The sequence below is a fragment of the Pseudopodoces humilis genome, chromosome 16 (assembly GCF_049639895.1).
Source record: "Pseudopodoces humilis isolate 2021_Gansu_Grassland_sample_001 chromosome 16, ASM4963989v1, whole genome shotgun sequence".
In the NCBI taxonomy this organism is placed as follows: domain Eukaryota; kingdom Metazoa; phylum Chordata; class Aves; order Passeriformes; family Paridae; genus Pseudopodoces; species Pseudopodoces humilis.
In genome coordinates, this window is record NC_142215.1 from 10,224,257 (window position 1) to 10,285,204 (window position 60,948).

Consider the following 60,948-nt stretch of genomic DNA (forward strand, 5'->3'; position numbering starts at 1 on the left):
GATGAAGTCACTGAAGTTACTTTACTGGGCTTCCCTCATTGTGTTAATTCTCATTAAAAAGCCCTCCCAAACTTGCTTTTCCTAAAAATGGGTAACCCAGCACTGCCAAGATTTATGCAGGGTAATCAGCTATTCAGCCTGAGATTTCTCTAAGAATGGCAAGCTTTGGCCAACATTCATTTTCAATTGCAACAATAACAAAAAAGTTTGTGTCATGTTGTTTCAGGACAGTTTACTTTCTGTAGCATAAATATACATGGAAAATATTAATGGAAACTAGGAAACATTCAATTTTCATGCATCCCATCCACAGTACGGTATAAGTCGCTAAGTTGAAATGTGCCAGCTAATCATTCCTCTTTTATTATAAAAAATTGCAAATGCCTATGAAGGCATGTGGACAAAAGACAATTGTTCCAAATATGTAGCAGAAAATCCTTGAATATAATAGTTTTTGTACACTGGATTGCCTGAAACAATTGAGCACTTGCTGTGTATCCAGCTGAAATGTTCTGCACCTCTGCTGAAACCCCAGGGGAAGCCTGGGTCTTCTGTGCCCTAAGTCACAGGCCTTGGAGGTGCTGTACATCCCTACAGCTGGAATGAAGCCGGCTTCTCCAGCTGACCCAAGAATACAGTTGGCTTCTTTCAGAGGCAGCTGCATGCAGCCCTTAGCCAAATGAATGGGTCATCATGATGAGGGGCCTCTGAGAGGAGAGGGATATGGAAAAAAGAGAAGAGAATTGCCAAAGTGCCTCCCCCAGCAAAGCAGGCTGCTGTAGAAAGTAATGTTAAGTGCAGTTCATTTGGTATAGTCACACTAAAAAAATCCAAAAGAAAACACTCAAAGTCCTAGAAATTGGTTATTATTCGAGATGTTGATATACTCTTCCCCTGAAGATTAAATAATTAATTTTTTGAAGGGTCAGAGGCTTTACTTGTAATAAAATAGTGTATTTCAAGTAGAGTGCTACATCGTTAAAAATATACACACTAAAAATTCAATATTTAGGGTGTTAATGATTTTTTGTTTTAATTTTCACTCACTTAATGTCTCTTTTGGATTTTTTTTTTTTATGTATAAGTCCTAAATTTGTAAGGATGGCAAATATTTCCTAATATATTCAACATTGAATAAGTAAGGAAGGCTTTAAGAACTATGATAATTTCTCTGGAGATGAGCTGCAGCATTAAGAGGAAAGGCAAAGATGGCTCTATACTACCTCCGCTTTTCACTTCCTTCTGAGGCTGCCAACTATAAAACTAGAGACAATGTAGGCCACTGACAGGTGGGGATCTGGTAATTTCAACAGCACCTTTTCAGATCTTTGAATCGCCTTGCACTAGCCATATTTCCTTTGCAGAATTCTTCACTTCTTTCTCTGGACTAGAGCTGCTTTACTTTGCTGGACCCAGCTTTAATGGATGGGAGTCAAACTAGATGGTTTTGTTCTAAGCAACTATGCAGGAGATAGCTCATAAAGGAAGATTTACAAGCTAAGTTTAGTACCATGGGATCTTGAATTTACTGCTTCTAGAAGACTCAATGTTTTCATGATGTCAAATGTTTTCAGCTGACAATCTTGAAATGTTTGACTCACTGTTTATCCTATAAACTCAGATTGGAAAAACAATATTATGTATCTGTGTTTCATAAACATCTGAAACAGGTATATCTTCATTGCTGGCAATGAGGATAATCTGCTTGTGTTGATATATTTGATGCTGTAAGTTTGTTGACATTACATTTGCATGCACTTTAGGAACTTGGAAACAGCAGGGAAATCAGACATTTCTGTATTTGACTGTTCTTATTCCCTTCTGTGTTCAGAGTAGACCTATGGTAGCCCTAGACCTGAATGTTGCTCACCATGTAACAGTACACTAAATTCCTTTGGCTCATGCCCCTCAGTCACTTGGAGGGCTGTTGCAGAAGATAGAAAAATGGTACAGCCAAGCATTCTTTGGTTGCCAGGCTCCTGGGAGGAATAGCCAGCCCTGTAGTTAGAAAGGTCAAGAGAAATGGAAGCTCTAACATGGTGCTGATTTTAATACAAACTCTAGGAGACCAAACAGATGTACAGACAATTAAGCTTGACTTTACTGGGCAAACTGCAAACAACTTTGAAAAAAAAATGAAAATTGGTAGGCATATAGGTAAGTATGTTGGGCAGAGGGATTAGTGCTGCTTGTGCAGATATTTCACAAGCCTATTAAGTGTTCCTTGAAGGATTCAATGAGCACAAGGAAGACAAGGGAAATCTATTTGATACTGCTGGTGCTAAAGCTCTAACATAAACCCTGTATTTTTATCAATAGTGTTACTCTAGAAATATACCTTTCATGACCAGCATGGCTAGGGGTTTTAGGAATTAGAAGCAGTTTTTCGAGCTGTGTTCTACTATCTTAAGTGGTGGAATCTCTTGAACTACTAAAATGTTACTTCATAGTGCTACCAATGGATTGGGTGTAAATGCAGTGCTTCTTACATGCAGAGCCATGGAACTGAGGTTCTGATCAGAACAGATACTGGAGGTTTGGCCTGTAAGTGAGCAGTGTTGAAATGCTCAATGTGGTATAACATAATGCACGTCACCCTCAGATCCCACACATGTGCTCTATTTAGTGACCTCACCACAGCCTTGCGTAACACTGCCTCTTAAGTCTTAAAGTATTTATTTTTATGATATCTTGCATAGAGAATGCATGAAAATTTTTTAATAGTTTTCATTAGCACATGGAACTGCCAAGATTGGATTCAAGGTTTGAACACCAACAGATGGATTTAATTTTTTCATTCAGATGAAACAACAAACTGTCATCATTTATTGTATGCTTGATTAATGTGCTTTGGTGTTGTCTTGATAACTTGAAGCAGTGGCTTTTCCTTTCATAATAACATATTTTGTAATATATTTCCTTTTTGTCTGAGATACAGACTTGGCTCTGTTCACTGGTACAAATGACACAGTAAACTCAGCAGCACAGGAAGATCCCAATTCTGTTATCAGTAGCATGCCAATACTGGAACTCTGAAAAACAAAACAAGGTATTGAAAGACAGTGACAGTTTAGTACAGAGTTAGTTATGATATATTAATTTCTTACAAGAAAAGTGCCAACATATATAAACAAGAAATGTCTTTTCTAAATCATTGCCTCAAAGATGAATAAACAGGCACATGTTTAGCTGAAAATGACCACTGCCTATATCGAGAGGGCAGAACTTTGCAGAGGCCTAGAAAACCAAATCCTGACCATTGCCATCAGACCATCCGTATGTTGGAACAGCTGAAATATTGCATGTTACAGTGATTGCTTGAATCTACTGTGTTCGTTTTCATGGGCTTCAAAAAATTCAAGCTTTTTTTTTGTTTGTTTCTTACTTCATTATTTTTTCAATGAATTCTTTTTGAATGAGGAAAATCAACTCAACCATGCCTACCTTAGAGAGCATTCTGCATTCAAGAGGTTGACGCTATAACTTTGTTGGCCAATTCCCTGGCAGCTGCTTCAGGATGGATTTTAAACCAGATTCCCAGAAAAAGTAAGCCATATTCAAAGAAAAGAGGATGCTTTTGATGATGTAAAGGTTTCTTTGTTATATTTTTTTGCCAACACAGTCATGATAGAATAAAGTGCAAGCACTTTTGTATTCTTAACCAAGAATTAAGGTATTGAAAACAGGTATAGAGATCAAAGCCAATATTGTAACCACACTCAGATGCGTGTGAGGTTAAAAGACAAAGTAACGTCATCCAACTGCTTCAAGTAGACTGAGGTGTGCTACATGACACTTCTGACAATTGAAGCTGTACCAAGTTCCTTCTTTTTCTGCTGTAAACATGAAAAAAGGACTGTAGCATTGATTCTGCCCAAAGAAAGCTGTGAACAGAAAAACGATACTGCATGTTTCAGCTGCATAGACTAATCACTAGAAAATGCAGTTTCAGGTCAGCTGAAATTCATGCTGCATTTGGCAAGCAATTTAGTCATGAAACCGAAACCTCAAAAATAATTTTTGAAAGAAATAAAACATTACGATATTCTTTTAATACAGAATTTTTATTTAACATTAGGAAATGAAATGAAGGCTGAGTTTCAGCTTGAGCAAACTTCTTTTGCTGGAACACAAAGTGTTGGTCTTCTGTAGAAAGGACAAAAGGATGCTTTCTTAAATTTAAAGGAGTTTGATTCTCTTCTATTATTAGTATCCATCTCCAAAGCAAATAATTTCAGAAATTGTACTAAAGCTTTTAGATTTCATGCCAGTTAAACTGGCTTATGAGCCCAGCTTCACAGATAGACATTTTTATTCAGAGGCAGAAATTACTTTTACAGGTAAGGGAATCACAGTGCACAGGATCAGAGAAGGAGCCAGACTCAGTCTGGGGTATGTTGGTGGAGCACATTCTCTTCTGTTCACTCTTCTGTGGTACGTTTCTAAACATCCTATTGCAACATCAGTGGTCTGAGAAGTCAGCAGTAAAATCATGTGGCAACCGCACCAGCATTGCTAAAGTTAGACAAAAATTTCCACTTTCCATGAGGTGAAAATACAGTCTGCTGTCTGTTTTGCATTAGAGAACTAGTTCCCATCTCTTACTCTGAAACTTCAGAATTATTTGAATTTATTTCTGGCAGATAGGGTGAAGAAATCACACCACTATGAGTAATTTTACTTTAATATGATATACTATCAAAATTTGACAGCATCTCATTTCTCTTCTGAATACATAAAATGGCAGATATGTGTTATCTTTCCCAACAGGCCAACAGGAAGAATGTGATAAGATTTTTCATATAAACACTTCCTTTAAATGTTGATATTACTAAGTTTGATCAGTCACAATTAACATTCTTAATGACAGCATTGGGATTTTACTAAAATGGTGACCCTCAAGTCAAGGAATAACAGTTTAGGAACTATGTTGAGTTCTTCAGTACCTAGTAGGTGACCTCATATTCTGCTATCAGTAGATCAGGAGTTTAACTGCCACATATTTTGATCTTGGTGGGAAAGCTTTCCTGGTGTAATTGTGCTGCAATCCATTAACTTTTGTGTCCCAGAATACTCTGAGACATGAGTTAATGGCACCTGGGAGTGTATTAACTGCATTATAGTAAATGATAGGAAATTAATAGGAAGTTTCCCTTCCTCCCTCCTTCTCTTGGCACTTTTGAAGGTAGAGGTAGGATGGATTTTCATATCATATTACATTTTATAGAAGTATGCTATAACCATCACTTATGTAGACTGATTTTTAACACATTCAGGCAAAGTACTGAAACACAGTGAGAAGGAAAGGTAAGAACAGATCCTTGTGTTACTTTGCAGTTGGACCTGAAGACTATGTGGAAAACCAGATGGACTCAAAAATTGCAAGAAGCAGTAGCAAAGGAATTAAATCAGGTAATATTACAAGTGCTTTGGGAGGTTGTGCTGTAGATTCCAAGTTGGCATCTCTTTTCAATATCAATGTATCTTTACCCCATGCACTGACATGACCCTTTATTCAACCTTGGCTTGGATGACATTTCTGCTGCCTTCCAGGAAAGGAATTATTTTTTGCAGCAGCTCCCTCTTATTCATTTTGAGAAAAGGATTATATACTCCCTCTGACCAAGCTTACAGGCATGCTAAAGTGAAGCCTCTTCATGCTCCTGGCCAAACAAAGAACAAAAATACCCACAATAAGCAAAAGCAGATGGCTTCAGTGGCAGGAAATGAATGAGCCAGACTGCAGGTAAAATGGTTCTCTGAACACATCGTGGAGGTTTGCACTGACAGGTTCTTTGTTATCTGGGGCCTCCCCACGGGAGGCCAGATGTCTTCTATTGTGAGAGGAGATAGAGATGCTCTTCCTTTTCCTCCCCCTTTAACTTATGGCTGTTTAAGTTACTGCTAATGGAAGCAGAAGCCTGTTTTTCCCTCTTGGTCTCTGATGTTTTTGGAAACAGAAGAGATAGTGAAGGAGAATTCTGATATGAAAGAAAAGGCCCAGAACTGGCCTTTACCTCCCCATGACCCTCAATTTAAAGAACAGGGAGGTCAGTGCTGCTAATTGCACTTGAAAGGATTAACCACTTGATTGCTTTCATTTAGTGGAACAAAATTTTTCTTCAGTCTCAAAGCTGGGGAAATGTATCAGTGGTACTGAGATGCTTTCAGTGTGAGATGGATGACTTTGTTTGGCTTATACCAATATAAAAATTAAATAGAGGATGTAAATATTTTTATATATATTAGAGAAGGGGCAACTACATCTCCTGCTCAGACAGGACAGATTTGCAGCAGAAGTGACAACCTCCTTCCTGCCCCCATAAAAGGTTATCAGAGGAATTGCAACAGACCATAACCAATTACAGATATTAGGTGTGCCTCTGTCCCTTGGTATAACAAATTACTCTTGCATTACACTGAGGTTGCACTGGAAGAAAAAGAATCTGAACCCAATTCCTGGACACAGTGTGCCAGATTTAAAATCCTTTCTGTACATTAATTTCATCTTAGAGTTAAAACTAACTTTCTTTTGGAAAAAGTTCTTAATTCCCATTGTTCAAATAAAGTAAGGAATACAAAACTTAAATTTGGAAACAATTTTTCACCTTATGAAACTATTTTCCAAAAGTAACAAAGAACAGCTTATACAAGCTTTTATCTGACCTCTGCTTCTTAAATAAAAAACATGTTTTCAGGGAAATGTGTCTTGGAAGTAACTTCTCCTCTCCCCCCAGATTTTTCTCTCTGGTTCTTGTAAAACATTAGGTCAGTGGGTTCATTTTATTTTTGTTTGTTTAAAGTGGGTGAAAGTTTCCTTCTCAAGATATTATACTTGTGTGATTTAAAAAAAATAATTACAAAAATCATTGTTTAGGAAATACCAGAACAGATGGAAATGTCAAAAGACTATCAAAATTCATACCAAAGGAAATAACATTAATAATTTTAAAAAGTCAAAATAACCTCTCAATAACAATAAGAACCAAAGGAATAGGCAGTGTTGTTTCAATAGCATTGAGACATGACTGCTGATTTTTCTCACTGCTTGGCACATGAACTCAATATGTAGGTAGACAGAAAAATTATCTCTCATTCTGACTTCAAGCCTGTGTTTCCTGTGGTGCTGTTATAGTTCATGCACATTTCATGTGCACTCACATAACATAATCAGCATTTTGTTCTGCAAATGGGGATATATTTTTGTTGTCCACTGAAATGCACTTTTATATGCACTTGTGCAGATAAGCATTCAAATATGAAGTATGATGTAAGAGAGTATATTTGTATCTTGTGTTTGAAGCAATATTAAGATTTCAGTATCTTGAAGCATTAAAAATGCAGTATACAAACCGGCTGTTTGAGCCTGGATGGATTGCTGTGTAAGCATAAAACCATTTTCTTGAAGTATTTTCCAAGATGCTGTTTCACACACCAGGGTGTGTGAGTACCCTCCTAAAGAGTATGCTACAAGTGATAACAAAAACTGGGATGTTTTACTTAAAAAATAATCTATTGCAATTTTTCAGTCTGTCGCTTTGAAAAAATGTATTTTTTTCTGAGACATTTCTGAGAATATTCAGAAATATTTATCCATCTTATATTGTACCTCAAATTAAACATTTTTTCTACCTTAGGAATATAAGTTTTATTAATGTATTATATGAAATATATTCATATAACTCTGCTCTAAAGTTGTAGCTCAGGTCTATTACCTCTGCCAGCACTGGCTGGTGTAGCTGGTATAGCTTGGCAAAACTACATTCAAACATGGTGACTCTGACAGCAGTGCTACACCTATGACAAAACTCCCATCAGCACAAACACTTATACTGGTCTAAACTGCCCCTTTACTGCAAAAGGAAAAACGAGCAGATTCACAGCCTGCCTAATATAAGGAAGCCTTGTCAAAAATGTTGTGGTCAGAACCACCATCTTTTATTTTTGTTATCTACAATATGCCATAGTGACATTTGTTAGGTTGGTGCTCCCCCAAATAATGATATTATATAACAGTAATAAACACTTAATTAAGTTCGTTTGAATTAGTCTAAACATACCCAAGAAGTTGAGAATAATCCTAATATAAAAGTACATGAATGGTACTATAGGAATAATACGCTGTATAACAGTGTTTAAAGAGGCCACTTTTTTATTACTAGAATAATTTTCCAGAATTAATCTTGAAGGTATATAATTCATATTTAATTAATGTGCTCTTTCATTCTGTATTGCTGCCACTCTCCTCAGCAACTAAACACCATCTGCTCATTTCAGTAAGCCTTTGATGCCATGAAAGTGAAATCAGTATTGCTGTGTAAACCACAAAGAAAACATCTGATGTAAGTATTAGTAACAAGAAAAGCCAGCATGCTAATTCCTTCTTACAGTTAAGAGATCACTTCTTATGGCAAGAGGGGTCAAGTCCTCCACTCCCATCTCAGGAAATCTCATCACAGTGAGCACATCAGGCCTGTAGGTTGAAGTACAGCAATATTTAGCAAAATGTAACTGTTTTCAAATAAGTATCTCTAATCAGACTGCTCATCTGAGCAGTTCTACAATCTCAAGCATGCAGGATGAGGTCTGCAGCTCACTTCTGGACATTTATTTAGGGTACAGTCTGTTTCCAAAAAAAATCCCAGTTATGTTTGTGAAGTTTATTATTACAAAAAAAAAAAGTAGTGTCATGCACCAACAGACAGAAAGCTTACTCTTTTCCCACACAACACTTGGCATCTTTAATCAATGTGTACATAAATGAAAAGAAAAAGAGCAGATTATCATATTGTCCTTTGTAGCTCTCTTTCAAAATCTCCTGATGATAGTCCACAAGGAAATAATAAATTGCTTCTATTGTGGAAAGGTATGTATCTGGTTTTCCCTTCTGATGACGCCAAAAGCAAGTTTTCCTTGTCTTCAACTCAATTTGCAGTAACCCTGTCAAGGAAAAAGATGACCCAGATTAGACAATGTGGATTGGTGTCCAGAATGTTAAACAAGACTTAAGTTTTGTTTTCTGACTTTGCTTGCTAGCCTGCTCAGTGCCTGCATGAAAAAAAATTTCTCTTTCTGTACCTCCATTTTTCATCTGTGAAACTGATGCAGTAATTTTATCCTCCTTTTGGACCACTTTGGAATTTGATGAAGTGCTCTAAGTCCTAGGTTACAATCTTCATATCTGCAATTAATTACAGGTAATCCTTTCATTAAACAGCCACACACCCCTCAATAAACTGCAGTCGCTTCACATGGCAAGGGTGCAACCCACACCTACGAAGACTCATCAATGTTCATAAAATTATTATTTCATCTTTTGCAAAGTTTATACTTTTCAAGTGTAAAACAGAATCCCTCAGACTGTTAGTGTTGCTGAAGTGAGGACTACTTTCAAGAGCCAGGAACTTTTCATTTATGCTTGTTAAATAATTGAAATTACTGAAGTATGACAGCATCTCTTAATTAAATTTATTAGATACTAAAAGCGTTCCCACATAAGATGAAAGAGGTGTCTGTATGGCACAAGAAAATCTTTAATCTACTTATAGTCTCTGTAACTATTCTATTATTCCAATGAATTTTAAACACATATCTTGCTTTTTATGTTTCCTAAGATGCACAAACTATTCAAAACTGAAACCACCTTAATGTGCTATCACTTTGTAAACAGGATGGGCAGTTGGATCATGAAGAATGGGGTCAACAGTATCAGAAGCAGATTGTAAAGTTACCTTTTTATCACAATCTGATACTCTGTCTCATGGGACAGTTTAGTACAGGTAACATTACAAAAACCTGTATGGTCTAAGAATTGCTTGGAAGTTATGGACAGCAAAGCTTCAGTAAAGTCCAAATTCAGGCTAGAGCCCAGCACTTGTAATTCTACACTTTTAACCTACAAACTGTGTTTAATTCTTTTCAGTGTAATTGCAAGAGGGATTTAGTTGTTTGCTTTATAGTTAGGAATGTATGGTATCCTGCATTGTAGAAGAAATCTTAATTACAGCATTTAAAAAAAAAAACCTGAATGGGAGAATCTGTCCCTGAATTTAAATGTTATTATTGGCATTTCAGAACCAAAGCCTCAAAATAGCATAGTCTAATTCTTACCTCTAATAATCCTACACATGTGAAAATTAAAATAGCAGTAGGAAACGGCATTAAGCTTATTGCCCTCAAGGGTTTTCAACACTTGAATTCTCATCCCTAACCAAAGTGAAAACTTCCATCAAATCCAGCAGTGCTTCCACCTTAAAAGCAGTGAAGTAAAACTCAGGGATGATTCCTCCAGTGGAATCTCCCATAGTTGTGGTTTGAATACAAACAAAAGTTCACTTACCACAAGTGCAGTATCAGTTACTTTCAAACACAAGATTTTAGGACATTTCATAAAAAAAATATAAAACCAGAGGGGGTTAAGGATAAAAGGTTACTGAGAGTGTTTCATCTGTATTGTATCTGTATACAGCCAAAGGCAATGTTTGCTTACAAACATGCACTGTTCATATGAAACCCCACAGTACTAATGTATCAGCTAATAAAATATCTGAAAGCAGTTCAAACTTACAGGAAAAAAACAAAGCAGTCAGTTTCTTTAACAATCATGGTGATATTACCAATAAGCTTCATCACTCGTGCAAAAGTCATCATTAGCATTAAATTCAACTGTTTGTTTTCTGATCTAGGGATCACTTTTAATGAAGTACTCAATCCTAGGCATTACCAACTCTCATATATTTCTTGTCTTTAACTGATTTAATTTTGTTTTCTAAAGATATATTAAGCACTTTTCCAAGATATAGAATTTTTTTGTCCAAGTACTCTCAGCTTATTTTAAGACTGATATACTCATTTGCTTTCTCTTGCAGCACACTTTACTAGATTTATTGTCTATATAAATATAGGCTTACAAAACACAACGCTTTTCTTTACATTTTCTTGGCTTCATTAATGTTTTCATTCAGTATTTCTTGTAACTTAATAAGTATGGCAATTACTTTTTATTTGGAATTATGAACACTCCTTTTTGAACTGTAGCATATGATGAATATTTTGTTGGATGATGACTTCATTTGTAATTGAACTAAAAAATTAAAACAGTTCTCCATTTTTCACGTATGTACAACATAAAAATGTCATCAGTTTATGCCTAAAGAAACTCTGTCCCATTCATCTTGGAAGTGAAAACTGCAATCTCTAAAAGGGGAATTAGTGCAATTTATATTCTTTATGACAAGTACTAAGGAAAGCAATACATGCACGGTCTATGCACACTGTTACATCCAATGTGTGCATGGTTAAAATTCTGTGACTTGCATGATGCTATTAAATCTCACAGCAATCCTGAAAGGTGCTCAGAAACCCAGGGGGCTGCAAAACAGCTGGAACTGAGATGTTCTAGAAATGAGAGAGCAGTCCACCAAATCAGCATTGTCATGGGGAAACTGGAAACCATTTAAGAGTTCCAAAGTAACACCAATTATGACTTTTTGATATATGCATAGGCTTCCGTGGAAATTTTCAGTTCCCCTGGCTGCCTGTTACTTTCCTTGAATTCATCCTCTTAAAAGAAGTTTCAAATGCCTAACATTAACTTGAAACATGCAATTCCTCTGATCTTTGCAGTAATACTTCAATGTAGCTAATAGAGTATGTTTTGTGTTAAACTAAATACTTATAACAGGATTTTAATTAGCCAATACATCATACTAACATGTAAGATTCTTTAATAAACTGACTAGACAGCAAGGCAACATTCATCTTCCATGTAAGAAAGTCTGTGAAATTCCTTGTAGGATACAGTGAGAATCAGTAGTAGTATATATGTGTGTATATATATATTGCATAGAAACTTAACAACCTGCCTTCCAGCTAAGTGCACTTTTTGCACTAATAAAACTATTTTCAAACTCCTATTCATCTCAAAGGAAATGGAATGCTATTGCTAAATTGTTTTGTCTTTTGTGGTTTTAATTAGAAGACTTAAATGTAAACTTCTTGTAAAGAACCTAAGACAAAACTTTTTGCAGAACTACCAGTTCCTGCTTTCAGAGTTGGAAGGGTGTGGAGGGCAAGCAGCCCTTCCCTTTTTGTCTGGAGTAGTGAGCTCATGGAAATGTCCATTAACAACTTCAGGAGAAAGAGAACCCAAGCCAGGACAAACCTGTGCTGAACCTCCTAAATTCCTCATTTACCTTCTTGGGGCCTGTCTGCCACCAACATGTACACAAATGGTCCTTTGAGTCTCTGGAAAGCAGAGCAGCCATCTGCAAAGGAATCTTCCTGGCTTCCTTCAGAGGCCATTAAAACTACTGTTTTGTAGTTCAGTCTGTTCACTGCCTAATGTGACAGATCCCCTTCTCTGAGACTGTGGAAATTTGCTCCAATAGAGAAGTGAGACAAATAGATATAAATGCGTTCTTAGTACTAGTATTATCTTTTTGCAAAATAAATTATATGTCATGAAAAGTAACAGAGTCTGGCTCAGGAAGTATTCTACAGCCCTGGAACAGGCTGCTGAATTCTTCATATGCACTCAGATATAGGGTGCACATAAGCTTACATCATAATGAGGTCTGTTATAGTCATACATCCCTTAATCATTTCTGCAGCAATAACATCTCAGTATCAACTTGTATTTTTTTACCTTGAAGTCGTTCATCAGTTATTATCTTGTTAGTTTGATTCCAGGTACTGTCAATAAATATTATCTTCTTCAGTCTAGTGCCTTCACTCCTGCTGCTTGAGATGCAGTCATCTGGATTCTTTTCTTCTTCAGGTTCTATTTTTGCTTGTTTAAGAAGTGGCTCTCTGGAACAGTCATCATCACTAGCACAGACACCTTTCTTGGTGTACTTTTGGAGATGGAAAGTAATATCTTTTACTGAAACTGAATTTGGGCCAGGAAATATAAGTGCTATCTGAATGAAGAAAACAAAGAGATTTGAGTGTCAATAAAATCTAATAAAACAACAGGATTTGTTGTACTAAAGAGCAGAAATTTTCTACCTTGTCTGTAAACATTTAAGCCAGGACAAGATGAAACAGTATCTCTTAAACATATTCTGTTGTCCAATATAGTGTTAAATCCATGTTAAAAACATGTTAAAGAATTGAGATCATTAACAGAAATTTTTATTTAATGTTACTTCCATGCTACTCTCTACTGCACTCTACTAACTCTTAACACTTCTGTATAAAAAGATTTTTCAGCCAAGACAATGGTGTCAGCCCTGAGGAAGTTCAAATGTCACTTGTCACTGCAGTATATGGGGCAGGAGGGCAAAAAAAATAGCTTACCATTTAAATGAACATATACATGTTCATAGCTCACTTTTTTGTGCTCTATGCTATGAGAGACAAGAGTTGCATTTTAGTTGTTTTCCTCTGTCATAGTGGATGTTAAAAATTTTAAGGAGGTTTAAATACTGCAGCTGCTAAATATGAGCACAACATTCAACTGCTGTTTAACTTGCTCCATACTTTTGTTTATAGGCAAAATATTTCTTCAGATACACAGTAAATCCAATTTCCATTATGTGAGGTGATGAACATAGAAAATTCAAGGTGGTTAAATAGTGCTGCAGTCTTTCTCAGCACTGGAGAAAAGGTTACAGTGCAGAACTCCGTGTTTGCGGAGCTAAGCTTTGAGAGAGCACAGGATGGACTGCACTAATGGAACAGTGATTTTCTTCCAGCAGGGCACTACCACTGCAGGAGGAAGCTGCACCTCCCCAGCATAAAGCCTGGCTATCTCTAGAGAATCTCTTACTTCATGTCTCTTCTCTTCATATTCTGGAATGCAAGGGTATTTATAAATTGTAACATCATCAGGTGCCAGGAGCTTAGCATGCACAGCAGTGCTTTTGCCATCTGTTTCATTTGGGTGTTTAATAATGTCAATCTTCAAAGGTAACTAGAGCAAAAGAAGAAAAAAACAGTACTTATCATCATATTTATGAACATCTGTACAAAAACTTACTCAAAATTTGTGAGGAATTCCTATGGGCATGTAATTAAAATATCTGATATTTTTTGATAGGTTTAGAGCTAAACTAGAGACAAGTTAGAAGAAGCAGCTTTTACATTCAATTTTTGCAAATACCTGTGTAAGCAATGATGATCTTAATTTCAGCAATATAATGGTTCTAAATATGAATACTTATCGCTATTAGGTATTTACCCAACTGTGAAAATGGCTATTTCAATGAAAATACACCTAAGTTTACTAGGTGAAAATTCCAAAGTACTTCTAAAGTATTTTCATGATGCTTTCAAACTCCAGTGTCTTCAAAATGCATCTTAGATCCTAACTGATTTTCCAAAATGTCTTAGTCCTCTCTGATAGTTTCCCCAAGTATCTTAGCTGAAAGGCATTACACTATTTATATTTTAAGAGTAGTTATTGGAATTATAGAACCATGACATATAGGAATGTCTTTTACATTTCATGTAAAATTCACCCTTGGTTATGGACAAATTTTTTATTCACAATATAATGTGTCCTAGCCAGAGCTGTTAGAAACTGAAGAATGTGCAAGAACACCATAAAGAATCTTTCAACAACTAAGTGAAAATATAGTTGCATGAGAAGCTGAGTGACTTCAGCCTATATTCTCATCTACAAGATACATAAATGTTTATGTGAGTATTGGAACATTTTCAGTGTTTGTACATGTAATTCCTCAAGTAAGAACAGTAATTTTATCTAACTATAGTTTATTCATACTTATAGCTATGTTCAAGATGAATGCCTGTAAAGAATGAGTCAGAAAAGAAATAGCTGCAGATGGACTAATTCTCTGTCCACAGTAACTAAAACCCAAAAGATGTTATAAAAAATTATTAAAAAATATTAACCTTCACAGTTGGAATTTCTTTGGTAGGGACAGTTTCAACAGGAACAAAGCATGTATAACAATAAAACATCCTTGAACTATTGCATCGGGGGCATTTCGATCTCCCACTCTTTTTTGCCTTTTCCAGTACTTCCTGCGATGCTAACTGTAATTGTTGAAGTGGATTATCTTGAAACGATGATGGAGTCTGCAGTACACTTTCCAAACACTCACTATTTCTTTTTACTCCTTGAGTGTTTTCTTCATTTAAAAGGGTAGATGAATTTAAGGACATGGTTAGCTGAAACAGACAAAATGTTCTTAAATAAAAATCCAATTTTATGAACTAATCTGGTAGAAATTATTCTGTATTATCTCATTTAACAAAAAGATCTAATCAAAGAAGGTATTTCCTACAACAGAAAGAATAATAAAATAATCCGATTCAGGAGATTTCAGGAGAGTATGAGATAAACAGCTGGAAAGAACCAGAGATCTGTACCCTTAATTCACAGATGCGCATTCATTATCCCACTCACTTAACTCCTGCAGAAGTCTATTATTTCTCTGTTAAGATCTGTGTCTAAAAGTTTATGAAAACACTGGTAAGCAGCATTTACCTGGATGAGCAATCCCATTAGTCTCCAGCATGACTACTGACAAGAAATTATATGCCTACAGGATAGAAATTCGTCAGACAAAAGTTAATTGTGCAAATTTAGATCTCCATCCTAAAATTTATTGTGTGGGGCCAACCAAATAACGAATGAAATCCCTCTTAGCTAGAACTTTGTGAAATAGAAGAAATTTTCCAGAAGAGCTTGAGGCAGAAAAGTAACAGCTAGAAGAGGGCTTTGCTGCCCCATGTACCAGATAGTAAGTGGTGACCCAGTATAGACTTCTGCAAGTTTGTGTTTATTTAGTACCACTGATGGATTTTTTTTCAGGCTTTCTTCAGGACAGCTGTTGTCCTGTTGCTCTGCAGCTGACACAGAATTGTCACCATGTATTGTGAGCAAGACATAAGAAATATGACCGTGTGCCCACCCCAGGGCAGACAGACTTAGCTGTGCTCTCTCATCCTCAGAGCAGCCCCCAGCCAGCAGTCTGCACAGCCTGCAGTAGTTACAAACTGCCTTTGGCACTTTGTGCTGCATCACTTGCAATGAAGTTATTCTCAGTATTTACTTTCAGCTAATTTAGGTTTACTTTTTCATGTCAAGGATCACACTTATCAAATGATGTAGCAAAGTCATGTTTTATGGATGCTAAATGCAAAAAGTAAGCAGGGAGCTTAGTCTCTCAGTCTGGCTTGAGAAAGCACGAGAAAGAACGAGAAAGAATCCAAACAGTCCTTGGTAAAGGACAACAATCTTAGCAGGAAACAGTCAAGGGGTAGTGTTCCACTTAACCAATGATGGTGGATGTGTTGCTTTAATGACCAATGAGAGTTTTACCTCTCGGACCTTCTCAAACATGTGTCTAAAAGAAGATTAAGAATAATAAACTTTGCTCTCTTGGACAATGAAGCTAAGGGAGTCAGTGTTGTGCTTATAACCGTTCCTAATAAAGTACAACAATGTTTAACAAAAACCAACAAACAGTAAATCCTGAAATGTAATCCAAAATTAAGCATGTAAATAAAATCAAAAAACTCAGCTAAGTTTCCAACACAAAATTAAAATCAATCCCAGAAAAAACTGTTATTTTCTGGTTAAATTAAGTATTCATGCATGCTATGATCCTTTCCCCTCTGCCAGGTGTAACTTTTGAAAGGTCAAGGATGTCCGTGCAAATAAACGCAAAATATAATACGCATACAAATTTTCTATTCATTTTCGATTCGCTTTCATGTTTCTCTGAAATAAAGCAAGTATACTTTACATCTCAGAGTAACCTGTACTATTATCAAGTTTCCTCAGGAAGCAGCGGGCGAGAGGCCCTGGAATTGGACATGCATTCCCAGCCTGCAAACTGATTCTTTTCAGTGTAACGCTTGCACTCTGTGGCGCTCAACGGTGACACCCTGAAGCACTTTTGTTATCGATACTGACAAGGGATACGCTGTGGCCTCAAAATAATAGCTGTGCCCAGGCTGCAGCACTATCCATAGAGAACAGTACACTGCAGAAAATGACAGACTACAGTTCTAAGACCCAAATCTCACTTCAGACACGTATCTTTAAGACTAAATAACAAATCCGTCTGCACCTCATCTCCAAACCCCTGATAAATCACTGCCGATGGAGGGTACCCTCCACACTCCAGCTGCAATTCTAGGACAACTCAGAAGGCCGGCCGGCCCATGTCGGGGGTTGTGTAAAGCTCACGGGGGTGCCGTAAGCTCCCTCTGTGCCGCTGCCCGCTGTCAGCCCAGCGCGGTGAGCGCAGGCCGGCTCCGGAGCGCCGCGCTCGCAGCTTCTGCGGGCGGAGATAGCGCAGGGCGGGCACGGCCTTCGGCCGCTGCCTCTGCCACCGGAATAACAGCGCGGTTCTGCCGCTCGGCCGCGTCCGGACGGCCCCGTCCAGCCGCCGCAGCGGCACCAAGGCCCTGTAGGAGCAAAACCGCTTCCTACCGCGGGCCGCCCGAGCCCGCCCCGCGCAGAGCGCGGCCCCCCCGGCGCTGCTGCCTCCTCTCTCCTGCCGCGGAGCTCATCGCCCGGCTCCGGCCCCCCCGCGCTGGCCGCTCCTCACCCGCCGCCCGGCGCGGCTCCCGCGCGGCCCTCGCACGGCCCGGAACGAAAGTGCCGGGCTCGGCAGCGGCGGGGAGGCGGGGAACGGAAGCGGCCCTGGGCTGAGTGCGGCTCCTGCTGGGCCGCCTCTGGCCGAGGTGTCTGTGTTTGGCTGCGAGCCTCACGCCCTGCATGGGCTGTTCCGAGTTTTGTGTCACAAAAACCTGGCCTAAAACCGCTTCCAGCTACCTGGGCAGCGGGGGAGAATCCCGCCGTTCCCAGCTGGGCCCGCGCCAGGTGTTTACTGCCTTGGGTGCCGTGCCCAGCGCTGTCGCCTCTGTGAGGTGGCACCGCCTGGAAACCGCTGGGGTGTCAGGCTGAGGCTTTGGCTCCCATGAGAACTCCAGGAAAGATAGATCAGGGGTTTTTTTTGGTGTTTTTTGTTTGTTTGTTTGTTTGTTTTTTGGTTTGGTTTTTTTTTTACCCTGTATTTTTCCCGGCGCCCAGTAGTATCCTTAGAACATATTTATTGACTGGAAGAATTGTACTGCTGCATTCCTCTCTGCTTGTTTTGCAGCTCTCTAAAGGGAACATGGGATCTCTTCTGTGGGGTTCCTTGGCCTGGTTGAGGATGCTGCTCCACTGTAATGTTTGCTCAATATTCAGCCTTTAGGGTGAACTTCGGCTAGCTGCAATCTTCACAGAGCTTCCAGCTTGTAATACTGAGTACATGAGAATAGTGGCAGATTTGTCACTTTTTCTTAGTGTGCTTTTTAGAAGTACATGAATAACAATAGTATGATATTGCGGAGGTAATGAGAAGGAAGTGGAAGTTCTGTCTTTGTGATTAAGTACCTTTACATATCTTTTACCTATTTAGTATGTTTCTTAACTACATGTGTAGTATTTTGTGTTTTGGAAAAACCTGCAGTGAACTTTATGCAATACTAAGAGCTTTGACTGTCAGTTTTACTTTCTAAAGTTTAAATATTTGCTAATATACGTTATCTTAGAGGTTTTTAAAAGACATTTGGGTAGAACAATTCTTGATGTCTATCAACATAAAATACAAAAGCCTCCTTTTATTTTTGAAGAATTGGTGAGTCCAATTGGCTTATTGTTTTAAGTACCCATGTGCATGGAGAAATTAACATGTAGGAGTCAGGTGCTGAGCAAGTATTTGAGCTTAGCAAACATTTCCATATTGAGAAAGGAGTGTAGATTGTATTTCCAAGACCCTTGGGCACTGCAAAAGAGCTTTGTAGAAATAGCAAACCTTGAAGAGAGCAGCCTCACTGCTGTTAGCTTTCATTTTTCTTAAAGCTATACCATGGAGGAAAATGTGTGCCTGCTGTACAGCAATTTTCTGTGGTTGGAACTGGTTGAGTGATACTGAATCAAGCTTTGTTTAAAAGATTTTATCAGGCCATGCCATTACTAACATAAGAGAAAGTTTTGAACCCTGAGGCAAAAGGTTCTGAGGGTGATGAAAGGGAGAATAGTTGCTTCTGATTTTTTTCCTTTCTCTCTTTTCTTACACTAGTAAGGAAATCTTTGACTATATATGCCTTTCTGGTTTGTTGAAGAATTCAGTATAATGTGATTACCAGTGATTACCAGTGATTTGTCAGAATGACATTCTTTTTGGAAGAAGCAGGACATTCCTTTTGACCTGCCTACATTATTTGCAAGTATTGATTTACTTGAATCTTTGAAACCAGAAAATTTGCTCTTTTGAGCTTTGAACCAGAACTTTTTCCCCCACTGAAACAAAGAAACAAAAAATGTTTGAAAATATGTAGAATATTTCATTATAAAATTCAATTTTTTAAAAAAAAGTTAATATCTAGGAGGAGGAACCTGACATAAAAATGAAACACTTTAATTTAGGATAATATCAAAACAATTTTTTAATTGGCTTTACTTAACCATTTTACTCTGAAATCACAGCATCACAGAATGAGCATGTGTGTATTATAGTTTCAGTGCAGTTAATAACATTCCAGTGATTTAATTTTTTTAAGAAATAATTTGTCTTGCTGCCCTGCTATTAAAATAGAGCTTGTCAATGTCCTTCAGGAATATCAGAGTGCTTAAAAACACTTTGATTATTCTGTGTTTAATGCTTACTAAATTATTTCAGGAAAGTGAAATAATGAATTTGATGATCAAGTTCAAACAACTACCTTTGGTTCCAACAATTTGCTCAAATATTTAAGCTTCTAGTTTAAATTCTTTGCTGGATCAAGGAACAGTTTCCTCCTGTGCTTCCAAGGCTCCTTCTCAACAGATGGAAGGCATTACTGGCCTTTCCGAGAACTTAAATTGCACATGATTTTATTTGTCTCTTTAGAAACATAATGACCCTTTTTTCTTGAGTTATCTCCTTCTCTAACTAAAAAGTTATAATCTTTTTAATTACTCTGTGTCTGCTGTAATGGGCCTCCCTGGTCTATTTCTGGTTTTCTGGCTCTTTGAGATGATGTAATCCTCTCTGAATGCAGTACATGAGAGAGGAGGAAAGCACAGTCTGCATTGCAATGTTGCCAGAATTAGAGATTCTTAGATGTAAAATACATTTATACTTGTTTGTGATTCTTTATGCAAAGTAAATCTCACAGATTACTTAATTTAAACTTTGCATTTGTATAATTTTCAGAAAAAGGTGTTTTACAGTGTACTGGTTGCAGAAGGAATGGCTGACTTTTATCTCTCTTGATGAGCTTTACTTTTGGGTGGGTAAGTTACAAAAAGATTATTCCTTTAGTGTTATATATAAATATCTGTATGAACATCAGACAACTCTCAGACTTGGAGAATAGAATAAACACATGTCTGAAGCACAGAAACGTGCTCAAAAACTGTTCTCATGCCAGTGTGGCCCAGTGTAGCTAGAGGAACATCTTACTGCCCTTGAACAGAGCAGCCGGCAGGCATTGGCCCAGATAAGTGTTTACAGCTTTCCCTCAGCCTGTGAGTGTGAAGTGTCAAGTTGATAATTTGAAAAAGCCTAATAAACTAAAGTCCCAGTCCTGCCTGGATTTTAGGAACATTTTGTTTAGGCCCAAAAAAATTGCAGGCAAATGTCTCTGCAAGCATGTTCTCTACAGATCGTGCTGTTAATAAAGGAAAGGTGACCCTAAAACGGAAACTTTTAAGCCTTCCAATCCTCCCAGAGATACAGGGGCCCTGTACAGTTTGTTAAGTTTTGTGTGTAGACACATTTAGGTGTAGATCCAGATATATATAAGGTCTTTGCCTATTTGGAGCTTTTAATCAATAAATCATCAATCCAGCCCCTATTTCTTGCTAAACCTGGCTAATTTTTTAAGACGTTGTTACTGAGCAATTTACTACAGAAGAAAGCTCTGACTCAGAAAAGTGAGAGGTGGAAAGGAGTATTACATTTTTAAAAAATTTTTTATGGATAAGACAAGAAATATCAAATTTCTTTTTTTTTTTTTTTTTTTTTTTTCCCTTGGATACAGAAATGGAATTACACCTATCTCTGTATGTTTTTTAGGGGGTAAAAAACCCCAGCTTGAAAAACTACTTTTGTTGCTTTACATTTCTAAGAGTATCTTGTAGTCGCCTAAAATACCGGTTTTAGACCTTTGTTCCTTATCTGAAATATATTCACAGTTCATGGTGTGAATTGTCTTAGTTGAAAATACTGTTTATTTTATTGTGTGAAACAGAACTAATTATGCAATAAGTATTTATAATTTTTTCAGGTTCCCAAATACATTGCTGAGGAGCCAAATGGTAGAAAGGTAGAGGTGAGTTTCTTTAGCTTGCATTTAAAGAAGTACGCAGCATTCTGTCTTATGGATATGGTTTGACTTGGAGTCAAAATACCTCTGACAGCAAATTTTTCTAGGATTACACAAATTCAGATATACTGGGTAATGGAAATTCTAAATACTGTGTAAATATGATGACTGCCTTCACCATAAGAAGTGAAAGTATTGGGTTTTTTTACTCAACTTCAGTGGGAATTAGCTATGGCTTTAAATACTTTAGAAAAGGCAAATGAGAAGTCACAGCCTTTTCCTGTGAATTCAGGATTTTAAATAATAGTTGAAAAAAACAGGGCTGATTTTGCTTTATGTCTCTGCTGCCTTTGTGATCTGCTTCGGGCAGTGATCCCTGGTCCTGAGCAGGTTGGTAACTGCTAGTTTAGGGTAGCTTTCTCCTTGGGAAGGTCAGTTTGGGGCAGAGTCAGAATTCAAGACTGTGAAAGGTCAAGGTTCTACATTGTTTTATAATTTCATCTTGAATTGGAAATGTATAAGCTTTCATTACTATTTATCTTTAACATGTAAATGCTTAATGTAATAAAATACAGACTAGATAAGTATACCTACTTAGAGCATAAATTAAACCAGAAGTAATTTGTTTTACAAACAAATTAGAATTCTCACTATAAAAATGTTTTTCAAATTTCATAATTAGCTATCAAAAAAATACTTCCTTTATGCTGTAGAATCAGTAGCATTATATTGGTACAGAAATATATGTAAAGAGGAGCAGATTCCCAGTATTCACCAGATCATTATCACCAACATAAAACAACCTCTCTGAAATTCTGGCTTTTGACCTTTTTTGCATATTAAGTTGCTATTATTAATACAAATTATTATTTTTTGCAAATCAACCTATCATCAAATAGTATTACACTGATTGTATTTCACATTCTGTGTTGAAATAGTTACTAACTGATGAGAATATTGTAAATATTCTGAGTGAATTTTGACTGCTTCACATTATTAAATGAAGGATACCTAATTCCTGTCATTTGTCCAAGTCCAAATACTGTCAAGCTGATAAAAACAAGTCGTGCAGAGCGAAGGGTAGATTTAAAATTCAGGTGGTTGAGCAGCCTTGAGAAACTCTGTGTCTGAACACTGAACTATTGATAGCACTTGCTACAAAACACATATGGGCAACAGCAATATTTTTGAGGAAAAATGTTTAAGACACACTCAGAGAAGCATGCTCATTGAAGTTTACAATGTACAGAAGTAATCACTAGTTCTACAAAATAAATGTCTTTTTTTTTTTTCTCCGTAAAACCTAATGTCTTGACACCTAAAGAATGGCCATAGATCTTACTGCTTGCACTGGGTAGAAACCTGAAAAGAGTTTATAATCTACAGCTATTCCTTTTAGAGACATTTGTAATGCACTGACAGATGCTGATGATGCTTTCTGAAATGTCTCCTTTGGTGGACTGAAAATTTTTTGTTTATTTGTGCTTAAAGGTGTGCAAATACACCCAGATAAGCGAATAGCACTTCTTAGGATCAATTCTTGCCTCCTAGAATGTTAGTCCAATGTCTTAATCTACTTTTTAACTGTGTTTATTTACAATATTCCCGTTCTTACATATTTTTAATTCTGTTATAAATTTAATACAAGAGGTGTGACTGGATACCTTACTAATTTTGAACCAAACAAAAACATTTTATGGTTTAAACTTTAGATGTTTAGACTTTTGGTCTTAGGTTTACTGAAAATTGAAAAAAAAAACCAGTAACGGGCTGAGAGAGTTGAAGGTATCTGGCAAATGCAGATCAGTCCCTGTATTTTGACAGCCTAACATTGAGATACCCAAAGAAGCTGCTTTTGTTCCTCTCAGTAAAAGCTAAACATTCCCCTTGCAAGTTTTTCCCTTCAGTATTTCTGCAAGCTGAAAGAAGTTCCTATATGCTTGTGAGTTGCAAATTAAAATCCTTGTACTTTTTACCTTTGTCTAGTTATGATTTGCTTTGTGGTTTTAGGAGTTTTTAAACCCCTGCATTCAGTGTATTGAATATATTTTTTGTTGTTTTGGTAAAAAAATTGTTCTCAGAGTCTGGAGAAGTCTGTTTCTCTCAAAATAATCTATTGCAGTGCTTCAGGATTCCTTGTGGTTGTGGTTTCTCCAGAAGTTTAACATATAAATTAATTTAAAGTGTTCTTAGAGCTGCTATTATCAAACAAATAATCTGCATATTCCACAAGTACAAAAATGCAAGAGTTTTACTCGTGCAGCTCAACTGCATCAGCTGTAGGTCCAAGATTAACTTTTCATGTAACTTTAAGGAGCTGTAGTTGAATGTATGAAGAATTAGTTTAGTTAGCAGGTTTATATCATGAAGCTTAAAATAAACTTTTAGATTAAATGGACTGTTAATTTTACTTTGCTTACTTTGTGTAATGGTGCTAAAATGTATAAAAGTTATGAGTTTGGAATATTTAAGCTAAGAGCATAAATCAAAAGTGTATGGGTTCTGTTACCTCAGGTGATCACTATGCTCTTTATTAAGGACGAATATATTCCTGTGGCAGGAGGCTGTGATGTACACGGGCTTTGGTTCAGTACATCACTTCAATTCTTTCTTAGTTGTTGGCTGATAAACCTAACATATGCTTCAGATAATGCATGTCTGTCAGTGCTATTCTGAATAGGAACTATTTTAATATACTCAAAACCAATTAAATGCTTAGAAGTTGTTGAAATGTGTAGAAGAACAATGTGTTGGAGTAAGAGAGGGCACTAATTTAGAGATATATGTGTCAGTGCTGTTCCTTTGTATCAGCAGTGCCTCACCCCAGATAACTGTGAGCATTAACAATGTTGTGCATCAGTGTTCTGCACACAACCATATCTGAATTTATGTGGGTATCTGTGCCCTGATTCTTCCCCGCTTTGAAGCCTATCCAAGAGCACTTGTTTGACAGACTGGCAGATTTTGTGGCACATTTTCTTCTTGTTCCCAGGGTGCTAAAGATGCTTTTTCTCAGGTAAGAGTACCAGTAGCATTTTCATTGATACATGAGTAGCTGCTGCATTTTGGCACATAAAAGTATTAATGTGACACATAAGCCAATGTACCTGCATCCAGATTGGCAGCTTTTGGCTCCAGAAGACAGCTGCAAGCACATGCATGTATGTACCAGAGAGAGAACAACCAGAACTGATGAGGAAAAGCTGGAAATTATCATGTGCAGTCATCAAAGGGAATTTTTTTGGGAATTACACATAATATAATATGTGAATAGTAAAATTAAATTATAATATTAAATGATGTGATTTTTAAAAGCTTTTTTTCTCAAGCAGGAGTTCGTTGCAATTGCTGTGGTTCACTTGACTATTTTTATTTTTAGTTTAAAAAAATTACAATATGAAATCTCTTTTGTAGACTTTTTAGAAATGGTTTTACATTGTCAGGTGTATCCTGATTGGATACAAGTTGCTTTCTTGGAAGTATTTGTTGTATACTTGGAAGTATATGTTGCTTTCTGGGAAGTATTTCATGAATCTATTAAATATTTTGATGATGACTTTAAGGAGGGATTGGTAGACTTAGTTTTTCAGTGGGTATCAAGTACTGGTAGTATTTTTCCTCTCCCTGAGGCATATTTTGTCCAGACTACCAGCTGTGCATTTCAGTAAGACTGTCTTGCCTTTTTTATCTGTTGCCTTATGTGTGTAATGCCATACATGCACACATACGTAGAAAATGCAGTACTAGACATACTGGTGTCAAAGCTGGCTTTTTCTGCTCAGTAATAATAATTATGATGATTTCTTAGTACTGGTTGTAGGTATATAAACAGGAAGAAAAACAGTTTAAAACAGTAACCTGGAAAGGAATCTGAACTAATTATCCATGGCATTAATCACAGAATCACTAACTTGGAAGAGACCTCCAAGATCATCGAGTCCAACCCAGCCCTAACATCTCAACTAAACCATGGCACCCAGAACCACATTATTTGTCCTTAAGAAAAACAAAACTGGATCAAACATCTCAAAATGTTTTTTGCTAAAGCAACTGTTTGTAGGTGGCCTTGAATGTATCTCCCTATGAAAAAGAGCCACTTTTTACAAATATTCTTATGGAATTCAGACTATACCTGTCCTAGAAATTTCTATTGGAAGTAATATAATATAACCATTAAAGGAAGCAGTATTATATTACCATTAAATATCTGCATGTTTTGACAGTAAAAGTTTATGATTTTTAGATTGCATATGTCATTTGATATCCATTCCAAGACTTAGATTTAGAGCAGATTTCTATCTTTAGTGCTCACTTATTTAGATTTCACGACAATGTGGATTTCATTATCTTGTATGTTGAAACTGATTGACAAATGCAATAGAAATATGTTTTTGAAGTAGATGTAAAATACAGAAATATTTTCTCAAAACCTTTGTCAGTCACTGTTTGTTGGGCAGGATTTTCTTTTTAGTTACAGACAGAGAAAATTGTATGTAAGAAAAGATCGCCCTGAAAAATTTAATTTAGAGAAGGTTTATATACATCAAAGTTTTACATACTCCAAACTCCTAAAGGGCCTTTAACTTGGAAGAGCTGGATAAGCCCATAGCATTCTCTGTAATGTGTAACCACTATAAACAGATAATGGATGGACTTAAGTGAAATTTAGTCAGACCAGAAAAAAATCCCAGAACTCTAGGAGAAAGCTGCTATGGCACAGATTCTGTGCCTGCATGAAACTTACAGTGTGGGAGCTGTGTAAAATTGTAGTGGAATGAAGACTGAAAACCACGGAACAAAGTAAATTAAGTATTGCTGCGAGAATAATTCGCAACCTCAACAAAACATATGCAAATGTATTAAATTACCAGAACTGGAACAACCACAAAGTAAGGATATTCACCCATGTGCAAACCCAAGCAGAAGCAGAAGGGAGATAGCAAAAACTGTTCTGGTTGACTTTAAGAATATGAATATAATTATTTCAGTTAATAGGCTTGGATCTCATGCCTAAAGTTGACAGTGGCCATAAAAATTTCCACATTGGAGACAGGAAATAAAGCAATTTTAATTTCGTTTGGGGATATTCATAGGGTGATTTTCAAAATTCACATAAACATTTTTCTAAATTAAATTTTTTTTTTAATTTTGGGTCTAAAACTAAGGAAATGTGTGTGGAAGAAATGGAATCTCAAAAGCCTTAAGGCTGCCACAGTAAATCATACTAGTAAAGATGCTACTGCTAAAATAAAAGCTGGTGCATCTGCCAGTTCTGCAGCCGCCAGTCAGTCTTGTAAATATTTTAAACACACAGTGCATGTGACCATAGATTTTTGGAATAAAACTTATGGTCCCCTGCAAAATCTGAATTGTAAACATAAATTATTACTAATATTTTTGGTTTATTTTGCACAAACTCAAAATGTTAAAGCAATTCAGAATGAATTGTGAATTGTGAATTTTGATCACCTCTAAATATATATCCTTCCAATATATTGATAATTTATTGATAATTTGATGAAGCTGTAAACAATATTACAAAGTATTTAAGAAGCTCTTAATGCTTCATCTTGGTTTGATTTATCAGTTTTCTTATACTAATGACAACGACTCTTTTTTATCTGGTACCTGGATCGCATTTTCAGTATGTCTTGCATTGTAGTATCTTTTACTCCCTTGTCTTCACTATCCAAATGGATCAGACCTTGTTTTTTATTCTTTCAATCTAGCCTTCTGTTCTTTCTCATGGCCACTATTTTAGCTTCTTTTTTTCCACCTTCTTGTGCTGATGTTGCTTCTAACTTGCTCCCCTTCTGAATGTTATCCAGCATTTTGTTCTTTCAGGGTAGTTTCTTCTTTCTTTTCTATTCCTGAAATGACTGTTTTCCTTCAAGCATCTACAGCCACAATTTTATGCAACCAATGTTCTCTTAATCCTTTTTGTCAGTCTGCACCAACTGTAACCATAACTTTTCCTATCCTTGCCTTTTTCCCCTTCATTTGTTTTATTTTCATGGACTCATGTGCTTTTTCTGAATTAAGATCATTCCCCATTCATCAAGGTAGGAAAACCTTATTTTTGTTGCAGAGTAATTCAGAGGAAAATATCTGAATGAAAACTTGTAAATTTGCATTCCGAGTCTCCAGCCCCTTCTGTTTTCAATGATACCACTTTAATATGTTTTCTCTACAATTAGGTTAAATGCTTAGGAAAAGATGGGGGGCTGTCTCTTGTGTCTGTTAACATTAAGGAGAGGAGGTTTGGAACATGCTGTACTCAGAAATCCTGAATTAATGAGGTATTGTAGACATGCCAGAGGATGGGGAAGTGTTCTGTCATGTGCCATGATTTCCACAAAGCTTTCTCTTGTAATGTGGATGTAAAAGAGCTGTGTGAGGCTATCTAAGCAAGGAGGAGAGTTCTTTTTGAGTCCTAGCTGAAGGATTTAGTCTCTACAAATGAATGTAGCTTTATAGAATCATTGTATAAATTAGCTATGCACAGCTGTGACTTAATAAAGTGAACTATCTTATTGTCATTGTGTATTGCCTGTTAGCTTTCCTGAATAATTTTCCTTTTTTACTTTAGTGTTTCTTTACAAGTACCACTAATGTGGTTTCTTTAAAATTGAAAGTCTGTGTTACTGTCATCAAGTTGCAGTCTTGAAAAGAAATTCTTGTTTACAGAATAATTTTTTGGTGTGTTGCTCAGTTTGCAGTACAGTGTTTAGAAACAGAAATATATCTGTGTTTTTGAACACAGGAACATTTGGGTATTTTTTTTAAACCCAAAAATCTGAACCCAATGGAGACATTTGCCTGATTTTTATAAAATCCAGTGGTTTCATTCCAGTATAATCATATTTCCTTTAAGAGCGTGGAACTTCACTAGTATATAGAAACAAAAATATGAAAACAAGTAGAAAGTGATTATTTGTGAGGCAGGTTCAGTAAATCACCTCAGCTGTTGATTAACACTTCTGACCTGAGGGAGCCTGTTTGAATGACAATAATTTTGAAGTCTCTGCAACTGTTATCTTGATGGTTTTTGCCAAGATAAAAGGACTAATTTTTTTTCTATGACAGTAAAGTAATAGGGAGAAGCCTTACTATTTTAGCCCTTCCAATATTGATCTACATTATTGCTTTAGGCTTTCAGGGTGCTCATGACTTTGTTTAATAATCATTTGTTCTCATTTATGACCACTGAGAGGTTAGTTACTTGTTCAGATCCACTTTCGTGCCTGGGTTTTGGTGAAATCAATAGGAATATGGTGCATAGGCACGGTAGCTGAACTATTAATGTATCTTACATAACAATTGACTGTCCATGGCTTTCAAATGTTCCCTTTCCTCTTACAATCTCATCCCATTTTCCTGTACTGTGCAGTAACATCAGAATAACTCAAGAAGATCAACAGGCTCACCCTGTTTGCTGGGGTGAGCAGAGGCACTGATCTGCCTGTGCCACAGGGCTGTCCTGGTCGCAACAGAAGTCAGTGTGAATGTGGGTACAGGAGCTGCAGCTCCTCTGCTGTCCTGGTGTGATTAGTCAGGTAATTTCATTAGTCAGGTAATCTGTGTATGTTTGATGTTTTAGCAGTGTGTACCAGACTCAAACTTACTTGTCTTACTTATCAAATAGAACATTGAAAGTGGCTTGCTGAAAGTTATATAAGAAATCTGTAAACAGCAAGGTCTCAAAGGCTGGTAGATGAACCCAGAAAACTCAGCAGTCACTCACTAGCTGAGGACTGGATTCTTGTCCATCAAAACTGGTGCTGTCCAAGGTAATAGTGAATTGTGTTTATGTTTTGACAGCCAGCTGTAGTTGTAAAGGCAGTTGGTTCAGAATTCTGATTAAAATTACATGATATAACATTGAAAAAACATTTCTAGTAGTAATAAAGATATTACTGGATTAGCTGGAAGAAAAGGATAGTGATTCTTCTGCTCTGCTCTGCGCTCGTGACACCACACCTGGAGTACTGTGTTCAGTTCTGGGCTCATAGTACAGGAGACACATGGACAGAGGAGAGCCCAGGGAAGTGGCACAAAGGTGATTAGGGGCTGGTGCATCTCTCCCATGAGGGAGGATGGGGACCTGGGACTGTTTAGCGTGGGGACAAGAAGGCTTAGGGGGAAGCTTAGCAATGTATATAAATTCCTGAAGGGAGCGGTGCAAAGAGAACTGAGCCATGTAACTTCTGTGGCACTAACCATTATGTGACAGATTTATGCATTTCATTCTAATTCCTCTGCTCGTCTGGTTAGCACTGAAATAATTATTTTCATGAGAAAGTAATTTCATCTGAAGTGAGTAATTTTGGTTTTCCTTCTGTATTGGATTGATCTTTTCAAGTGCCAGGCCTCTAAATAAGTTTCCCTAATGAAACAGCCAATCTTGGTAAACTAGGATTAGCCTTCCTGGCAGAATTGGAGAAAATCTCCCTTTTTAGGCCTGGAATGTAAGTGGTTATGGAATTTTAGTGTCTGGAATGCTTGAGATTTACAAGCTAGCTTTCCTCACACAGGTATGGTCAAGTTATTTACAGACCTCAAGACTTAACACTTGGTAATTTTAATACTATATTAATCCCCCCCCCAAATATTTAAAATGAAATTTTGCTCTTTTATGAATTTTAATGTATGATGTTAAAAAGCTTTTTTAGAAATTTTGCTGGGGCAATATTTATATGTATGTTAAAAATGTTAAAATCCTTGTGCCACTCAGAATATTTTCCCCATCTAGTTTCTGCTTTTAGTACTGTCCTAATCTTCAAAATTATCAGCATAGAGAATTTAGCTTCTAAATTCCCCTTCTCCACTGTATTAAGTAAATGTGTGATTTAAATAACTGTTACCTTTTAAAACTCATCCAGTGATATAAACAATTGTACTTCCTTTTTTATTTGTTATTAAATGTTAGTTAAAAAAATGTTTCTAAGTATGGATCTCACCTCTGGCAGTGACTTTTCCTAATTTGTGGAAACTCATGTAACCTACCAGTTCCTTTTTCTGTATGTTAAGTGCTATGTAATCATTGTGGTCTTGGAAAACTTAGTAGTGAGGAGATAGATTTCATAGGCTTATGAAATATTTAGACTACTTAGATACTGGTCACTGAGTGCAATGAAATACTGATGTTCTCATTACTTTATTGATTTAACATCAACTTACATCTTGCTTCAGCTTATTAAAAGAGAATATACATATTTTCTTCAAAAAGTAATTTAAAACACAGACAAGTGTATTTTAGTAGTTAATTGATCAACCATTTAGTAATGTGAGTATTACAGATGCTATGCAGAGCCATGTTTTAAAGTACGTGCAACAGAACTAAAAGTAAGACTGTTTTGTACCATGTTATATATTTTAAAGGTCATGGATATGGTCCAATTGTCATTTTTTATTGTGTTATGGAATGTATTTACACCATTTTGCATACCTTTAACAACTCACAAGTTGCGAGACGTATATTTAAGTATCCCCCAACAAGGATGTGTTTTGTGTAGTTGTTTGGAGAGGTTGTTTTAAGAAAAGTAACTTTCTTATGAAATCTTAGACTCATTAAATTAGGAAGAGTACTGCATACTTGTCCAATCTCCTGCTCAAATTAGGGCCCACACTGCTTGTACTGGGCTTTGTCCAGTCAGATCTTAAAACCCTCTAAGCATGGAGATTCTTCAGTCTTCTCTGAGATTCCTCAGATGAGATTTGCTCATTTGTGTCCCAGAGTGTTTATCAGCAGTAATACAAAAATAAATAAAGAAAACCTTGCTAATTACAGGTCCTGTATAATGGATCAGTTTCTGTGAGATGTGAGTGGCTGATGTAGATGGCTGCTTTGACCACAGGAATTGTATTTCCCTTCTGAACCCCAGTCTGGACAGACTGTGTAGTTTCAGTGGGAAACAAAGAAAAAAGCTCCAGGAGAGCCAAAGCCTCTGAAGGGAGAGCAAGGAAATGACACTTGACCTTGGCTTTTATAACCCACTTTGCTTAGGTTTTCTTAAACTTATAGTATTATACAGGTTAGTAATGAGCCATTTCCAGAAAGGTGTATCAGTTTCTTTATGTATAAATATATTTTCCTCCTACATGGTATATTGTATGTTGATGTTAAGATTGCATTGGATTGTGATGCAATTGATGTAAGAGGCTTTTGTGAGGATTTCTGTCATCTTTCTGAATTGCTGTTAAAATGTAATTCTTATTATCCTTGTCTTTTAATAGTTTGCTACTGGAGATCATCACTGTAAATTTTCTGATTATTATTCTCTGGTTTTAGCAGTAAACTGTTTTTTTCCGAGTCAGTATTTGAGAATAGATTTTCTAAGATAAAGATACATTGAAAATTGCTCAGTTGTAAGGACTATGAGTGTGGTACTGACAAATTGCAGCATTTTCAGTCAGGTGTCTTTCTGGGAACAATTCACTCACAGAACACATTTCAATTATGAAAGCTGTAAAACATAAAGCAGCCTTGGCTTACCTGAAAATGGTGATAACATAGTGATTCATTATATAAAGCATTTAGCAGTAATTTGGATTCAGGATTTTTTTGACTGTATTTTTATATTCTTGAATTACATAATCAGAAGTTTGATTCAAAGAGCCTTTGTAAGATTTGGTTGTAAGATTTTTTACATATATATTTATATATTAACATGCACACATACATATTAATTAAAACTTCTGTAAAGCTTTTAAACACAAACAATCCTAATGGAGTTTTTATTTTCATTTTTATTTCAAAGCTTCCACTAACCTAGTTTAGATATAGAACTTCTAGTATGTTAATGTTGATCATAAGTGTGAACTCTGTTTCCCTGTTTAAATATTCACAGAAGTAGTGCAGAGAGGTACCAGCAAAAAAGCTTCTTTTGTAGCACAGTCTGTTGTGTTCAGTGAACAAGTGATAAACTAGCGAAAGCACAGTGAAGGTTTACTGATAGAGTTGTACTGACAATTTTTTTTGCATGGATCTGTTTATATCTTCTTTGATTTTTGACTTGCTAATATCATAATTGATTTTCAAGTGGCACTATTTGTTAAACAAGATTTTTTAAAAAAATAAATATTTGTCAAAGGAAACTTGCCATTTTCTAAGAGTGCTCTTAAAATGAGGAATTTTCATGTAGGAAAAAGTGGTTAACTCTAGACACTTGTTATTCAATGCAGAGCATTTAAGACCATTTTTAATTAACTTGACTCTATCCCTGTCATGTCAGCTGCTTAAGCTAGTTTTTTGGTGATCTTTAAGTGCAATTATCACAAACCCAAGAAAAAGTGTAGGAAAACTGAGTTAAATGATATAATGCATAAGTCAGGTAGGGCTTAGTTGAGCACTTTCATAGCTAGAAAATTAGGATATCTTTTCTTCATCAGGTCACAGTGACTTGAGCTGTAGTTTCAAACTAGTCCCGCATGCTTGCACGTATTTCTATATCTGTGAGTGGAGGTTCATCTGAGGAATATTTCCAATGCCTGCTGGAACTGTAACCTTCTTTTACCTGGCATAACTTTGAGCATGCCAGTAATTCAATTACCAAGAGTATGTGGCATAGATTTTTCAAATTTTTGCATTGTTTCTTTTGAGATGTCCATTGTGTGATTTGCTGCAGGCTGTCATTTTTGTCTGCCATCCAATGTATGTTGGCAGGAGGGTTGTGTACTAGGCTTTGTGTCTGGTCACAGAAAAAAATTCATGCATCTCAGCCAGACCATTTTGTTATTCCTTTAGAATTAAAAGCATATGAAACAGATGCAGCTTAATAAGTATCTTTTTTATAAATAACATTTAAATAACTTAAAACAATAAAGTTCAAATACAACTTAAAATAAAGTTTAATGCTGTAACAACAGAAAAAGCATGTATAAGAATGGAAAAACAATATTGAAAGCTGTATGCCCTAACAGGAATTATACAAAAGATAGGATATGTTGCATAAAAAACCTTAATATGTCTGAATTTTTGCTCCATTGTTATATAAAATGTTAATTTGTGAAAAGTGAGATGAAGTACATTATTTATTCCTATTTTTATTTTACATACACTATTTGAAACATCTTTTAGAGCAGCATTAGGTATTTGTTTCATTAATAGATAGGAACATTTTGTGTTAGAGTAAACTTAATTTTTCCAAACTAACTCTCTTATCTGAATACAACAATAAACATTTACAAGATTATATTTTTTGATCATATAGTTTATGTATAGGATATCAGTTTCTTGGGGGAAGTATTTAAAATACTGCTCAGCCTCCACATTTCTATTGACTTGATAATCTGACAACTCATTCCAGCAGCCTTAAAGTCTGACATATTTTACACAACATTATCATCTGCTCATTATTATTATAGCAGCCATATTTAAGAAGCAGATAGTTTTTTAAATAAAATATTATCAGATAATCAAGTAATGACTTTTTCTTCAGGGTAAATTAATTTAAGAAACTACCCAGTTACAATGACTAAGATAATGATTGTACAACTCTTTAGAATTTTTTACAACTTTTAGTTAGTAAATCTGGTTTTGTGTATATTTTCAAATCTTTTTCATGTAGTCTCTTAAAAATAAACATAAATGCGCAAGTCCAGCTTGTTCAGTTTCTCAGTAGTATTCCAGCCTCTTTTGGTATCTTGTCAGTCTTCTTAAAATTAATCTTCCTGCTGGAACTAGTTCTTTATAGATCATTTGTGATTAGGATATTGCCAGAGGAAGAAAGTGGGATGCTCTGTGTTCTTTCTTTGTTTTTTTACCTTTCATTGGAACCCCTTTGTGGTTTAGTGTAACAAACATCTCCTTTCCTTTGTGTGTCCATTTTGCAGAAGCATATGTATTATAATGGTTTTCTTCAATCAGTTCAATGAAGTTGCAGTCCTCATTGCATACTTTCTGTTGAGAGTAAATAATAAAATAAGGTAAATACAAGTGTCTTTTTAAATATTTGGATTAGGGAAGCTGGAAGAAGAATATGCATTACAGACCCTGCTTATTATGAATATTTTAATAAATAAATTTGACTTCTGAATTCTGAGTATTGAATATTGTAGCTTTTTCTATTCCATTTTGAAGACATATATACGACCTAATAATTGAATTTTAGATGGACATAAAAGTCTAATATGAGGTGCATGGGATAAGTCCAAAATGCATTTTACTTAGTTAGGAATCTGTTTTATAAAAAACTGTAGAAATGCTACATCTCAAAATACCTCTAAGATTGTAGGGATGTACACATAAGAGAAATTTGCATCCTTACCTTTCCATAGAGTCGTCCTGACTTGTTCATTGCCAGAAAGTATTCACTTTCCACTCCTTTGATTGCCACTATTCCAACTGCCACCGTTCGGATTTCTAGAATACCTGCAAAGGTACACAGTAAGGGCTGTAAAATGGTTGGTTGTTCTCCAGATAACTTAGAAGGTTTAGTTGAACTAATATTCTGTAGTATTTCCATGTTTGTTGAAAATCTGCAGCAATCATTTATGGAAAAAAGAAAAATTATGTGTATTCATGTGAAGAAAGGCTAGACTTGAAAAATTCCCTCTGTGTGATCATGTCTGCATAGAGCCGCTTTAAAATTGTGTGATGGTAATTTTTAAGTATATACTGAAGTTGTGATGTCAGTATAAGTAATTTCTCTATTTTTAGAGAATCAGTGTAGCTTAGAATTTATCAGGAGCAGGGTTTCATTTGGAATATGTAGTTAGCCTTTAAGGTTCACAGAATTTGTGTAAAGCCTTTATTTTGAAGTCTTGTGTAGCAGTATCATCCCCTTGAAAGAGTGTAAACCTTAGAACTTGAGAGTGATACAAAACAGACCACAGTATCTTAAATAAGATAAAGTATTTGCTTGACCTTTGTGTGCTTTTATGACTGATTGGAGCTGTAAAGATACGTGTATTTGAAAATCATTAAAGGCTGGCCTGAAAGCTTATTTCTTCAAAACCAGAAAACATTTAGTGTTGTTTTCTATAAGCTGCTTTATTTTCATCTCACAGTACATAGCAGCAGTAGTTTCTGTAGTCCCTGTGATACATTCAAGTTACCTGCAGCATAAAAAATATTCTTAATTAAAAAAAAATGAAGGCAGGGGGATTATGTAAGTTATTAAGGAACATCAGGTTGTTTTCAAGCTTAAATATTATTAATGTTATCTTAAGCAATAGTTTAGAGTTATACATCTGAGTTTGAGCTATTTCTTTCAATATTGAGCCACTGGCAGAACTCTGCCGTAGCAACTGCGCTGTGACTCCTTCTCCAAAACGGGGTCTTTCAAAGTCAGCCAACTCGAGGCAAATCACAAGAGCTTAGCATGGGGGAGACAAGTGAGGGAGGTGGGAGAGAGGCATGCGTTAGATTATCACCTGAATTTCCTCTTTAACAAAACATTTCCTTTTTTTCCCATTCAAGTTGGCATTTACTTTTCACAGCCACATGGTAATAGGTTTTCGTTAGTTAAGTTTTTAAGAAAGACACTGAATATCTGTGATATTTCTCCTTCCCTATACTTTTTTATATCCTCTTGTCCTTTTCTTTCTTTTGTATTCTGTTTTGCTTTTCTCCTTCATAATACTGATGTATCAGTCCTAGCACATATGGATATTGTTTTCTTCCTATTTTCTTTAGCAGATCAGTTCCTTCTTCTCATGGTGTATGCAGTGCTGGGCATTGAAATCAGAGCATTTATTCTTCTCTACTCCCCTATAATGCTAAGCCAGCTTTTTTTTAAGTAAAGCTTTTAGAATTCTTTGACAAGTTCCACACTGCTGCAGGCTTAGCAATAGTTCTAACAAAGGGCAATTTGTAACCGAAACTTACAAAAATTATGTTAACTTTCATTTAAATTTCACTTTAGAAAAACCACAGTGAGGCTAAAAAACAGATGAACATCTGCATTTAGCCCAACAAAGAACATAACAGTGGAAGGGATCTCTGGGTCATCAAGTCCACTGCTCTGCTAGCCTGGGAATTGCATCAGATAATTCTCTTTTCATAAACTTTGCCAATACTAAATTGGAGTTGTTATTTCTTTGCCCCCAGTGTTTCTGCCGAAGGCTGTTCCAGAGTTTGATTTATTTTAATGGCTTGAGACTTCGTAGTAATTTGCAATCTGCATTTCTTCAGTGACAGCTTATATCCATTTGTTCTTTTGCCTCTGCTGGCAATTAAGGAGAGTTTTTTAAAAAAACCTATGTTTGAGTTTTCTATTTATACAGAGTTTTAAAAAATGAAAGATTCAAAATTGCTTTTTGAAAGAATTCGTGCTAATAGAAATTGAGATTTCCTTGAGTAAGCTGATGTTGGCTGAAGTTACAGTAGTGAGAAATCTTACTACTTTAAAAAAGGAAATGCCAAAAGGTTTTGTCCAAAGCAATATTATTACTGTTACAATTTTTACATTAGTTTTTTAGTGTTTTCTTTTTTCTTGAAGTAGATTGTGACATTCATACTAACTTGTTGGAGTTACTTTATTTTGGTTTGGGGTACTTATTTTTCTACTTTATTCACAGTTGAGACATCAATATCTTTCCTTGTCTTAAATGAGCAGGTCTATTCTTGCATGCTTCCTTTTGAAGTAAAGGGGTTTAATCCTTTCAATATCTATTCATGAAAAGAAAAAAGTCACCAAGCTAGGACGGGAAAGAGAAAATTCTTATACATAGATTGTTTAATTGAGATACTCTTTTCATATTCTAATAACCAAAATTACTTTAAAGGCATGCTTAAATTAATAAGATGTTGATGAGGAAAAATTCAGAAGGCTAAGCTTCAAAAAGGTCTCAAGTATACCTGATTTAAAAATTAAAATGTAAACTATGTTCTTCTGTTGCTTTATCTAAAGCATCCCCAGAGAAGTTTTGAAGAGATTTAAGAGAAGATTTGAATATACCACTAAGTAACTGGGAAAGAAATCAGATTGAAGCCAGGAAAAGAAAAAAAAACAAAACAACCTAGAGATGGGCATCCAAAATTGAAAACAACTGTACTTTCTATAAAATCAGCATGAAATTCCAAACAATTTTATATGGTTATATGGTCAGTGTATCAAATGTAGCTTAAAATTCCTGGAGTGAATGAAGTTTCCTGCAGAGCTGAAATTCCTCTGGTGTATGTAAAATACACTCAGCAGAGATGAGCTATAGTTTCTCTTCAGGAAAGATGCTTATGGATGGTGGCAGCAGTCTTTGGAACCCGTTGCTGCAAATTAAATAAAACACAGTTGATATGCAGTAGAGGAAAAAAAAAAAAAGTAGAAAAGAAACAAAACAAGCTTTTAGATTGACACAACAGTTTTAGTGTGTGAAGTATCATGTTTTGGAGAAAATTTGTGTCATAAATGAGGTGAGGTTCCTGGCATTCTGGTCTAGGACGACAGTTGCTCAAAACCAGACACTTTTATGTCTAGAATTATTCCATAACTGTAGCCTGAATGACAGGACAGTACCTCAGGCTGGAAATCTGGGTAGAAAAATGGACATTTAATTATATCATTGATATAAAATGGAACATTGTCACTTAAAATTATTTGTTCCTGGCAAGTGTTACTTGATAATTTTTTTTATCACCTGATATTAAGTGTTTTTTCTGATTTGATTAATATTTTCAAATGAAAATTTTCATCTTCCTTTTATTTTTTAGATTTCTTTTTGCTTTTACAGCACACTGATGTTGTATTTGTTAAAACAAATCTGCTTTTATTGCTACACCATCCGTTTGCAGACTATATTATTTTCCATCAGTATGTAGGCATAGTTGAATAGGCAGTTTCTTTGTGCTTGCCCATAATATCCTTAGTTAACAGTATCTTGTCTCTAACTAAGTAGCAAGAGCGTTGTGATTTAGCAAAATCAGGGCATTTCTCTTTAATCATTTATCAGCTAAGAGGCTGAAAGAGCAATTGCAGCTCTGGCTCCTGAGAGCTGTAAGGAAACCAGTAAGTGCTGCTCGTGCCTGAAGATCCCACGGGCAGGTATAAACCCTGGCAGGCTTTTGGAAGCGGAAGGGCAGCAGAACCACAGAAGGAGATCTCTTTTCACATGCCAGGGAACTGCCCCAGTGTGCCAGGATTGTTCAGGAGGATTCTGTGAAGCACACATTGTGTTCAGTCCCTCATCAGCTGGCTCTATTTCCAGACAGTTCATATGTTGCAGGTATCCCCTCTGTCTATCACATAAGGTTGCTGGTCGCTGCTCCTCAGCTTGCCAGAGGCACAGTTTCTGTAGACATTGATTCAAAGAGACATTTTGACATGCGTTACATTTTTCAGAAAGCTGACAGCAATTTCATCCCGGTACTTTTCTGTTCTGCCAGATACATGTGTTGTGAGAGCACATATGATGTGTACAGCACTTTCTTTCTTGTGTCTCTCTATGCAGTGAAGTTGAAAAAAGGCAGTCTGTTGCTGATTTTTAGGAGTAGGGAGGCTGGCACTAACAGTTCAGCACTTGTGAGGAATGTGTTTGTGAAACACACTTTCCTCAGCAGAATTGTCTTTAAAGTATGTGAAATCTTAAATAGAGACAGAGGAGCAGAAAAGACTTGGATGGAAAATGAGTCAAAACAAAATATAAGTTCTAAATTTCACTAACTTGTGTTTCTCATTAATTGAATTTGGAGCACATACGTATGAATTCAAATTACCTTTGCAAATGATTCAAGGCCAAGGAAAATTGTCTCCTTTGCTTAGAAGACACTGTTTAATGATATATTATGTAATTTGTTCTTTTGTTCTGGCACTTAATAAGTTAATGTTTGTGCCTCTTAAAGCCAGAAAATACTATTCATGATGGTCAGTCTTGGAAAACTTTCTTAATGTTATTGGTATGTGTGTGCATTTGGTAAGCCAGCACAGTAAATACATTCATTAGCTGATGAATTACACTTAAATGTTTTTCCAGAAAAAAAAAAGTCTTATCAGTGAAATGAATACTTTTATTTACAGTTCTGAATGTCATTTGTTTCAGGAAATATTTTTCTATTTTTTTTTTTTTAAATACAGTGTCTACATTTCAAAGTATTTGTGCAGTTTAAGTTATTTCGAGTCTTAATATTTTTAAATGGATGCATCTTGAAGTTAATTTTTAGGTAAAACAATTTGTGTGCTCGTTTTCTCTCAAATATAAAAACTAACAATAAAAAAAATATTGCAAATAAAGGTATTGATTTAAGATATTTTGTAATATGACTTAATTTTCACCTTTCCCTAGTATTAAACTAAAATTCATAGAAAGTAGAATTTGCATTGGTATTGAGTACTTTCCTTAGCAAAAGAATGAAGGAGTTTCCTAGATGGTTTGTCCTAGAACTCCTCTTCATAAGCTTTTTAAGTAGAAATAAATGTACAGGTATATTTATAATGCCTTTCAAAGCATGGAATTTCTCCACCCCAGGAATTTTCTTTCTGTGGATATGATTTTAATGAACAATTAATTAACAGAAAAAAAAATTGGTACATACATTCGCTATTACTTTCTTCTGTCTTCTCCTTGGGATACTCAGAATTTTGATTTATGTTATAAACACATATATGTTGTTGTTTACAGCATAGAAGGCCAAAAAAGTTCTTCAGGGGCTTCTTTCTGTATCTGTGCATGCATTTGCTGTGCATGTGTAGACTCTCTGAAGCACTTCAAATATGAATATGGCTGTAAAAATGATCTCCACAGAAATAATGGACCTGTTGAGGATTTTTAGAACAGTTGAAGCTACTGCTTCAGTGAGGTGCCAGACATCTGGATATCATGGAGAAATACTCAAAGCACTCAAAATCCCTGGGTTTGTCCTGTGTGTAATTTCCAAGCAGGAAAAATTGTAGTTGTGTGCGGAAACGTGATTAACGATGGAGAGGTATTCCTGGAGGACTTGATGCAGCACACTGTTCAGCATTCTCAAGAAGCAAAATTTGCTTACAAGATTTTGTCCATGTACAGAACATTCGATTAAGCATAAGTAGCTGATGTTTAATTACCCTTTTCTAATTCATTGGACACAAAACCAGGAGGCATACTGTAATAAAATCAACTAAGTACTAAACAGAAGTCCATTAAAATATCTTTTATAGTCCATTAGATTTTCATTTAAATTTTTCTTTTTTTGACATTACCTTATCCATAAATTTCTCCACTGTTTTCCAGTCATACAAACTAATTGATATATGAATTGCTAGATGCAGTAACTTTATCATAAACCATTGTCCTGGTGATACTCAACAGCTGACAGGTAAGTTAGTTATGGAAGATGAGCCATGTCAAGGTTTATGAAAGAAACTGCTCACTTGATAACTCTGTAAAAACAGTATAAAAAAGGCAAGATAAGCTCCAAATATATGAGGGAAAATAGAAAAGGGAACTAAAATGATTGTTTAGAAATGCTGTTATTTTACTTACAAGATCTGTTCTTTGCATGTGTACTTGGACTTGTGGATGTTTACCTTTATGACAGAAAAGGAAGGGGTAAGCCAAGTTCCACGCTTAAGTCTGCATTGTTCAAAGTATTTACACAGTTTCTTATGCATCATCGAATGTGTAATCTGCCCTTCCAACCATGTATGGCTGATCCTATAGTGTGAAGTGAAGAGTGTGGTTTGAACTCCCAGACTGATGTTTGGAAATACACTGCCCTTTTTACTTTAAATTTAACCCATCCCTGCAGTGGGAAACATTAAAATCCATAATACTTTTACTATTATAATAAATACTAAAATCCATAATGACTTTTAGTCATTTTTCAAAGTGAATTAGTAACTATAAAGCAGTGCTCATCAGTTTATAACACTGATTGTAAAGTTTACCTCCCCTAATTACTGTAGTGAGAATTTCAGTGACCCTATTGCAATTAATGATTGCTAAAGAGAAATACCTTAAAATTTTCAAGTATTTTTCCTTATTGTACAACCTGTTTTGCCTCAGTTTTGTATTAATTCTGTGTTAATTTTGGTGAGATAAGAGATAATTTTTAAAATCAAATGCTTCATTCTTCATTGAAAATTGTGACATAGTAAGAATTGGTGTAGAATGTTCTGACTAAATTGCAGCCTTCTATGTATGTCTCTTTTGAACATTAGCTATTCAGACCACTCAATTTCCAATATTTCTCTTGATTTGATCTTCAGAACTGAAGGGTGTGACATTTTTCACTGAAGTAGATTGCAAAGTTATGGAGCTTTTCAATTTAGAGGTGTGATTTGTGAATAGCAGTACATAGTAACAACTGAATAACATGCTGCCCCAGGCAGTTTTTCTCTTGGGAATGTCTCATTAAACTTATTAGAAGCCTGTAGTTTGCTGATCTCCACTGCTTTATATAAATATTTTCTTGATCAGCCTCTTAGACAGCATGTAGTCATTTCTCATTTTTACAGGAAACTACATTTCCCTCCAATAAAAATTGCCCTGAAGCTAAACATATGGTTATAATGAAGAATAATATTATTTTTTAGAATTAATAGTGTCATGTAAAATCCAAGTCTTAATCCTCAGTCTGAAAAAGTGCTCTCTTATTACAGCATTAATAATTTACTGATATGAAAAATGGAAAAAAAGAGTGGAATGACTGTTTACAAAATGTAATTGTTTCCAAGCAGTAATAAAATTAATGATTTAATAGTTTAGAGCTGAACTTGTACAGCAAATGCTTTCCCTACAGCTCAGATGAAGGCTATTTATTTCTAGTATTTAAATATTTCATGCCAATTTTACTAGAATAAAAGATGTTTTCTAGCTTTGCAGACTTCCAGAATGTAGCCTCAAAATACCAAAAGTAAATGTAAAATGGCGTTTTTTAGCTTTTCACAGCAAAATAAGATATATCCAACTATAGCTGCAAAATTTCCCAAATTCAGTTTCAGTGTCTACAGCTATTTTGATTATCTGAACTTGGAAAATTCCACATAAGACCACAGCCTCCTGTTTTTCAAATTCTTCCATAAGGCAAAAGTATTTAAATAGATTACTTTGTCTTTTTTTAAAAATTTTTGTTGCTATGCTACGTTTTGTTTTCCTCTGGTAAGGAGCTGTGTTTGCTCCTTTCCCCTTTCCTGAGTTAGTGATCACAGGTGACATAAAATTAGTCATGTCATTTCTGTGGAAGACATTTTTTTCTGTTGTTCTAAGAACAAAGGAATGTGTGTTAACGTTCCTTTCCCGTGTACAAGTATTTAATTCTCTGAATTGAGGAACATTAAATCCAGGTGCATTTCCTCTGTATCACCTGTATGAACTGGCTGCAGGCAGTTGCAAAATCAGCCTCAGTATAATGTGGCAAGAGGTACTGGATTTATTCAGCTAAATGGGACAAAAATAAATCCAACATAGACTCTGCTCTTTTTGTATGAAATACTCCCTGAGCTCAGGGCCTTGCTGTTTTGTTCTGTGTATTGTCCTGTCTCCAGCTGTTCCTGTGGCAGTTTTTCTGATTCCAGAAACAGGCTTGACAAGAGGAGCAGAGCCATATTCTGGGTACAAACTGAATCTAAGAACTGCCGTCCTGCGTTCTTTGAGGATAACTTAAAATTATCATTGAGACAAATCACTAAAAGTAAATATTAAACACCCATAGATTGATCATAATGACATTCTGCAATGTGTTATCAGTTACATATATATAGTACAACACATTCTAACAGTGAAAATGGTCCCAGAAGTAGGTAATAACCCAAATCACTTAAAATAAGGAAAATTCAGAAAATGGTTGCATGAGAATGAAGGTGGCTGCAGAGCTTGAAGGTATCCTTAGGTGCTTGTGGCATAGAAGCAAAGAGTTTTAAATGGTTTGAAACTTTAGACACAGTAAAATTTTGTTTCACATAGTTAAAAGCTCATTTCAGTCATAAACACTGCAATCCCTATTGAAGAGAGACATCTTTTCCCACTCTCAGTAGTTATGTAAAATGCAGGGCAAGCACTACCCAACTGAAGAGATTTTAGTTCAATTTCCAGATCAAATCTGCTATTTTGTGCAGGAACAGCTGAAGCTGGATATCTGAATATATCAATTACAATGCCTAGAAGAACACGAGCAGGCACTACATAATTCCTTCCAAGGAACAAAATGCAAGAAGCTGCTAAGAAAGTCTTACTAACCCCTTGCTGTCTCACAGAGTGGGAATTGATAGAAACCAGCTGGCTCACTCTTGCCTTCAAAACACTATTGGACATATATTTATATGTATGGCCTCTCAAATTGTTCTGGTTTGCTGCTGACAAATAATTTAGATTTAGTTGAACTTTCAAAATCTGTGTAAGACCAGAGACTAAATTATAAACTAATAGAAAGTGAAAATTAAAACCACCCTAAAAATCGAAACCAATCTAATAATCTATTTAAGTTCTGATAAATACATTAGGATTTTGTAGCAGATGTTTCTCCTATCTTACTCAGTACATGGATCAAAATGTGCGTCAATTATCCTACCATTGTTGTTTTTTCAAATAGCTTGGTCATTCCTTCTAAAGTAATTCATTTCCTTCTAATTACATACTGTTTTTACCAGGCTAAAATTTAAGCCTGACTGGAAGCCTGACTATAGGGATATCAGTAGGGTATTTGCCATTACACACAGGCAGCACTTTGAAACCTGTGTTTACATGACCAGATATTTGTAAATGTCATCCAGTGGTTCTCTTCAGTTGTTATCTGTCTTTACAATTCTATACCAAATCTGAGGAAAACAGCAGCATCAGCATCAGCATCAGCAGAGAAAATTGTTCCCCTGCTACAGGACCTGTTGCTATTACCAGATCAAATAGACTAAGACCTGCAGCCATACTTCTCTTTTGTTCTGTATTTATTTATGTGATTTTTAATCTGCCTTTTTAAATTTAGCTCAATTGACCAGTTGGAAAATCTGGACTTCCTTTCAGTTTTGAATGCAAATGCCAGGATGTAGAGGAAATCGGGTATTAACCATCTTGAATCTGGTGATAACAATATCCATGCACACTCTTTGTCCATGTGCGTAATATCAGGAAGTCAGTGAGAAAACTCTTCCAACTAGAATAATGTAAACATTTTCTATTTTCTGGAGTCCACAGCCTTTCTGTGCTTTGCTTTTTTTGCATTAAATAGGAGTAGTGGCCTCACTTTTCAGTGGCAGTTACTTGTTACCCTGAAAGTAGAAATCAGAGCTCCAGAACTCACATTCCAGTGTGTCGTGATAGAATAGTATGATGTTACATTATGAAAAGTTATCAGTCATAGTAATGTGAAAAAGTAATGGACTAAGTAATAAGTACGGAACAATCAATAGAGCATAGGATTAGGCAAATTATATTATATTTCTTTAAATGTTTTAATTAACTTTAATTAACACTTTTTTAGTATATTGTTGGTTCTACACAATCCAGTTTCCCATTGCTTTTGTTCTAATTTTTATATCCCCATGTGTGAATCAACACAGTTATATTTATTTTAATTCAATTATCAGTTTATATTAGCTAAAGATATTTAGAGGGAACCAACTATGAAGTTAGAAAGCTGCCTTGTTTTCTTACCCACTGTTCCTCTGTGTTATCCCCAAGAACCCTACACAAAGTATTCTCTCCATTAATCTGAGGAGTAGGTAAAATATGGTATAAACCGCTTCACTGCCTTTGCCTTTGCCTTTGCCTTTGCCTTTGCCTTTGCCTTTGCCTTTGCCTTTGCCTTTGCCTTTGCCTTTGCCTTTGCCTTTGCCTTTGCCTTTGCCTTTGCCTTTGCCTTTGCCTTTGCCTTTGCCTTTGCCTTTGCCTTTGCCTTGCCTTCACTTTTCCTTTTAACTAAGGAAATTTTCTTGTGGCCCTGAGCTGCCTAAGGAAGGATGTGTGCTCTCCTGTGCCTGTAAACTGAAGTACTTCGTTTTCTTGGCTTTCGAAGGGCACAGGTACTGCTGTATCACTATACAGTGACTGTTTATAATAAAGATATTTGTGACCAATCTGTTAAAGGATTTAATAACTTAAATTCAGATCCATTCTGGCATCCATATTGTTATATTGGTAGAATTCCAAATTTCCATCTCTGACAATAATCAACCAACCTGTTTGATAGACAGCAGTGCAGTGCATTGGCATAAGTGTAAAGACATACTTTTCTCTTGACCATGAAACAAATGGCAAATTTCATACCACTCAAGCATTAGAGAACAGCTTCAGTCGGGGACCTTTGAGAATGTTCCACTTTTCAATTTTTTCTGCTTTTTTCTTATATGTGGTAGTGTCATGAAATTTTGATGAGCTCCATAGAAGTACTACATAATCAACCTGTAGCAGAATATGTGGACCCCTTTAAAATCTGGGAAGCAGCTGGTCTGTGAGTTGTAGATACTTGAAAACATTCATTTCAGTAATGGGCTTGAACAAGGACCTTGTTCAAGCAAGGAAGAATAAAATATTCATTTTAAGGAAGCAGAGTGAAATGAGATTTCTTCCATAGGTTTATAAAGTTAGATGACTCAGGTAATGGTTAGTGGGGTTTTATTATAAAAATCTGGACTGGGTAGCAGACTCTGCATGTGAAAATAAAGGGTTTGCAGCTCTTATATTTTTATTTTGTGGTGGATTTGCATTAAGCTTGCATAATTCTGTGATTGGCAGACTCAGTTTGACAGCCTTTTTTGAGTCTGCATTGTATTTATAATAATTTCTACTCCTTATGGTAGTATTCTCTCCTAATGTTTGCAACATAAAAGAATAGTGGCTCCATAACATTGAACTTAGCAGGAAATTTTTGAACTGCCGTGAAGGGTGTACATTTAAAAGAGCACAGGGCTTGCCCGTAGTGTTATGTTCTAAAATGTATAAAGAAAACCTGTTCTTAGTAAAGGATTTGCTATGCTTTTTGCTCTGACTGAAACAATTATGGCTATTCCAAGCACTTAAAGTGGTGAAGAAACCTTTTCTGTCTTTGCATAGAATATCTGTGACTTCAGCTGTATTGCAGCTAAGAGCTGGGAAAATGCTACCCAAGTTTACTGAGATGATGACTGTTTCTTACCACACAAAATGAAACCAAGTAATTCTGCTGTTCTTAACTTCGTCTTTTTGCACCACCTTAATTCCCCCACGAGTATCAATATATTCTTGATTCATATGTAAATGCAAATGTTCTATGGTAGGAAAAATTACAAAAGGAGATTCTACTTCTACTATTGAACATATATGCACTATAAATAACGCTATCAGTTTTTAGTCAGTATAAAAAATATGAATCTGTGGTTTTAATATAGGTCAGAAAAACCTAGAATAAACTTCCAGTTATATTTTTCATATATAAATACAAATTTGCACATGTATTTGAAAAGTGATAGCTAACTTTTTTGAGTTGAATATCCTAAATTGGGTGTATTCTGATATATTATTGTTATATTACTCCTACATAGATATTGGTAAGATAGAGAAGTCATTCTGACTTGAAAGTGAGGAAGAGATTAATAGTGGAACAGGAATTTCATTTTTCTTTATGCCCAGTATTTATTACCAGTGTTATGAAATGGTATCTTAAAGTAAAAGCACATGGATTTGCAAAGGCAATAGTTATTATTTGCCATATTTTTAAATAAGCTCCTCAGCCATGGATAGGAATCAGTAACAAAACTTTTACTGATTTCAGTAGAGCCAGACTTTTACAAATGGCATGTATTTGTGTCTTTCCTAATATGGGTCTTTCAACTCTTGAGCAAACTTTTCCTAATGAATCACAGGGTTAGATAGCTTTTCCACTAGTCAGTAACTTAACTCCTCCACAGCTGTGCAATATTCTTTAGTTTCAACAGTAACTATTTTGACCATCAGTGATAGTTTTCCATAGTTCATCCCTGTCAGTATGAATAGAAAAGCCATATTTTGACTTTTTGTTGGAAAGAGCTAATGCTGTACTTCTTGGCAATTACTTTCTTATGTTGATTACATCTCTGTGTTGCTGAGAATTTATTTCAATCAAATACCATGCACACAGAGAGGGAATTGTTTTTTTTTCACATAGAAATCGATGTTAATGAAACAAATATGGCACAGTCTGACAGGGCTCAAATCCAACTTTTTTGTACAATACCACCTGTGATATAGATTGCAGCACATGTGATTACAAGAGATGATGTGTGTAGAATTCTTTAGGAATCCAGTGACAGAGGCTAGTTTGGGGTGCAGCTGCCACATAGCTCTTAAGAGGAAAACAAAGGAACCATCCTGCTGTAACGGGTCTGGTGTCGGAGGGTAAACTCAGGAAACAAGCACTATAACAAACAATTGTCCTTTCTAAGCTCAGTTCATCTAAAAACACCCAGAACTGCATTGTTGAAGTATGAACAAGACAATATAATAAATTGTGATCCAAAATCTTCAATATTTACAGTGCTGTATACAGACAGAAATATTCTTCATTTTCCTACATCTCCTTAAAAGAGGTGATCACCTGCATTCTAATTTTGGAATCTGGGTAATCCATTGTGAAAATAATTTGTAGAAAACTAATATTTATTCAATTTTCTCATAGATGAATAAGGATACCCTAAACAAAATTGTATCACAGACAGAAAACGGTGAACAGCGATGTAAAGAGGAAAAAAGGAAAAAAAAAATTGTAATGGCAGTCATGATTTTAATTGAACCCTAGCAGGAGAAAAATATCTGTATCTAATGTATACAAGATTATCACTTACAAATGATTAGGACAAAGTCGGAAAACACAGGTTTTGTTATTTTTGTCTCACACAGTTACCTAACAGTGGCAACTTGCATATTTTTGTAGGTACCACCTAAAGAGATGTAGAAATGTAAGCACCATATATATGTTGTGGGGTCTAGGCTTAACTATTGCCCTTTTTTAAGGTAACTTGAAGTGTCCCTTGAGTACTTGTTAGCCCTATTAGAGAACTGTCTCTGGGTTGTCTACAAATCCTATGTAAAAAGGACAGTGTGAAGATACCTATTTGTGTTTATGGACTATTTTGTTATCTAAGATGAAAAGTCTTGTTTTTACAAACATAGGAGTGTATTCCATTTCAAATGTTGAACAGTTCTGAATAATTCTCCAAGAATTTCTCACTATAATTATGGTAAGTATATATTTTATTACTAGATCATTTTCTGCTTAAATGATATAGCCATTGTTACTCATCAGTTTCTCTTAAATCATCTCCCTAGATCAGAATTAGGCTGTTCATCACCAAACTAAATTAGAGGGGGTTTACCTTAGATGTTATGAATAATTTGAAAAATTCTGCTTTTGGTCTAATGATAGTTTTATGGTTTTGGTATAGACTGGTTTTCTTCTGGTATTCCCTCTGGATGAAAGTGCCATTTCAGAAGTTTTCATCAGAATGTCCTAGAAGACTATGACTAAATTAGAGGAATTCAAATTCAAAACACTGGATTACTTAGCTAAAAAATCAACAGAGCATGATTTCTGCGAAATATGTGGTAATAGTTTCCTAGAAAGATGTGGTAATTTTTTTTTTCTTTAGTTTAGTTGCATGATAGTTCTCTTCAGTAATATAGACTGAATTTCCCAAGTCACATAAGGGTGCAATCAGAAATGAAGGCATGCTAAGTAATTTTAGTTTGATATTTGGTAAAGGAGGGTGAGTGCCAGTTTCCTAATATAAACATTTTGATTGAAATTGGTGTATAATAATCTAAAAGCTTAGTTTTATTAATAGCTGTGTTATTTTCATTGCTCAACTAAAAAGGCATTTAAAGGGACAAGTATAAATGGCCTAGGACTCTTGCCATTTACTTTATAATTTGAGCAGACTCTCCTTAGACTACTCTCAAAATTGAGGTAACATTTGATTTCCTTTGAACTAATAAATACCCACTACAAAGTCCAACACAAATTCACCCAAATATGTTGCTGTTGCACCATTAGTAAGGTAGGAGAACATACCAGACTGTCTTTCACAGCCTCAATAAGAAAACTTCCCTGGCTGCTGAAGCAAATGTTCAGAGAGAATGCTCAACTCTGTGAAACAGTGCCAGTACTCATGGGCTGTCAGGAGGCAAAACAGAGCAAGAGACTCAAAGTACCTGTATACCTGATTACATACTAATGAGAAGAAGAAGGGCAGATCCAAGCCCTTGTAGCTGGCCAGTAGTTAGGAGAGGAGGATTCCTTACAGGGAAGAGACTCTCCATCCATTTCCTGCTAGGGTTTTCTCCATAGGTCATATGTTGTCCCTTACCTGATGTGGTAGGTGGTATTTTATTTCCTGGGTGGATGAATTGTCTTTTTGGAATCATAATTTGGGCTTAAAGAAGTTTCTTTCTTTTGTCTGACTGGTATGCAGTGTTTTACAGTGCTTGCTTGCCCTGGGAATTATGTACCTTTTTATTTGGTTTTGGTTTCCAGTCTTTGTTGGAAATACTGAGCAGAATCTCCATGCTCAGTAAAAAAACGTAAGAAGTTTGGTTAGAGGAGTGAAGCTTATTTAAATGGGAAGAGTGGCTTTTTGTCACCAGTTAGTTTGAAAGTACTTGTACACAATTTTGCTTTCGATCAGTAGCAATGTTTGTAGGCAGAGTGCTGTCTGTCACATTTGCGGTTCAGATGTGGTCAGAGATGTGCTTTGTACATGGCAGAGATTTCTTTTTGTGCTGTGTTCCAGTATGGTATTGCTAAGATAGTGCTGAACTAATGCAGGCACTACTGCCGTGTGCGGAATTCAGTTGGGATGAATCTCACTTTGAGCACAGGTATTTGTCCCTGTCCTTACGTAAAGGTAGTATTCTGCTGTAGCATTGGGAAGCGACATGGCTGAGATGGCTTCAGGACTTCTCAGGTGCAGGTTTCCCACAAGCAAACATAAAGGGCTGCTGCTGAGGGAGATCTTGTGCTGGCCTTTCCCACAAAATAAATCTCTCTTGTTGTAAGGCAACTCTATCAAGCAAGTTTCATTATTTGAATCACTCAGTGCTGGATTTACATAGCTAGTTCCCTAAATCCTTGTAAAGTGTCACTAATAAGCACTCAAAACTGCTTGGATTTCTGTGTATCATCTTGCACATTATGTGCAGTCTCCAAGCTGCCTGGGCTATTCCAAAGGAAATAAATTAGCATGGTGGAGTTGAAGTTGCTTTTGAGAGCTGGTGAAAGTTGCAGTTTCCTATTGTGTTTAGTACTGACTGCACTCTTCAGGATTCAGTTATCCTTTCTGGTTTACTTCAGAGTTTCTGTCAGGGAGTGCAGCTCTTGTTTTCACAAGGAGCTACACAAACACTGGATGGAATCACTCCACTTTTTGCTGCCTTTTTCCCTTGACTAGATCGTTTTCTCCCAAATCCATCTGCTTGGTGACTAGCTAGAGAGCCTGAACATTGCCACCCTTGGAGTTCATGTAGACTCAAAGGGCAAGTCTACCATCACCATATAATGTTGTGAATGTGTTATACAAGAAGCCATCAAGCTTTTGCAGTGAGCATTTCCACACACCTGGCATGTAAAACTCCACGTTTGCCAAGCATTCCAGCTGTGCACAGAAACAGACACTGAACAACGGCACCAGTTCACCTGAGCAGCTCAGGACTGCAGCATGGTTTCACATACAGCCTTTTCCAAATTTGATGTTGATTGTGGTTATTTTTACCCTGTACTGTTTTTCAGCTCTAGATAATATGTATGTTCATCTAAAAGAATTTCTGTGTTTAACAATCATAAAGTTATCTATTTTTTTTTTCTGTAAACATTTACTTTTGATTGAGATATGAAATCCCATGTGACATTTAAAGGTCATAACAAAACATATCAAAATTAGCACAGGTTATTAAGGAAAATATGGTTCTTTTTAACTTTTAGTTGGGGCTATTTTTTCTGCTTTGTAATGCATTACCTTCTAGTTAGACAAATATTGAAATTTCAAGGTATCAAAATAGCCAAGGACAAGTCTGATCACCTTCTTTTTATAGTCTATAGCACCTCCCAGTGTCTGTTGACACATTTAAAAGGAAGCAAGCCAGTTTACCAAAAATGGAAGTACTAATGCTAGGAAACACCTTAAAAAAAACAAACACAAATCCCCCAAGTTATGGGAGTATTGAAAAAGTGTCATTATTGAAGAGATGGAGATGAGTGGTGTGTTTTGATCACTGTTGAAGTCACTGTGGTTATTAATGCCATGAAATGGTCATGTTTGCTGTTTTCATTTATAGTTTTGAGTTGATCTATCTGTATTCTGACTGAGCTTAATTTTGAAAAACTGGACACAGAAGGAAGATTTCAGTGTTTTGAACAGAGTATCTAGACCCTTTAATAACTTCATCCTGCTTTGTCTTTGTTTTAAAAGCTAAATAATAGTCAAAAGAGCCTATTGATTGCATTGGTATTTTTATTGCTTCTTTGGTGTGTTTTCATGAAGTTGTGGGCCACATCTTGAGTATCCACTTCTAACTTTTCAACGCCAATTGTTACAAAGAATTTTTTCCATTTGAATAAATTATGTCATGTGTTATGAAAGTTTTAAAGTGTGACAATTCAGTGCTATGATTGTTAACCTCTATTATGTTACTGCCATAAAAATTTTCACTATTAACTTTTTATTAATAATGTTTCTAAATTGCATACACCAGAAGGTTAACTTGATCTTTCTTTCATATCCAGAATTAAAAATAATGTCAAAGGTCAAACAAGACAATTGAAATACAGTTGCCAAATATAGTCATAGACAGTCAATTATGCAACGAAAGCAGTGTGCCACCCATGAAGAGTAACAGCCTACATTTGCCTAAACTTACTCTGTTTTGATGAGAAATGTGTTCCAAAGTATACTGGTAGTTGATAGATCCTGTAGTGTGGAACAGTGTAATTATATGGTTTAGGATGTCTTGGTCTTCCTAAGCTTTAAGGAAGATGGAAAGTCAACTCAGTTCTGTATTCCAAGATCCTAGAAATCTGAAACAATCACTTTCAGATACTCAAACAATACAGAAAGTTTGGAACTGTGTAGGGGAATATCTGGATTTAGGCTTTGTTTTACAAGACTGACTGTATAAGGAATTAAATTTTATACCAAAATCTATTTGCTGGTATGGAAATTGCTTCTTTAAGATTCATCTGAGCTCTGTGTTCTTCTGTCCAGCTACTGACTTCAGGACTTCTAGTTCATTTTCTATTAGTCAATTAATGTTCTATTATCAAATTATTTAATATTTATAATATTAACACACAATTATTTTGTTATTTGGAAGTTTTTTTGCTAATACTTTTTAAAGCTTTTTCCAGAGAGGTGAATCATTGTGTTTCATAGAGAGTCTGAAGAATTTTCCCAAAGTCTGTAAGCAAATTGCTTACAAGTTTGGACTGGCCTCAAGTCTCTTGAGTCTCAGGTCAGGGCCACTTCAGCACATTTTCTTCAGGATGGAGCAATAATATACTTAATGATACAACACTGAATTTTTTAAAGATTCAGAAATAGTAAACAATGTGGTAGGGAAAGCTGTAGGGGAAAAGGAACTACAATTTATCTTTATATGTATCCTGTAATTGCTTCTGCAGTTGGTTGCTAAATTTGATGGATTATTCTATAAAAATGCACTATTTCTCATTTCTGATAAATTTCAGTATTGAGAGAGACAGAAAAACGGATGAGTCACAGCTGAACTAGGAGGGTGTATCAAGGTCAAAGGAATCAGTAAGGACAATGCTGATAGATTCAGATTTTTTTCACTGCTCAGACTGATGTTAGCTCAGTTTTGAAGCTCCCCCAGGTAGGTATGGCCCTGTTGGTGTATGTTAACTTGTGGAGCTGAGCCCAGAGATTTGACTTCTCCCCCACAGAGCTTATGCAATCATTTTTGTTCATGAGAGTGAGAAGAAAGTGAGTGTAAACTGCTACTGTCTGTCTTTACACATATTTTTCAGCTTATCTAAGAAGAGTCAAGGTGGTGAAGATTCAGGAGGTAAATTCAGAAGTTGTTAACAGTTTTAATTGTGTTTGTGGCACCCCTCCATTGCTATGCCAGTTGAGCAGTGATCTGGATGTTGATACGTGAGACTGCAGAATCTTGCTGGAATCATTCAAGGCTTCACACCCTGCTTTCTTCTCACCTCCCCAAAGACTACACTCACCAAAAAAGTCAATGGAAGCTTTAACACAAGTATAACGCAGCTGCTTCTGTTATCTGCATCTTTGCTAAAACCCATACTCATCAGCAGTTGAATGTGAAAACCTAGGATTTGTGATACCGTGTAGGCTGAGGGATAGGTATAGATCTTTCTGTTGGCTGACACTTGAGGGTACCCCAGTGCCAGACAGAGCTGGAGAGGCAGCAGGGGAATCTGGTGTATTAGTTTTCATTAATTACTGTGGGAGAGAAAGTCATCCTTGGTGTTGTGGGGTAGGTTTATAGAGAATATGCATAGATTTCCATTTGAATTAAATATTTTTGTTATAATTGAAAAGATTACCAGAGTACCAATGTGATGCAGAAACCCTTTCATGTTAGTGAAGGTTTGTCTTTTCCTGGCACCAAAGTGTTGGTTGAACCAACAACCTCTTGAAAAACGAAGAATGCAGTTGCAGAGACAGACTTTCTGTTTGTCTGGAGCACATATAACCCTTAACTGAATCTAATCCATCAATACCTGCCTTGAAATACCTGATTTTCTGCTTGGCTCTCTATGTAATATGTATTTAAGCAACTGAAATAAAATTTATACAGTAACACAGCATACATACATTTGTTTTATGCTAAGAAGCATATATAAAATGGTAGTGGAAGTAATTCTGATTTCTAAGGAAGTTGGAATATTTAACCATTAAGATGTGTATAAAGTGTATTTTGTCAGCAGTTAGGGTTTACATTTGAGCACAACTGAGTTGAAGTTCATTTAATATTGCTGAAAAATTTGACTTGCTGGATTTTAGTCGAAATAGAAGTAGTTCTCCAAGATAAAATTGTAATCAAGATTTCAGCCATTTCATATCAAGATCTCACTAGACTACTATCTCTACATATTTTTTGTTGGCTTTACCCACTGAAAAAAAAAAGAGGAAATAGGCACTTTCTGGGTTTAGAGCACACATGGAATATGATAGGATCAGACATCTTAGGATTCAGGTTCCGGGAAGGCTTTTCTAGTAACTAAGAGACCCTTTGAAGTCTTTAAAATGAGATTCCAAAGGCAACAGAGCATGGAAAGTCCTAAAGCATCATCTAGTCTTAGTTAAAAAACTGCTTGAGTAGAGTCAAAACAAACTCTGATTTTTGCTACCTTTTTTCTGAACAAAATTAAGTAAATCTGGCAAAATTTTGAAGCACAAACTGAAATGAAGGAAGGAGTAAACAGTGATAAGGAGTGATTTATTTTTCTATCAAAGATTAAGAGTTAGCAAATTGCCTTGTTATCTCCAAAATCTGTTCAGTCTATCTCATGTTACAGTCATGAATTCAAACTGTGTGTTTTGTGTGCCCACTTAGATTATTTTCTTTTACAAGATGCAGAATTTATTTTTTGTTAAAACGATTTGGGCTTCGGCAAGTTATAGTAAGTTTTTGTCAAAGAGAAACTTTTTTATGAACAATGACAGTTTTTTCTGGGTGACCTAACCTCTAGGCTGCTGCCTAATTCTTGCTTTAGTTTTTCTGTGGATGACTCTCAGTTCTTACTCTGCCATTTCGTTTTCAGATTGAAAGCAAAGCTGTCAGGTGCAAAGTGATTTCTCCTGCTTAGTGGAGATCACTGTCCTCTGATTTGATTAGTTCACTCTTGAGTTATCACCTTTATGTCCACCAGAAGGCTCTACTGCTTTCTGAAATGTGCACAGAACCATGTTCTTTGGTACCTAACAGGGTCAGCACTGTTGTAAACAGGATTTGGCAATTTGCTTGCACTGAGAGAGCAGACACGTATTTCTTTAATTAAGCAATTAGATTCTAATGTTTTTTTTAAGTAATTGAATGATAAATACAGATTATTTAAAATTTATGAGTGAGGATTGGTTCAGCATTTAGTTATGTCATGAAATTTGAATCCGTACACATTTAATACAGTGGCTGTTAAAAACCTTAGAAATATTAACACTTTCACTATTTGTGCTGTTACTTTCATAGTATATGTGTGTATATATTTTTTTATTCTGTAACTAGAGAAGTTTGAAATACCATGACCCTAATTCCTCACCATCTTGACATTCTTACTGTTACAGTCCCAACTGATAAGAGAACCTCTGAATTTTGGCATTTGCCAAAGTTGTGATGAAGTTATCCTTCTACAGACTTTTCTCAATGTGAAGTTTGTTCTTCACAATATTCATGCTTCACACCTCATGGGCTGAAAAACAGTAGTTCATTTGATCTACAAAACTGTCAGGGCAGCTTCCTTTATGAAGCTAAGTTATGACAAGTAAAAATATGATTTTTTCTTATTTTATTTTAGTAGCACAAGTTGGTGAATTCAAAATGGAAAAGAATTCCTTTTCTTTATTAAGTGGAAAATTAGGATAAAATGAGACAAGCAACACTTTTAATGTCCATTGATTAGTTTGACTGTAGAAGTTCTGGCATTCCATCCTAAGAAATAGGTTTGATTTACCTTTTACTAACTTTCAGAACTGGAAATCATGGAACAAGAATGTTGGAACACATGCATCCTTTTCTTCTATATGGTTTTAAAATTATGCTTTTCAGAGAACCTGGATAAAAATAGCCTGTTTAAACTTTTAATGGTAATTTTTTTCCCTTAGGTAAGGTGTACTAGTCCAGGTGAGCATTATTTTTTCTGGGTTTTTTGTTTGTTTGCTTTGCTTTTTGCCCCCTCATATTATTTTCTTTATGGTTATTGATTTTAGTAGAGAGCTATAAGCATATTTTCAGAAAGGCTGTTTACATCTTTTGTTGAACAAAGGGTATGACAACAAGTGTTCCTATAATAATTCTACAATACTAATTTCTTTACTTTCTCAGAAAATCCAGATTATCAGTGTTCACATTTTTCTAGTCCTCTTTGTCTATATTTGCTTATTCTACTTGTCCAACAAAAGCATTTGAGTGTTACTATTTAAGATACAATAGATAAATTAGAATATTAGACTTAAGATGGTGGGAACTTCTACATATGTCAGCCAATTTGAAGATAGTTCATCACAGTGCACATCAGTTACCGGATAACCACTACAATTTCATTTGGTTTTTATCCTCATACTCTTTGCATTTACCAGAAAAATGATTGTTTTGTTATATTTTTTCCACTGCAGTATAAACGTAAGGGTTTAGTGACTTGAGTTTGCCTTTCCGTAATCTGTAATAGTGAGTTATCATCACTAAATTATCATGAAATGTTCAGAAAACTGAAGAGACTGCATCATTGGCACAAGAAGATGTGGTGTTCTCTAATGGGCTGACTACAGAGTGTTTAAAGGTGTCATTACTGTGCTTAAGCAGAATGGCATCCTTCAAAGAACTGAGAACCTCTTAATGAATTTGAAATAATGCTAAATTGCTAATGAAATTTTACTTAAGCATCATGGAACTAAAAAAGCAATTCTGTATAATTAATTTCTCAGCTCTAAATGCTGTCATAATGTGTTTGTAAATAATAACAAAAAAAATATTGATTACTGTGAGTATTCACTTATCTGCATTAATTCAGAAAAATCAATTTCAACAGTCAGTAACATTTTTCCAGTGATTTTTATGGGAACAGCATTTCAGTTCAAAACTAGCCGTATGGGTCTCTATTGTAGCAATGCCCTCCTGAAACTCCAAGGGAGTCTTCTTGAATATGGACCAAATAATTTAGTTGGCTGCTGGCCATGTGTTGTCTTTCAGAGGAATATGGTTATTCACTATGTAATAGTGTAGGAAGAAAGGAGACATATGGAAACAAATTTTAAAAGAAACAGTAACGTTAGTCAATGCAGTTTTAGCCACACAAGTTGCCAAGCACTTAATGTAGTCAAGAGGTAAAGAAATAAATTATGAAGCCCACTAGCCAGTCGTGTAGCACGCGAAAGTGCTGCTCTGATAGAAAACAAGCACTCAGCTTCAGCTGTAGGCTGAAACACACTAACAGTTCTTGAAGTTTGATTTATGGATTTCTTTTGCTGCTGCTGTTATAAAAAGCACACTGTTATATACAACAAATTAAAACTTTTTTAAACAGCATTCTTGGAAATATATTTGTCCTTTTATTTGTCTCTAAACACTAAACCAGCATGTCCCTGGCCCCTTTTAGTTCTAATTTTGTTTTGAAATATTCAGTATAATCCTATGTATTTTCCTGTTGCATCTTAATAAAGTAATATCTTTTCAAGCAGATGTCGTGTTTCTCTAAATAGACAATACATTTGTAACAACAAAAAAGACAAAGGGGCAAAAATAGTGCCTATAAAAATTGATGTCTTCAAATGTAAATGATTATATAGGTATTTGTGTGAAAAATACATATTAATACAACAATTCTTTTTCCAGCTCAGACTTTGTATTTGGTACAGCTTCATAAAATATTGTATGTATTTTCTCTCTAGATGAGTCATGGTTTTGGAAGAAAGGAGGGAGAATATTTTTTCAGCATCATGATCATTGTAATAATGAACTGCAGAAACTATAATAGATTTTGTTCCTGGCTTGGCAAACTATCTGAAAGATTTTGCAAGAGTTTACATAATTCTTTCCATTAAACTTTCTAGTATTGCTATATTTTAATTGTTAACTCAAACACACCAAACTTTTAGATAGTTCGTGCACTATATAAATGTGGTTTAATGTTTCAGGAGTATTTTATGAGGAGATTGGTGGTTATACATTTTTGTACGTACAACCTTAGTTCACTTGTTAAAATAGGCTCTCTGTTTGCTAATAGTTCCCAGCTGTAACTAATACATTAACAAATCTACAATGTAGTATTTAAAATGACGCATTTCAAAATCAATAGCAAATGTCCTGCTGTATGATTAATTGGAAAACTTGTTTTACACAGTGGTCAGTACACGATACAAAGCTCTTTTGGGATTATGGTAAATCAAGAAATAGGAAACAATGATGTGTAAATTTCAAAAAACTTAGGAAAAGCAAAAATATTACTTACTGTAGTTGTTGTTTGCTTCTCTTGTCCCTTTCACTTTCCCTCGCTTATCAATCCTCATATACCACTGAGTTCGACAGAAAAGTCTTCTCACTCTTACATCCCCCCCTTCCATATAATCATAGCTTCTGGTATGTCGCTCAGGGCTGGAACAGTTCACATTTGTAGCCATTTGCTCTGGAGTCATGTCATTGCAAGCTAAAGATATAGTGCCCATTAGAAAGATAATGTAAAAGTGTGATCTGTAGAGCAAAATTGGCAGGATCCATGTCAGTATCCATTTGTGCATTATAGTGCAGTGTTCTGGGTGTTCATGAACAACATAATGAAAATTAAATCTCAAGTAGACTGTTGCTCTTAGGTCACCGACCTGCCTTCTGTCTTTATGAGTTACAGATTCATTTAAATGAGATTGCTCTCTCTTCTAGAATTCTGATCGTTATTCCTTAATAGTTAATGGCGAAATAGAAGAGCTTCTTAAATATCTCTTCAGTCAGAATATCCTTTAAAGACACAAGTTATAAAAACCTTTGTTGTTGTGACCTTCTTTACTACTTGAATTTGCAGCTTGCACTGAAAGTAAAAGATCTGTGAGAAAAGGTGCATGTGTAAGTCGTTATGCTTAATTGTTACAAACATGCAAGGATACATTATGCTAATGAAAAGTACTACACAGAAATACATGACATGCTGAGCTCATTTTAAAAAATATGCTAATGCATATACAATAGATATAGCTCATACAACTTTTTACATAACCAGACATTTACACTGATTGTAAACACAGTTCTCTCTTCAGTTATAAGTCCTTCAAAAAATTTCCTATTGATTCATTTCAACTCTCATGCATGATAAAATTCTCCTGATTACTTCATGCCTATACATTTACTATTAGCACAATCTATCATGTAACTTTTCTCTACCTTAGGTTTCAAAACAGACCTCATGGCTTTATCCCTGTGTTTTTATTCCTACCCTTTTCAGATTATTAGTAGCAATATATTTCTATAAATATTTCTTAATTCTTTTTTTAGCATCTAGCATATAGAAATAAAGATAAGTTATTAGCTAGTAGAAACTGTTGAATGATCTTTTAAAGGACAGATAACTTACTTGTTCCTGTTGATAAGAGCTGGATACCCAAGTACTCCATTTCTGTTGTCTCCTTTTTGCAACATGAGACACTCTACTGTAGCTACAAACTTTCTCAGCTCAGAAAGACTCCACCAGAATTATAATTGTTTCCATAAATCAACACGCTGGAGAGATGGTGTGTATGTGCTTATGCGTGCGCGTGAATGTGTGTGTTGAGCCTGTTGTTCAGTCCTTTTCGATAAATACCTTTGCTGACCTCACTTGGAAGCAATTAGAATTTAACCAGTCAGCTGTCAGTTGAATGCACGAACAAAAGTAAAAGGAGACTTGCATTGTATCGTGTCCAATGGTCATCAGAGGGAGCTATGTACATAGCTTATGCTTTAAATCTCCAAGAATCTTCTTTCTAAAAACATATATTTTGTGCTGCGTGGATAGAATTGCTTCACATGCTAATTAGTCTTTCTGTGGTCTGGTTTAGGTCAGTATTTTTCTGTCCTTAAAAAATTCCTCCTCTTCTCTTTTGTACTCACATGCTTATCTCAGTGTGCTTTCAAATCTCTTCTGCAGTTTGGTGGATTCATAGTCTGCTTAGTGCCTTTCTGAAGGATATATGGAACGTGGGTCTGTTAGGTACTGTGGAGAAGAGTGTGCTGTAGCCATTAGAGATCATGAGGTATATTTTTATATCGTGGATTTGAGAAGGGGGACCACGGCACTGAGGTTTTATTTGATCAGCCACTAGGTGAAAATGGGAACGTATATTTGGATGTTTCAAAGTCTGACATTCAAACACAACAGTTATCAGCTTGAAGGAAAATTTGCTACTAGGGAACAGCCTTTCTTAGCGTATGTAGTTAGTTCTGGGAACTCACAGAGGATGAAAACTGGGAGCAGTGTAAGAAAACCCCTAAAACTGCACACCAAGCAACGGGCTTAAAATCTAGAGAATCAAAATAAGGGTTATTATTTTGATACACCTGGTTTTCTGCTTTTGTGTACCTATTTCCCTCTCTGGCACCAGCCTGCTTATGTTCCATTTCACCCTGAAAATCTGTTGAGTTTCTGATGATTGTATTTGTAAAACACACGGAAGCAAAGTTTTCAGTAGCTCTTTATCCTGTTTAACTTCCCCACTGTTGATGTAAGTGCACCTCAGTCCCTTTAGTAAGAAATATCAATAAGGAAAGTTTGGAATCAATCCAGTTGTTAAGATTAATTTACTTATGTTTAATTGTTTATGTTTGATAATATAATGCAGTTTATCATTCCATGCTTTTATCCCATCTCCACTCCCTTTCTCCCTCTATAATGGGGTAGCAGTTACTTATTAAAAATTAATTTAAATGTAGAGGCAGTTAAAAATCTCAGGGAATACTTATGTGCCACCTTGTGGTGAAGGGGACATGAGTTAACAGGGTGTTTCACTGGACTGATCCAAAATTAGCACAAAGGTGCACCAGGCAAACTTGTAGTACTCAGCCTTTCCTGTACACACAGAGAATGAGTAATTTCCTTCTTTAACATCAACAGCCTCCTTGTCAGCACTCACATGGATCAATCCCATTTGT

The 60,948-nt window shown here is 35.7% G+C and overlaps 2 protein-coding genes across 7 annotated transcripts; both read right to left on the reverse strand.

Moving 5' to 3' along the window:
* Positions 1-2,840: 2,840 nt before the first annotated feature.
* Positions 2,841-17,644, reverse strand: DTWD1 (DTW motif tRNA-uridine aminocarboxypropyltransferase 1). Of its 3 annotated transcripts, XM_014251040.2 has the most exons (8): positions 17,532-17,583; positions 15,458-15,512; positions 14,860-15,138; positions 13,772-13,915; positions 12,647-12,920; positions 8,715-8,940; positions 8,389-8,473; positions 2,841-3,032 (listed from the first exon to the last, which is right to left on the reverse strand). In XM_014251040.2, the coding sequence occupies exons 2-8, from the start codon at positions 15,473-15,475 to the stop codon at positions 2,841-2,843; spliced, it is 1,218 nt and encodes a 405-aa protein (XP_014106515.2). In that variant the 5' UTR covers positions 15,476-15,512; positions 17,532-17,583. The 3 variants fall into 3 exon arrangements, with proteins under 3 accessions (XP_014106515.2, XP_087919517.1, XP_087919519.1); XM_088063391.1 differs by lacking the exon at positions 15,458-15,512 and having other exon boundaries at positions 17,532-17,644; XM_088063393.1 differs by lacking the exon at positions 2,841-3,032 and having other exon boundaries at positions 8,135-8,940; positions 17,532-17,576.
* A 14,100-nt stretch (positions 17,645-31,744) lies between these two features.
* On the reverse strand, positions 31,745-59,571 carry FGF7 (fibroblast growth factor 7). 4 transcript variants are annotated; one of them, XM_014251373.2, is made up of 4 exons: positions 59,396-59,571; positions 58,286-58,480; positions 34,551-34,654; positions 31,745-34,183 (listed from the first exon to the last, which is right to left on the reverse strand). In XM_014251373.2, exons 1-4 carry the CDS (start codon positions 59,433-59,435, stop codon positions 33,989-33,991), a joined length of 534 nt encoding a protein of 177 aa, XP_014106848.1. In that variant the 5' UTR covers positions 59,436-59,571; the 3' UTR covers positions 31,745-33,988. The 4 variants fall into 4 exon arrangements, with proteins under 4 accessions (XP_014106848.1, XP_005521575.1, XP_005521576.1 ...); XM_005521518.3 differs by having other exon boundaries at positions 58,286-58,855; positions 59,396-59,569; XM_005521519.3 differs by having other exon boundaries at positions 58,286-58,870; positions 59,396-59,569.
* Positions 59,572-60,948: the final 1,377 nt, after the last annotated feature.

Excerpts from the sequence above, each read along its gene's own strand:
- DTWD1 (XM_014251040.2), bottom strand. Across the intron at positions 8,941-12,646 it reads AACTGATGAACGACTTCAAG|GGTTACTGCAAATTGAGTTG; the intron begins GTAAAAAAATAC and ends TTTCCTTGACAG. Across the intron at positions 8,474-8,714 it reads AAGTGTTGTGTGGGAAAAGA|GCCTGATGTGCTCACTGTGA; the intron begins GTAAGCTTTCTG and ends TTCAACCTACAG.
- FGF7 (XM_005521518.3), bottom strand. The coding sequence starts at position 58,571 with ATGCACAAATGGATACTGACATGGATCCTGCCAATTTTGCTCTACAGA. Across the intron at positions 34,655-58,285 it reads AGAAGCAAACAACAACTACA|GTATTCTAGAAATCCGAACG; the intron begins GTAAGTAATATT and ends GTACCTTTGCAG. Across the intron at positions 34,184-34,550 it reads CAGGACGACTCTATGGAAAG|AAAGTATGCAATGAGGACTG; the intron begins GTAAGGATGCAA and ends TACTCTCAACAG.